At 37.3% G+C, this 72,089-nt stretch overlaps 1 protein-coding gene across 1 annotated transcript; it reads left to right on the forward strand.

The window, feature by feature from the left end:
* Nucleotides 1–33,803: 33,803 nt before the first annotated feature.
* LOC110870290 (histidine-rich glycoprotein-like) lies at nucleotides 33,804–39,687 on the forward strand. The gene is made up of 2 exons (XM_022119478.1): nucleotides 33,804–33,842; nucleotides 38,989–39,687. The coding sequence occupies exons 1-2, from the start codon at nucleotides 33,804–33,806 to the stop codon at nucleotides 39,685–39,687; spliced, it is 738 nt and encodes a 245-aa protein (XP_021975170.1).
* Nucleotides 39,688–72,089: the final 32,402 nt, after the last annotated feature.

The raw sequence follows: 72,089 nt of genomic DNA on the forward strand, positions 1-72,089 counted from the left end.
TGCTAAATAATATATAAACCCACATGTTGGGGATAACTCCTTTGTGGGTTCTATAAGTAGTGAGTCGGTTAATCATGACCGGCTTCCAAACCGGCCCCAATTGTATGACAAACATGTAAATCTGTATACGAGATTATATTTAAATAATTGTCCCAAGTTATAAATGGTTTGTGCCTTGCGCACTTAAATCAATTTTCATAAAATCTTTTCAAAAGAGTCAGTTAATTGTATTTACCAGTGAAAACTGACGTATTTTCAAAAGACTAAGTGGCAGGTACTACTCGTAATAGGCTGAGGGTTGCTCGGTGTCGAAAAAGAGGATCTTGCAAGTCCTTAAAGATGCCATAAAGTCTGCTAAGCTTCATTTTATACATTCTGTAATGATCCACCTATGGAATTGATATTACAGGCTCGTCTATAATGAATACTTTGATATTTTCAGACATTTGAGTTTGTAATAATATTTTTATATTCCAAGACTTCCGCTGTGCTATTCTGTGTATGTTTGACCATGATGATATCAACTACGTCACGATACTCCTCACCGGGCCCACCGGTAATATGTGGAAATATTGGGGTGTGACAACTAGATTGTGAACGAGATTCGTATAGAAGGTAAGAAAGCTATCGGAGGATAGTGGAGGTATAAGGGTGGATGATTGATTTAATAAACGTATCCGAGTATGAGGATGGTGCAAGTATTGGATAAACGAAGGCGATGTGTTAAGGATGAGGTCTCGTCATGGATAATCGGAAATAATGTATTCGTGAGTTGTTTAAAGTTTGAATTAGGTCCAAAAGGTCTGCAAAACACTGAATTTCTCATGGCACGTTTTACGAAAGTTTGGTAACATGGTGAAAATACTTATATATAGGAAGTACCAGCGGCGTATCCACCATGTTTTGGCCACATTACATCTATTTCGTATTCGGTGTCATGTTACGTTTAGTGTTTTACCATACACAATAGTACAGTCTATGGTTCTCATACGCTTATCACTATAATCCCGTGTGCACCCGTGATTATTTTGATCGTCGCATGATCCGCATATCTTGTACTAGTTATGTATGAATCAGGGTATACATAAAAAAGAATAAGAATGTGTACGTATATGAGTGTAGTATGTAAGCAAGTCCATGCTTAAGTATGTATGAGACCCACGTAAGCGAATCCCTCGGATTCCGCTAGCGTATGGGTACGAATGTATGAATCATGAATATGAATGAATCATGAATATGAATGAAAGTATAAATATGAGTATAAGTGTAAGTATAAATATGCATGTGAATGTATGTATAAACATAAAACGTATGAGTATGATATGAACATGAGTATAAGCATATATGTATTGTCATGAGTATAAGTGCAGGTACGAATAATAAAGATTATGTATATAATATATGTTGAAACATAACAAATTTACGCATAGAAAATGTTTGAGAAATTTGAGTATGTAAAACGTATGATATAAACAAAAGTGTCGCGAGGTGTCGACTAAGACATGTATGATGACATGCATGTATAGTTGTTTAAGCGACAAGTTGAGTTTATCGCATCAAAATAGAATTGAGTTTGATTGGGAAGGTAGGACTTAGTTTGTAAATGTAAGAGGATGTAAAGTACTCATTGGTTATGCATAATGTATTTTGTAATGAATGGAAATGCTACTTTTGTTTTAAAAGAGTTTACATAATCCAAAGATGGTCGGTCCCCATGAAGTCTTCTTGCCCACGTGTTTTGAAAATTGGTGTAGAAAAAGGTTTTCAAAAAAGAAAGTCCGTTTCATCAAAACAAGAAATTTTGAATTTAGGAGGTTCTTGTGAAAGTTGATCCTTAGGAAAGGGATTTGGCAAAAGGACTTGGTGTTCATTGTAAAGGGTTTTGACAAATGATTCGTTGATATTGAAAAGAGTTTTTGGTAAAACGATCCTATGATATCTATAAGATCTTATAAGTAATTGAGAAAGTTGGTTTGGTTTCAATTAAGAATGGATGTCTCTAGTATGACGATATAATGTGAGCATGTTTTAGTGATTAAGTCGAATATGAAGTTCATGGGCAAGAGTTTCATTGGACCGATTAAATTGATAGGTAGCATTTCGTAAGGTTTTGAAATTTAGGTAATAAAACATTTTAAGACATGATTAAGAAGCTCGTGTATATGAGTTGAGTGAAAATAGATTGTAGGATAGAAAGTACGCTTGATAAAACAATGTATTTTGAAATTGGTATAAGTAGGTATTTTGAATAATGATAAACAATTTAGGTATACAATAGGATCGAGTTTGCATAATAAGATATGTTGAAGAGACGTTTTGGTAATGATCACCTAGGTAAGGGAATCACCCCTAACTCGTTGGTGAGGTCATTTTAAGAAAAGGGGAGTGGAGTTAATCATCAAAGTAAGGAAATCACTCCTATCTCGATGATGTGTCTCCACTTGTCGTTACAAGGAATATAAATTTAAATTATATGAAATCATGCATATGTATAAATGTATGGAAAAGATTCAATATGTTGTGTGTGTGAGAAAAAAAAAATATCGAAAGTAAATTCGAATTTGAAAGATTGCATCGTATAAAATAAATAGTAGAACACATGTTTGATTAAAATTTGGGATGGTTCCAAAACGGAACTTTGACTAACCAAAGTGGTCGAAAAGTCTTTCGAATTTGAGGAGCATGATTTGGCCTAATAGGTGGAATACTCTCGCCGACAAGTCGGTTAACGGTATTTATCCTTCCGGTTACTACATGTCCCAAATCGATCGAAACTTCGAGACTTGGCGGGATTCGTGAAAAATTCAAGGAGTGGAACTAGTCGACAAGGTGCGGGTTTCACCCCTAACTTGAAGATTTCGTATCCTAAGTGTGGTTGGTACTCGTCGGGTCAAAATTTAATTTCAACACTTTGACGAAGGTCCACAAGAATTTGAAAGTGGAAATTCTCCATCAAGGTGAGGATCTCACTCCTAACTTGGTGGCGAATTTCGTGTAAAAAGAATAGGTGGATTGAGAGTCTTTCACCAAATTGTGGGTTTCATGCCTATTTTGGTGAAGTCGTCTCGTTTGTGTATTACGAGTGGTCTTTATTTTAGTATAAACGAGAAAAAGACGTATGTTCAAAACAAGTATAAGCACAATAAGCATCTCAAAAAATAATACGTAAGAAACATTTCAAGGATAACACATAAAGGATGGAATAATACAACAAGTATTAACAAATAATAAAGCAAGTATTAACACAAAAGTGACATATATGTTTAAAAGGCCAAAAGAAAATAAATAAGAAGCAAATAAAGTATCATGCAAGTGGTTCAAGCAAAAATAAGAATAAAGCTCTAGAACTATAGACTAGGTAAAAAGCATGGCAATTTTTCCTAGTTCCCTATAGTTATGGCTCTGATACCAATCTGTCACACCCCAACCGATGGCGAAAATATCAGAGTGAGACGAAATAGATTGCTCGAGACATCATAACACTAATAATTGTAACAAGTATTTAAATAGTAAACTTCATTTCGTTTCTAAAGAATCAATTACAAGAATTTGAAGTAAATACAACATCATGAATAACGAAATACAATACAATCAGAATACAAATTTAAAGTGTATATCTAAGCATCCTACTAGATTCCATGCATCACCAACATCATCGCTAAACCTGCAACATGTTTTAAAAATGTAGTTCAATACAAAAAGTATTCACGAGCATACAAGTTTGGTGCGTACTATATAAGTATAAAAAATGATAAGGAACAATCCACATGGCAAACCTAGTTATCAAGATTAACGTATAAACTGGCATACGATTTATAAGTCAACCCTCTGTTTACGCAAGTATGAATGAAAATTTAACATGACCACTAGTCTATGGGCGGTGCGTTACTACTATAGCGCTATACATGTTAAATGGAGGCTCATACGAAGCTAATGACAAGTTCATCACATAAATATGGTCCAGAAAACACGAATCAAGCATAACAAATAGTAAGCATGTATTGGATTGTTTGTTTATGTATTTGCATAAGAATATGTGTAATAAGTGTGTTTTGTATATAGAAACATGTTACACCCAAAAGTGTGAAAACGGTAAAATGGGTCAAGTATACTCACAAAATTTGCATAAGCTTTCCGATTATCCAATTGTTGACGAGCCATGGGATTAGGATCGAATGTATAAGGGTTAAAGTTCAAGTATGTTTAAAGTCGAGATTCGGAATTTAAAACAACATGCAAATAACATATGAAAATAATCACCTAGTACATATGATACTTGTTGTTGACACTAGGAAACTCTAAGGAGTTTAAATGTTTTCATGGAACAAGGTTCCATTAGAATCGTGACAAGTTATCAAAGTCTAGGATGATATAATCTAGTACCTTGACATATGAACACTAGTTCATCATCAAAGATTCGATTATTCGGATAATAAGTTTATGTATTATATAGGTAATGTAATATATATTAATAACTCCAATAGTCAAGCATGAGGTAGAAGATTAAATCTTCATTTAGGTACCTCTAAGTGTCATAGAAATCATGTAGGAGGTAGGAAGAGCAAGCTTCCATTTAGGTACCTCTTATGGTTCACCACTACACTTGATGTAAAAACATACAAGGAGGGTCATGAATATGAGTAATACAAGAATACAAACAAGTACACTATGTGAAAACATCAAGTAATGTGGGGATTTTATGTTGGACAACCCAAGTTGGTCCATAATCACACCTGCATCAAGCTTGAAGCTTGAACATTACTTGTGGGTTAAAAACCCTAAACAAAACAGAATATATGTGAGGTTCATCCTCTGATTTCGTATATCTCAGCCCCGTTTTTAAGCTTAACTAACCATAGAAGTGGTTATATGCATAAGGACGTGGATTTGAGTGAGTTAGACTCAAGTTTAAACAAGTATAAACAATGTTTGATTCAAAACAAAACGAACAGTGAACTTTGGAGCCTATTTGCTAGAGTTCCAAGGACTTATTCACTGTGAAATACCCATGGAATCGAAGCTAAGGTTGATCCAAGTGTTCTGGAAAAAGAATGAGCTCAAAAGGATAAGAAATGAGTGAGTTATGCTCACTTTGGTGAAGAGTAGTGCTTCTGTCCGAACTTTAGATTGCAGCAACGATTTTGAGTGTTTGAGAGAGTTGTGAGGAGGTTTGTAAAGTGAAAATGACTTGGAGTGGTGTGGTATTTATAGGGGAAGGGTTGTGGGTAGTGGTTGTGGGTCATAAATGCAAGAAACACACTTAAAACCAATCAAAACTCACCAAAATCGTGACCAATCCAAGGCTGTTAATGAGCTGGCTTTGGATCACCTGTTCACGCGGGCCGCGTAGGGGGCAGGGTAAATTTACGTGGGCCGTGACAAGGGGGAGTCAGAAGTTTCATTAAATTTCAATTTGGCCCCTGAAGTTTCTAAATTAGGGTTTTAAGGCCTTTTAGGGACTATTTTCGCCATAAAAACATAGTTTAAGGGCAAATCAAGTATGAGGAACATAAACCAAGTATAATTAAGTGTATGCCGGTCGTATTTAGGTATCTTTTACGATCCAATACATTTTATGCATAAGTTTCACATATTTTCAAGTTTAGCACATAGTTTCCAAGAATTACGAATGTAAATCAATTGTTTACCAAAATCAAACGTATGAATATGTATGAAGTATGTACAACATGAAATTAAAGAAATACAAGTTTTATTTATGATCCAAGTCTTGGATTTTATAACGATTACAAATAAAGAACGATTACAAGAACGCAAGATTTCCCAAAATAGAGTTTCAAGCGATGGTTTCTAAATATGGAAAGTTTGAAAACGCAGGGCGTTACAGTGCGAATCGTGTACTGGTTTTGAAATGGACGAGGTACAAGTATTAAAATACATAGAAATTGAGATAACATAAAAGAGAGGCTTGATAAAACATTGGATTGTTTCGGGTTAGAAACTTCGACTATTCCAAAGTGAATCGAAAGTCCTTTCAAATTAGGGAAACATGCTTTGGTCTATAGGTAAAATACCCTCATCGAGAAGCGATTAACGGTATTTTACCCTTCCAGTTACTACACGTCTCTAATCGATTGAAAAAACGAAACTTTGGCGGGATTGAAAATCGAGGAATGGGACTAGTCGACAAGATGCGGGTTTCACCCCTAACTTGACAACATAGTACCTGATGACGTGGGTACTCGAAGATCCCAGTCAGCAAAAGTCAAAGTCAACGAATAACAAATTAAAATAAATAAGTAAAACTGAAAACAGGAAGCTGAAAGTCAGAAGCTCAAAGCTCCTGACCAGGAGCTGATACATCTACAGCTTATGACAGGAAGCAAAAATCACTGTTCAGGTCTCGGGACTTGAAATGAATAAGTCAAGACAAAAGGACTAACTTTTATAAAGTAAATAGTCTCCTCGAGACACATAACCTAAATTTTGCCTAAAGAGGTAAAGGCCAAACCTGCAAGCAATCTAAAGGTGGATAAGCCTACTCGGAATAGAAGGTGCACAGCTGGATAATAGTTCCTTGGGCAGATCAGACTGCCTATATAAAGGGAGTCTTATCCCGGCCAAAGGTTAGACAATTCACTCACTCTCTCGCTCTAAACTCTTATCTTTTCATTGCTTTGACTCTGAAAGATCATCCCACTGATTCTCACGCCGGAGTCCAAACGCGGGAGGCCCCCTCTCGCGTTAAGGCTAACGGTATTCTTTAGTTGCAGATATCGATCAAGAAGCTGTCTCTTGGAGTGGATCCCGGACCTCCCCCCCCCCCCCCTGCCATACTCTTGTTGCTTCAACAAGTTGACCAGGAGTTGATACATCTATAGCTTATGACAGGAAGCAAGACACTTTGATGAGGGTCCACTTGAATTTGAATCGGAAATTTACCATTAAGATGTGGATTTCACTCCTAACTTGATGGTGTAGTTTCGTGCTTGACCCCTCAGTTGACCGGTCTACGAAGTCGGTTGCATCACAATGAGTTCTTTCAAAGACCCCTTCGATATCACTTATCCATCATTGACAAACGATTGGATCAACCTCACCGCTGTAAATCGGGGGTTTACACACCATGAACTTGTTATAAGGGCATGTCTTCCCTTTAACCTTGTCCTTTTCTTGCGTGAGACTTTCTTTGAATTAGTTTATCTTTTCTTCTACCATAGATAAGATCGTGGTTTGAAGTCTATCCATGAACTGTAGTAAACTAGCCTCTAACGCCTTTCTGACTTCCTCGGAAAACTTTTTTGCATCTATTCTGTCATGAGAGATACCGTATCTTCTCCATTTGTATTAGACTTTCTTTAACTTAAATGTCCACAATAAATTGATAAATAACTTATCTAATCATTTCCATCTCATTATATGGAAATTTATACTCATCACACCGTATCACATGTGATGTATCGTTCTTTTTCGGTTTGGTAAAGTATATAACTTGCCTTACCTTTTATACTTAGTGTATTTCCCGGGTTCGAGCGTATTAATACACTCCTCCCATACACTTTTAAATCATTTTCTTCTCTAAGGCTTTCAATTGAAACTCATTTATAGCGAGTTCATACCGGATGTCTAGATCAAGCCTTGAACCGAACACATTTCGTCTCTAACCTTAGGCTCTGATTACCAACTTGTAAGACCCATAACTAATCATACACAAAAATTTTATATAAGTTTGCATTTTACATACATAAAATACCAATTACAAAACGCCAAACATAACTCGTAGTTATTTCAGACATCAAAAGTATTCTAAAGTATGTTTCTAACATTTAACAATGTTTAGATTAACAAAAGATCTAAACAAATATGGAAGCTTCGACTTCTAATGTGTTCGGTTCTTATACAAGTTTGATCCCATCCATTGTCATCATGTTAAATACCTAAATAACATTTAAAGTCTTAAATGTCAGTAATATCATGTTAAAGATAATTTAATAACTTAAATTACATAATAAAACAAACTAAAAAAATTGCAATAACCCGCCGTAGGCTACGGTCATAGGACCGTAGCTTACGGTTCCTCTTAACACAAATGGACAGAAAGGCTACACCGTAGCCTATGGCCTCCAGCCATAGGTTATGGTCAAGTCTGCAGGATTATATTCTTGTTTTGCCCTTGATATGAAAACAACCATAACTTTCAATCTGTTTATCCGTTTAACCTCCCGTTTCTTCCTACATAATCGTAATGTGATCCTTTATCATTTGGACTCGAAATCCAACATCTGGATTTACAAAATTTTAACTTATAAGCTTTCGGCTTAATATTTATATACGAATTATTTGACCCGTTTATGTTTTTAACAAACAAACTCATTTGATTACATTTAAATCCGCATAAACATCATAACTATGAACGTTTCCTATTTCCCAGGGTTCTATCCACGGGATTTATGCATCCGTTATCCGGTATGCGTTTTAATTATTCAACCCGTTCAACCACAAATAGTTGAACTTTATTAGCACAATTTCCATATGCGAAATTGTGCATCTTTTAGTCTTAACTCACAATCCGAGTCTTTTGACTTTTAGTCCGCGTTCCCGTTTCTTGCTTTACACATATATTCGAAATCCTACCCATTATCCGGGTATTATGCCGAAGTCATTATTTATGCAACCATTCTGGTATGCATTAAGACTTCATTTTGACCCGTTTGGTTAACCTAGCAAAATCCATCGCTTTTGTACAACCGAACCTTTATCTTTCTATCATTTTGACCCGTTTGCAGGTTTTAGTGAAATCCATCACTTTCAAGTAAACAAACTTTTCAAAGATTCGTTATTTTGACCCGTTTGAATGTTTTAGAGAAATCCATCACTTTCAACCATTCGAACTTCATACCAACTTCTTATTTTGACCCGTTTGAATGTTTTAATTAAAATCCACCACTTTCAAACATTCAAACTTAATACCACTTTCTTATTTTGACCAGTTTGAATGTTTTAGTAAATCCATCACTTTCAAACATTAAAACTTAATACCAACTTTTTATTTTGACCTATTTGAATGTTTTAGTGAAATCCATCACTTTCAAACATTCAAACTTAATACCAATTTCTTATTTTGATCTGTTTGAATGTTTTAGTGAAATCCATCACTATCAAACATTTAAAGTTATCGTTAGTTCGTTATTTAAATCTCCTGGTTCGTCCATACGAAATGCATCGCATATGTACAAACCGAATTTTACAACTAATCTATAATAAGCAATCATATGTTAATAAAATCAAATCAAGAAATTCTACGAAGCATAAAGCTACGTACCTTAAAGCTTTTCCTCTAAGCGTGCGTTCGCTCCTTCTTGACTTCCTGAAGCTTCACCCGACTTACCTATTGAGTGTAACTCATTATAATTAGAACGTTTATCCATTCTATGGCACGTAACTTGCCTAAACTTTCAATCATGGTTCTAATTAACAATTTTTGTTCATTATGCGGAAATGGTATTTCTTTTAGGTGTTTCATTAAACACCTTGTATGCATAACGTTTTAACTAACCATCTTTAGTTCATTTAAGTTATAGATAGCCAAGAAACCCAACTTAATATGCTAATGACTATTCACAATCCATAATAACATGAAATCTTAACAGATTCATGTTATTAAGCCCTCTATTTATACCAAACATGGGGTTTCTCATTCAACATCAAAAACCCACTTGCATTATACTATCATACTTACTTTAACACATAGTTTATGTGATTTTATCAACTATTTTCAGTTGGGATTCAATCTCTCACTTGATTTACACACCTTCTATAGGTCATATTAACATCAATTTCACCAAGAACTCAATTTCTTAAGTTCTCTGCAAACATTCATCATTCAAAACGAAATTTGTTACATGCCTTATGTTTATCTGTATGAATGATCTAATATCCACACACATGCACGAGTTCTATATCTCAGTTTGCTTTCAATTTTTATGATTTATGTTTGGTGAAGGTTTCACTTTCTTCCCCTTCCCTCTGGTCGAACCCAACACACACAAGGTGTGTTTTGGATTTTGAGTTTTCTTTTTATTAATTTTAGTTTGGAAATTATCCATTTCAGCCCCTCATGTATTGATAATTATATTAGGGACACTTTTAAATGCTTTACTATTAATCAACAAGCAATTTAACCAAGTTAAGTTAAAATAGTCTTCGTGTATATAATATTTACCATTTAGGTAAATATAAATATTAAATATTTGATATTTTTAGGGGTGTTACAAACCCCCACCCCGTTCTCCTTGTTGCGAGTCACAATGTGTTTCACTATGCAGGTGACAAATTAGAAGATGACCCAGCCATCGATTAAGGAAAAGAAGGATTAACCCTACTTGACGAGACTCAACCCGTGAACTAACCTCTTGGTTAACCACTGTTTCTTCATTGTGGCCCACCGTTATTTCTATTAGCACACTTATCTCTTCTTTTCCAAGGTCATGTCTGAACACCAAAACACCAACCTGGAATGGGAACCCTTTGTCCCACCAACAATCAGATAAACAGGGAATGCTCCCCCCAGCCAGCCTATAGGCCATGTCAGCCCATCTACTCAAATGGGAAACGTCTCGGCGAATCTGCCAGAGATCCCCCATTTCGCACCCATAATACCAGCAGGGGTCGATCCCCACTCCCGGTTCTTACAGCAACAAGCTGCGATAAGTGCAGCCAATGCCCAATTCTGCGCAGACACACAACAGACTGGGAGACCTACACCAGCACCAATTACATTGGCGCCCCGTATTCTTCAATACGAGGCACTACATCAACAACATCCCACGTCTAGGGACAGGTGTGAGCAGCATGGTAACTCATATATGAGTCAACATACGCTAAACGAAGGGGACTCAACCTACGGATCTCGGGCCAGAGCCTCCGCACATCTAAGGCTGGGCCCACCAAGACAGCAACGGCGAGAATCAATCACTCATCGCGGGTCAGGCATACACAGCCGTATTGGGCCACACCCCAATGATGACATAAATGACAGGACTGACCCTAACGATTACACATACTGCGGGGAGTCCCGTAGCACCTTCAGCTAGTCAGATGACCAGGACGAATACTCACCCATGCATCTATGCACAACATATGATCGTGCTATGAAGAACGATTATAGATCAGTCTACAGACCGAAATCCGTGGCGGGAAATTCCAAATTTATAAAGGAAATTCCCTTGCACCACCTATGCGGTCCAAACTTCCGCCCAGTGTGGGCAAATACAACGGGTTGTCAGACCCTGATGACCATGTTTACGTATTTACCAGCGCCGGCCTCGTTGGCGGCTGAACGTAACCTTTATGGTGCCACCTATTTGTTCAGACCCTTACGGGAACCGCAAGGGCCTGGTTTGATAGCTTGTAGTGGGCTCACTGGCCTCATTTGAAGATTTGAAAGAAAAATTTATTGCTCATTTTAGCCAGCAAAGACGGCACGCCCGTGATACTTCAGACGTCATGAACATCTGGCACAGGAATAATGAAGGCCTAGAAGCCTTCATAACTTATTTTAATAAAGAGTGCCCCGAAATTGGAGAGGTACCGGATGCACTCGCACGCGCACATTTCATCAAAGCTGTAAGAAATGATGAGATGATCAAGACAATCTCCGGTAAGGAAGGCTTACCTAAAAAATGGGATGATGTAATTACGGCAGTCAAAACGTATGCCCAAACTGAGCGTTCCTTATGGCCAATCAAGGACAAAGACCACACTTATTTACAGAAGCGCAATCTTCTCTTCAATAACCATCCTGCCGCAATAACAACAATAGGCGCAATAAAAATTCGTGGACCCGCGACCACGAGTCTAGATTGTATGATCAACTTGGGTCCCAAACAGACGCCGAATCAATGATCAACACCAAGCGGGACCAGAGGGCACCCAAAAGGAGAATCGGGACCGGCAATGGGCCGAACTCACCAAATCGCCCTGGGACGTTCTTCTCACCGAAGAATGTAATTTCAAACCCGCTTCCGCGATGAAGAGCAAGAGAGGTCAAGACTTCAGCTTCTATTGTGACTTCCACAAAGACAATGGTCACACTACCAACAACTGTATCAGTCTTCGGTAGGAGATTGAAAAAGCCCTCAAGAACGAAAAGCTGCATCATTTGTTGCCTTATGCGCATAAGGAGACCAAGCGCATAACTCACCAAGATGAGGGGCCTTCCGACAACAAAAAAATGAAGTACCTGAGCACCCACACGATCACTAGGGGCGCAGGCAACCGAGGAAGCCGATTAAAAGGGGATGAGACAACAACTGGCGCGATGAATAAGTCGTCTTCCATTGTGTTCGAGGTGGACCGTGCGACAGTCGCGCCGTCATAATCACCGGCTGTCTAGGACACTACTTCACTGAGTATATTTTCGTAGACCTGCGCAGCACCTCCGATATCATCTACGAGCAATGCTTCAGCCAATTTGATCAGGAGGATAAAGACATGTTGCAGCCGGTGGATTATCATGTGCTAGAAGTAGCCCCTAGAACATCCAACCCCTCAAGAGTATCAGAGACTAAAACATAAATTTCAGTTTGAGTTTTTCTGGGGCGTAAGGTACCTGAGCCAGCCTGTTTCACCACAATGGTAACAGGCTTTTCTGGGCGTTTGCTTTTTCCAGCTTTGCTAGCACCCGTGTCTGTGGCTTGAGCTCCTTTGCCACCACCCACGACTGCTTAACCACCACCCGCGGCAGTGGCGTGAACTCCTAGTGCCACAAGTGAGCCTATAGCAAATAACAGTCAAGTATCAGGAAGAATGGCACAACTACAAAATTTAAAGTACAAGGACAAAATACCCAACTTACCCGGTCTTGTCGATAGAGGGGCCTCTAGCGTATCCGTATCAGGGATGTGGAAGTTCCCAACAGTGGTCTTATACCACCCTTCCTCATCTTCACCACATTGCTCTGTGGTGATCTTCACCTTACTATCAGACGCAAATAAGTTCCATAAACGCACCACTACAAAATCACAAGCAAAGTTAGCAACAAGGGAAAACACGTTCTTAACAAAACGAAGTCAGAGGAAATTACTTGCGTCTTTCTCCTTGCAAACAAGCTTTAACTTGTTGTTCGGTTTCCACCTCAACATCATGCGGAGAGCCTGTAATCCCTTGTTGGTCATCGGAATCAAGGGGACAGCCTGGAGCTCCTCATACCACTCATGCACCTCCGTTGTAGGGAGGGAGTGCCAACTTTGTTGGTGCAGTCATCTGTCGTCTTCGTCTTAATATCGAGTCTCGGTCTCGTTGCGGATCCGATCGGGCATGACATCACGAGTGACATCACATAGGTGACATCACAAGTGACATCACCTAGGTGACATCACAAGTGATGTCATGAAACAACAAATTGTGTGGTAGCCGTTTGTTGTCAAAAGCCAAAAATGATATAAATGTTCACACAAAAGACAAATTACTTGGAGGTCCAATGAGAAGCAAAATGATGAAGGTCCAATCACAAGAGATGAGCATATGATGGTCAAATGAGAGTTTTCATTCATGGCCGTTTGAATTATGTAAAATAAGGTTGACCGTTTGAAAGTTCAACTGTTGGCCGTTTGAAGCTATAACTTCCGTTTGAAGTTAAGTGTCCGTTTGAAAGGTTTCAAACGGTTAGGTATATAGTATAAATAGCTGTCATGTCTTTGTCATTTAAAACAGTTAGACTTGTGGATACCGAAGTGCTGCCGGTATTTCCTCTCACTGTAAACGTTGTTAAATGAATGAACAAGAGGTTTAAAGTGTAGTTCAAGTTGTTTTATAGTGCGTTTCTTAGTTTCCGCCTCTGAAACGTACGAGAGCTCTTCCGATCGACTCATTCAGGTTAAAACCGATCCTACAAGTGGTATCAGAGCTCAGGACGAGGAGTTCTTGCCATATTCAGCTTGAAAATATCATTTTCTACACCTTCTTTCTTAAAACCGATACTTTTTACGGTTAAAATCGGCTCAAAGTTTCACACTGTGTTCGGATTTGATATTTGAAAAACCCTTGGAAGTTTCAGCTTAAAATTCAACGTAAAACTGGTCAAAATGGCCTAAAAACTGTTGTCCGTTTGAACGAATCCAGTAACTGTCCGTTTGAAAATCAGTTCTATCGTTTGAAAGTGTTATCTTCCGTTTGAAATTTTCCGTTCCGTTTGAAACCGGCTCCTATCATTTGAACATATGCACACCGTTTGAAACATCGTTTGAAACGTCACATGACCGTTTGAAAAGTTTGTGTTAATCGTTTGAAAATTTATTGTCTGAAACACACCGTTCGAAAAAATGCATTGAGTAGTGTGAACCGTTTGAGGATTACATTGTTTTATGTGATACATGTTATCGAGATATTAAATCATTAATGGTCGGTCACTGAGATATTAAAATAGCAATTGTCAGCCATTATTAAAAATCGGTCAAATGATATTTCTTTGGTGAATTGAGTTGTGGCTTATAATATTACACATGCATTTGTCAAGGTTTAGTGGACTTTTGGTCCTATCAGATTAATATGTGATATATCATTGCGGCACAATCTTTCATATTGTCAGATCCTCTATTATAAACAATCATACAATTTGCATGTGAAGTTGCGGTCCTATCTTAATTCAACAACAACTGATGTTGTCAATTTAGTGGAAGGTGTTGGCTTAGTGAATGGTGTACAGTCCATGTGATTGGACCATATAATCGGCCCAATTATTATTGCTTCTAAACAAGGTCCAATCAAAGATTTTTTAAAAAACTACATTTGTTTTGTACTACTGCCGCTGTCCATTTTAATTGAGAGATCAAAACATGGAATTTGAGGAATTGTTGGCATATGTGTATCATGAATCTCAACAGTATTTTCCGATAAAGCAAGAAGGAGAAACAGTCTCAGCAAAAGAAGTTGTTGAAAAAGTTCCGATTTTTGATCATTCGTCTGATGAAGAAAGTGACAATTATGAAGAGAAAATCCGGAAGCTTGAATATCTTAAACAACAACTTCCATCTGATCAACGTAGTGGAAAGTTATTTTATGCCGATAAAATTGAAAAATTGAAAGAAAAACAAGATGCAAAACGAAAGATTCAAAAGGCAGTCATTGTTAAAGAAAAGATCAGAGCTGAGAAGATTGAACAAGTTCCATCAGTCAAGATTGAGAAAGTAGAATCTGAAAAACCTGTATCTGTGAATCCTGAATCGGAGTTAAAGAAAGAGATTGCAGAAAACGCACCTATCTTTGATCATTCATTGGAAGAAGGAGCTTTAAAGGCTGAAGAATCTGTGAAGAATGAAACAGGTTGCTCAAAATGTGACAACTTCAAGACTGAGAATGACAAACTCTTGAAAGATGCAGAAAGTTTGACATCTGAAGTCAGGAAGTTGAACAATGAGAAACAAATTGATGAAAAACAGATTCTGAATTTACAGGGAAATTGTGAGAAGTTGAAATCTGAGAATGTTAAAGTGTTAAATGACTTAAACAGTTTAATATCAGAAAACAAGGTTTTGAAAGAAAAAGAAAAAGACTTTGAAAGCAAAAAAAAATCTTCAGAAAATGAAGATTTCTGGATAAAGCTTGAGAACAAAAACTTGAAAGCAAATGAAACAAAATTTCAAGAACAGATAAAAGTTTTGGAACATGAAAAGTCTGTTCTTGAAAACATGAAGAATGAAAATGAAAAATCAATCAAGTCTCATCTTGTAAAAATATCTCAGCTTGAAAATGAAGCTGAGAATTCAAGAAACAAGATTGATGAACTTGAGAAGAAATTGAAAGGTTTTGTGACTTCCTCAGACAGTTTGAATTTTCCCTGTCCAAAACCTATCAATTCAGTTCCAATAAGTGACGATGTCACAAACTTTGACAATGTCAAAGTTGAAGATTGTGATGAGAAATCTGATGATGAAAATGAAAAAGTTGAAAAACAAAAATTGTTTTTGAAATTAAAAGAAAAATTTCAGAAAACTGTTCTACAATCAACTGAAAAAGGTGAATGCTCTAAGCAAAAACCTTTGAAGAAGAAAGTGGAACAGAAACAAAAAGATAAAAATTTGAAAAATGTTCAAAAAGAAAATAAAAGCTCATCAGATCGATCATCCAATCGCAATAAAAAATTACAAAAAGTAAAAAATGAAAACTCAAAATTTGTTGGCAATAAGTGGTGCAGGTCGGACCACAGTGCTCAAAAGTCAAATCCAGCAAACATGAGGAAGGAATATCACCAAGCCAAACAATGCTATGATCTGAGCATTTGGTATGAAAATGGTGATTGGTACGATAACAGAGTGTGTTACAGATGCGGCTATCAAGGTCACATTGCTGTTAACTGCCAGAGTTGGAGATATGAGATGAGAAGATGCTATAATTGTCAAATCAAAGGTCACATTGCCAGAAATTGCCCAAGGAGATCAAAGGAAAGATTGAGGGTTAATTCTCAGAAATTGGCAAAGATTCCAGTCAATGTCAAGCCCAAAGAACAGAAGGTTCAAGAACCTAAAGTTCAAGAAAAGAAAGTGAAGCTTTCTCAGCGGCAAAAAGATAAACTGCGAAAGAAGAGGAAGAAGGCCAGAGAATATCTGGAGAAGATTTTGTCCTCGGGATCACCCGACAGATCGAATAAGAGTTCTGATGAATCAACTCCCTCAACTGCAAAGTCAAGCAAGTCGAATTCATCTGATACAAATCTGATGATGAAAAAGGACAAGAAGAAGGTAACATTTTGTTGGTGCACTACATCTGTTGATTCCGTCTAAGTGTCTAGGATCAGGTCTTACATCATATTGTATAGCATAGGGCACGATATACGAGAAAACAGGTGTTTGTATAGAGTTTAGGAGCTAGGGTCGCTTATAGGGTCACACAAGTCTTGGGTCGCTTATATGATCATATGTGGGTCGCTTTTGTGTCAAACCTGGACCGCTCATGTGTCACATGACCACATGAGCGGCCCCAGAAGCCTATATATAGGGTTTCTTGGGGCGATCCTCATAGTTCAGTCCTTGTATTCCACGCCGAAGCTCTGCCGGTGTGACGATCGAGCTGTAAATCGTTTCTAATCAATACAAAAGACAGTTAGGAGGAAGAACAAGCTATATCTACTTGCTTTTCTTATTATTCCGCATCTGAATTGCAAGAGTAAACCTCTGAACGACTGGTTCGGGTCAGCAAACGATCCTACACATTTTCTGGCGATGAATTTGTTTCTTCGGAAACAAAGGAGCCACATGTCGGCGATGAATCTGGCTCATTAAAGTCAGACAAGCCACATTCAGGCAATGATTCTGGTTCGTTAAAGCCAGACGAGCCTGGTGTTGAGGTAAAAAAGGAGAATTCGGGTTTAACAATGGATAATGCAAATTTTCCACCATTGTTGAACAAGAATTCGAAATCACCCAAGGACCGTCAGGCTTGGGTGAATCTGTTTAAATAGAAAAACCAGGACTTGCCGGAGATCCCAAGTTGGTAATCGTGGATCATGAATCGGCATCCTTCTTAATCTGTGTTTGAGGTTTTGCAGGACTTGTCGGAGCTCCCAGGTTGGTAAGCGTGGAACATGAATCGGCATCTTTCTTGAATTTTATTCGGTAACGTCAATCCTACAATCGGTAAAGAGGTTTGTTTATGTTGGTTGGTTATAATTACAAGTGGTTAGATGATTTGATTGCATATGGTAAATCAAGGACATTAAGTTGTACTTGTATTTTCCTACAACTGGTTGGAAGACAATATGATGAACCACAACCCCGAACATTTGTTTGATAAATCTACAAGTGATAAAATCAATCAAACTTATTTTCCGGAAAAACCATTTTGATTAAAACAAACTTAAGTGTTTTGAAATCTAAATGGGAAAATAGTTTGTTGATATGGGGAGTTCTGATTGTTTATGCCAAGTGAATGGCGAATTGAGGCGATTTGATATCGGTTGTCATGTTTCCGTACAGTTTGTTTTCAATTTTCGTTAATGTGTTTGCATTTTAGGGGGAGTAGAAAATTTCAGAAAATCCAAAAACATTAGAAAATTTGAAAAAGCCAAAAACATGATAAAATCAAAAATGAGTTTTGTTGTGAAAAAGAGGAAATGATAGTACATCAGTGGACTATCACAACATGCTAAAGAATTGGAAAGTTTAAAAGTGATAAACAATCTTACTGCGGATGTGTCAGTAGGTTATTGCACATTTAGTAAATTGAAACGAGATATAAACCTAATTCAATTTACTATTATTGAGAAAATTGAGAGTCAGGATCTTGAGCAGCAAAAGATCGCGAGGATGAATAATCCTAGTGGTCAACAAGATGTTAAAATGTACTATAAAGGTAGTATTCCAATTTCTGAAACTGAAAGAAGTCCGAAAATTCAAACCGCTTTCAGTGCTGGTGATTCATCTGAGAAAGCTGATCAGGGTTCGAACAAGAGTAGCAGCGGGTTTTCATCGTTTCCGAGTGTAAATCCAAAAGAGACTAACACTAGTTTTCAGTCTCAGAGTACAAAAACTGGAAATGGATATGTGATTCAATGCAACATAGCTCTCAACCTTCCAGAAGGTCAAAGCTTCTCCGAAGACACTGCTAAAGATCATATGGCACTTCTGGGTTCAGTTCTGTTATCCTATGAAGGTCTAGTGGCTGGTCGGATCGGAAATCCTATGTTCACTAAAGAGGATTACGATCAAATAGACGCTGAGGAAATGGAACTTATGGATATCAAATGGTGTCTTGCAAGTGTTCTTCGTCGGGCTGAGAAATTCAAAACCATTACCGGGAGAAATGACTTTTTAGATGCTCATGTTTCAACTTTAGGTTTTGATAAATCTAAAGTTACTTGTTTTCGATGCAGGGAAAAAGGCCATTTCAAGCGGGAGTGCAAAGGAAGAGAAGCTAGCGGAGCACAGAATCCATTCGGGAAAGATGATTACTACCGCAAAGCTATCTATCAACAAGTTGGTCAATCCCAAGAACCGCAGACAGCTCATGGGAGAAAAATTGAAGACTCCAAAAGAGCATGTGTTGTAGATTTCAGCTGGAGTGATTACATATCATCTGAAGCCACAGCAGAACGTGTTATTGATCAAGATGATGAGAAACTACCAGAAGGTTTCAGTTGGGATATGTTCGTGGATGAAAAAGGAAGTTTTAAAGCTTTCATTGCCAAGATCGTCCGAGAGCCAAATTTGTTTGCTACTTGGATGAGATCTATTGGAGAGAATGTGTCAAGTGGAGATGAAAAATCTGTGTCATCTGATGAAAGTTCAGATAGTACTGATAGACTTTCAGAACACTCTGGGGATGTTTCAGATAGTCCAGATGAAATTGTACAAGATGAAACTGTTCAAGAACAGAATGTTGTATTTGACAAAACACCGTCTGATTCTGGTGTTTCTGATGATGATTCTGAAAAATCTGTAAAGTTTGATCAATCACCAGATCATAGTAGCAGTGATGATGAGGAAGAGAAACATATAAATATTGCAAAATCTCATTTGTCTCCTGAAAGTTTTCATTTTTATTTTGCAGAAAGAATGGAGAAACTGAAAGAGAAACAAGCTGCTAAAGAACAACAATCTGAATCTGAAGGTGATGTTCAGAATGCTGAAAATGTTGTTGAGAAGATTGGTGAGGTTGTGAAAGAAGTAGAAAAGGTGATTGAAGTAGAAAAAGTGGTTGAAGTTATTAAAACAGTCGAAGTTGAAAAAATTGTTGAAGTCATCAAACCCTGTGAGAAGTGTTTGGAAGCCTGCAAAGAGTGTGCAGCAAAAGATGATATCATATCTGAGTACGAGAAAAAGAAAGAGCAGTTATTGTTCAATCTCAATTATGTGAAGGAATCGTACGACGTGTTGAACAAAACAGTAACTGGTCTCCAAAAAACAAACACAGAAAGAGAACAGGCGCTGACGATTATGAATGCAACTTTAATGTCGAAGGAAAAAGCTATAAATTTCTACATTGAAGAAAGTGCAAGATGGAAGCAAGAGTTGGAAACTGAAAAGATTGAAAATGAGAGGATTAGGAGGTTATTGTTGAGCTATACTACCTCTGATTATGTTATTGATCGTGTTTACCCAACTGTTGCAGGTATGGAAGCTTTTCAAGACGAGAAGCCGAAAGAAAAGAAAGACTGTGGTAAGAAAACAACTGTTAGCTATAACAAGTGTCCGCCTCCAATTTGGGATGGGTATTCACCTAGGAAACCAAATGAGGAGCAACTTGCAAAAGCAGTCAATATAAAGCTTAAAACCGACACAAATGACATCTTACCAGAAAACATTGATGTGACGTTTACCTCATCCGATACTGATCATGAGTCTGAAATAATCAAAAAGGTGGTCGATCAGGTGTTGGATACTGATGAGGAGACAGAGTCGAAATCTGAGTCTGAAAAGCCAAAGTCGTCTGTCAACAGTCAAAATTCGTCGGTTAAACGGTCTTATAGTAAAGAATTTTTGTTATCAAAGGCAGATTTGAATGATGAAACATTCGAAGTTGTTTATACTTTGAATGGTTCTGACAAATTATATTACAATAAAGAGTTTCCGATAATGAGTATCAAAACGGAATTAATCAACAAAACTTTTAAACTAATAGAGGTTAATATTCCTGAATTAAAAGTTTTGAAAAATTTTGATAAACCTAAAAAATATACTCCTAGAGTTCAACAACGTTTAAACAAGAAAAAAGGTTACAATTCTGGTCCTGGTTTTCCAAAGAAACCTAACCAAAATCGTAGCTACAAAAAGAAAGGTTTAGGTTTTGTTCCACCAGAAAATTACAAAAATGAGAACAATTCTAAATCAAATACTGAATTTGGGACAGGTGGAAGCTCGGAAGATGAACAGCAGAAACCATTTTGGAGACAGTCTAACAAAGAGTTTCTTGCTAAGAGGGGAAAGAATGGAACTGGAGTATTTCATCCGAGAAATACTCAAACTTGTTCTAAATGCAGTGAAGCTGGTCACATTGCTTCGAATTGCTCGAAAGAGACTAAAGCAAAACAGGGAGAATCTCAGAAGTTAAAAGAAAAAGTTGTTGAAAAATCTACAATTTTTGAAAATTCAAAAAATGATGTTGGAGAATGTTCGAAAAAAGAAAAATTTCACAAAAGAAAAGGAAATGATAACCAAGTGTGGGTTGCAAAAAAGGTAGTAGAAAAAGTCGGCGATGAATCTGGTTCCACAAAGCCAGAAGAGCCACAAGTTGTGAAGAAAATTCCAATGAATGAGGATGTTTTTCCATCACTGAAGTTTGAGGAAGTTAAAAAGAAAATTGGTAAAATTGAAATTTCAAACCAATTTTATGATGAAGAAAATGAATGTGATGTCGAGAAAACATTCAACGGAAATGTTAAGAAAATATTTGGGAAAATGTTGAGTGGGAAAGCTAAAGGGGTAAAAGATTTTTACGCAACTAAAAAGGCAACATACAACCCTACAGCTGAAGAGTTGAAAGCCCTCAAGTCTGAGAAGACTTGGAGGGAAGTTTGTTTCCCAGAATAGTCAAAGGACTATGCCGGAGATCCCAAGTTTATATCGTGGATCAGGAATCGGCATCTTTCTAGTTTATGATATGTTTGTTTGAGTGATTGAGATTTAATGTTTAGATGTTTTTACAGGGTGAAAGGACTACGCCGGAGCTTCCAGGTGGTTAATTGCAAAGCAGGAATCGGCATTTTAATTGGTAAAATGGTGATGTAGACGTAACATTCCTACAATTGGTAGTTTTTGGGTATCTACAAGTGGTAATCTTGATCCCACAAGTGGTATTTGTGGTTAAATTTTGAGATGTTTGGATACTTTGAAGTAATTACATATACAAGTGGTACAGGAGGCTATTAAATGCAAATGGTAAATCAGGGACATTAAATTGTACTTGATTTACTATTCATGACAAAAGATAGACAAGATGATGAACCACATCCCCGTTCTTAAAATTGATAAACCTACAAGTGGTTGTTATCAACACAAATTCATTTTCCGAAAAAATCATTATGATTAAAATAAACTTAAGTGTTTTGAAATCTAAATGAGAAAATGGTTTGTGATAGGGGGAGTTCAGATTGTTTGTGCATAGTGAATGGCGATTTGATGTGATTCAGTGTCAGTTGTCAAGTTTATGTACAGTTTGTTTTTATGTTTTTTTTTGTGAAGTTTAGAGTCTAGAAATTTTCAAATTTTCTTTAAAATGTGTTTGCATTTTAGGGGGAGTAGGGAAATTTCAGAAAATCCAAAAACATTAGAAAATTTGAAAAAGCCAAAAACATGATAAAATTCAAAAATGAGTTTTGTTGCGAAAAAGAGGAAATGATAGTACGTCAGTGGACTATCACGGCACGCTAAAGAAATGTAAAGTTAAAAAGAGTTAAACAATCTTACTGCGGATGTGTCAGTAGATTTTTGCACAATTAGTAAATTGAAACGAGATATAAACTTAATTCAAACTTGCTTGATTCGTGGGTAACTATTCTTGAATATATGGGTAACCCCCGAAATCTTGTTTGAAAGGTCCCGTATTCTGAGATACTAGGTCTTTATACTCAGTGATATCTGGGGTATTATCCTGGGACTTCTGCTGTATGGAAATACTGACCTAGTCCCCGGATAATACTTTCTGCTAAAGCTTTGAAATATAAGCGTCGCCCTCAGCATGCTGATGAAACAATAAAATTGATAGTCGCTGCTGTTGAAATGCAAAAAGATCCTCTAAAGGGGATATAAACCTAATTCACTGTTTCTTCTCACTTCTACACATTCTTTTCTCATTTCCGGGAGATTTCACGGTTGAAATTCGTTCAAAAGCTCACAAACTGTGCGTTATAGTACCGAGACAAACCCTTGGAAGTTTCAGACCAAAATTCAGCTTAAAAACAGACAAAAACTTGTTCGAAATGTGGACCGCTCGTAGTGACATCATCATGAACCACCCTTAGATCATTGTTTTGGACCGCTCATTCATACAGTTTGGCATCTGGATCGCTCCAAAACCTATTTCTGGATCGCTCATAGTACATTCTTGGACCGCCTGTAAGACATTTCTGGACCGCCTTTAGAACAGTTTTGAACCGCTCTTGTGAACATTGTTGGACCGCTTGAGTAGTTATTTCTGGATCGCTTTTAGTTCATTCTTGGATCGCTCGAAAAGAAATTTTTGGATCGCTCTTAGATTAATTTCTGGACCGCTCCAAAGGATTTTTCTAGATCGCTTTTCTGTCAGTTGTCTTGAAAAACGTGCTAAGTCATCATGAATTCTGAGTTTTACAACGCCTTTGCAACATCATTATCACCAGCCGCGATTGCTCAAGCTATGAACCTGGAAAATGAGACTGGAACCACCCAGAAACCCCCAAAACTGATGAGTATTGAAGAATACTACGGGTGGAAGGATCGTTTTGAAAACTGGGTACAGGCAAATCATCTCAGATCGTGGGAATGCATATTGGAAAAGTACACATTGCCTCGAACAGAGTTGCAAGTCATTAAACAGATATCAGAATTCTCAGAACAAGAACGTGCAATGTACAGAGCAGAGAAAATGATGATCAGTTTGTTACAGCAGGCGATTAAAGAAGATATATTCATTCTGCTACAACACGACAAAACTGCAAAATCAATTTGGGATGCTCTTAAAGTAAAATTCGAGGGTAGTGAAAGTATGATCAAAAGCAAGAAGGCATTGCTTAAAAAGGAATTTGATTTGTTTAGTAGTTTGCCGGGAGAGGATACTAAAAAGCTGATTGAGAGATACTGTCACTTAGTGCGTTCGTTATCGATGTTGGGAGTTGAAAAGGGTCAGGAGGAATGGGTTGATAAGTTGGCTGATGCGTTACCTCAGAAAGAGTGGGGAACGTATTTGATGATACTGAAAAACACGGGTGTTTATGACAAACTTACAATTGGTCAGTTTATTGAGAAAATTGAGAGTCAGGATCTTGAGCAGCAAAAGATCGCGAGGATGAATAATCCTAGTGGTCAACAAGATGTTAAAATGTACTATAAAGGTAGTATTCCAGTTTCTGAAACTGAAAGAAGTCCGAAAATTCAAACCGCTTTCAATGCTGGTGATTCATCTGAGAAAGCTGATCAGGGTTCGAACAAGAGTAGCAGCGGGTTTTCATTGTTTCCGAGTGTAAATCCAAAAGAGACTAACACTAGTTTTCAGTCTCAGAGTACAAAAACTGGAAACGGATATGTGATTCAATGCAACATAGCTCTCAACCTTCCAGAAGGTCAAAGCTTCTCCGAAGACACTGCTAAAGATCATATGGCACTTCTGGGTTCAGTTCTGTTATCCTATGAAGGTCTAGTGGCTGGTCGGATCGGAAATCCTATGCTCACTAAAGAGGATTACGATCAAATAGACGCTGAGGAAATGGAACTTATGGATATCAAATGGTGTCTTGCAAGTGTTCTTCGTCGGGCTGAGAAATTCAAAACCATTACCGGGAGAAATGACTTTTTATATGCTCATGTTTCAACTTTAGGTTTTTATAAATCTAAAGTTACTTGTTTTCGATGCAGGGAAAAGGGCCATTTCAAGCGGGAGTGCAAAGGAAGAGAAGCTAGCGGAGCACAGAATCCATTCGGGAAATATGATTACTACCGCAAAGCTATCTATCAACAAGTTGGTCAATCCCAAGAACCGCAGACAGCTCATGGGAGAAAGATTGAAGACTCCAAAAGAGCATGTGTTGTAGATTTCAGCTGGAGTGATTACATATCATCTGAAGCCACAGCAGAACGTGTTATTGATCAAGATGATGAGAAACTACCAGAAGGTTTCAGTTGGGATATGTTCGTGGATGAAAAAGGAAGTTTTAAAGCTTTCATTGCCAAGATCGTCCGAGAGCCAAATTTGTTTGCTACTTGGATGAGATCTATTGGAGAGAATGTGTCAAGTGGAGATGAAAAATCTGTGTCATCTGATGAAAGTTCAGATAGTACTGATAGACTTTCAGAACACTCTGGGGATGTTTCAGATAGTCCAGATGAAATTGTACAAGATGAAACTGTTCAAGAACAGAATGTTGTATTTGACAAAACACCGTCTGATTCTGGTGTTTCTGATGATGATTCTGAAAAATCTGTAAAGTTTGATCAATCACCAGATCATAGTAGCAGTGATGATGAGGAAGAGAAACATATAAATATTGCAAAATCTCATTTGTCTCCTGAAAGTTTTCATTTTTATTTTGCAGAAAGAATGGAGAAACTGAAAGAGAAACAAGCTGCTAAAGAACAACAATCTGAATCTGAAGGTGATGTTCAGAATGCTGAAAATGTTGTTGAGAAGATTGGTGAGGTTGTGAAAGAAGTAGAAAAGGTGATTGAAGTAGAAAAAGTGGTTGAAGTTATTAAAACAGTCGAAGTTGAAAAAATTGTTGAAGTCATCAAACCCTATGAGAAGTGTTTGGAAGCCTGCAAAGAGTGTGCAGCAAAAGATGATATCATATCTGAGTACGAGAAAAAGAAAGAGCAGTTATTGTTCAATCTCAATTATGTGAAGGAATCGTACGACGTGTTGAACAAAACAGTAACTGGTCTCCAAAAAACAAACACAGAAAGAGAACAGGCGCTGACGATGATGAATGCAACTTTCATGTCGAAGCAAAAAGCTATAAATTTCTACATTGAAGAAAGTGCAAGATGGAAGCAAGAGTTGGAAACTGAAAAGATTGAAAATGAGAGGATTAGGAGGTTATTGTTGAGCTATTCTACCTCTGATCATGTTATTGATCGTGTTTACCCAACTGTTGCAGGTATGGAAGCTTTTGAAGACGAGAAGCCGAAAGAAAAGAAAGACTGTGGTAAGAAAACAACTGTTAGCTATAACAAGTGTCCGCCTCCAATTTGGGATGGGTATTCACCTAGGAAACCAAATGAGGAGCAACTTGCAAAAGCAGTCAATATAAAGCTTAAAACCGACACAAATGACATCTTACCAGAAAACATTGATGTGACGTTTACCTCATCCGATACTGATCATGAGTCTGAAATAATCAAAAAGGTGGTCGATCAGGTGTTGGATACTGATGAGGAGACAGAGTCGAAATCTGAGTCTGAAAAGCCAAAGTCGTCTGTCAACAGTCAAAATTCGTCGGTTAAACGGTCTTATAGTAAAGAATTTTTGTTATCAAAGGCAGATTTGAATGATGAAACATTCGAAGTTGTTTATACTTTGAATGGTTCTGACAAATTATATTACAATAAAGAGTTTCCGATAATGAGTATCAAAACGGAATTAATCAACAAAACTTTTAAACTAATAGAGGTTAATATTCCTGAATTAAAAGTTTTGAAAAATTTTGATAAACCTAAAAAATATACTTCTAGAGTTCAACAACGTTAAACAAGAAAAAAGGTTACAATTCTGGTCCTGGTTTTCCAAAGAAACCTAACCAAAATCGTAGCTACAAAAAGAAAGGTTTAGGTTTTGTTCCACCAGAAAATTACAAAAATGAGAACAATTCTAAATCAAATACTGAATTTGTGACAGGTGGAAGCTCGGAAGATGAACAGCAGAAACCATTTTGGAGACAGTCTAACAAAGAGTTTCTTGCTAAGAGGGGAAAGAATGGAACTGGAGTATTTCATCCGAGAAATACTCAAACTTGTTCTAAATGCAGTGAAGCTGGTCACATTGCTTCGAATTGCTCGAAAGAGACTAAAGCAAAACAGGGAGAATCTCAGAAGTTAAAAGAAAAAGTTGTTGAAAAATCTAAAATTTTTGAAAATTCAAAAAATGATGTTGGAGAATGTTCGAAAGAAGAAAAATTTTACAAAAGAAAAGGAAATGATAACCAAGTGTGGGTTGCAAAAAAGGTAGTAGAAAAAGTCGGCGATGAATCTGGTTCCACAAAGCCAGAAGAGCCAAAAGTTGTGAAGAAAATTCCAGTGAATGAGGATGTTTTTCCATCACTGAAGTTTAAGGAAGTTAAAAAGAAAATTGGTAAAATTGAAATTTCAAACCAATTTGATGATGAAGAAAATGAATGTGATGTCGAGAAAACATTCAACGGAAATGTTAAGAAAATATTTGGGAAAATGTTGAGTGGGAAAGCTAAAGGGGTAAAAGATTTTTACGCAACTAAAAAGGCAACATACAACCCTACAGCTGAAGAGTTGAAAGCCCTCAAGTCTGAGAAGACTTGGAGGGAAGTTTGTTTCCCAGAATAGTCAAAGGACTATGCCGGAGATCCCAAGTTTATATCGTGGATCAGGAATCGGCATCTTTCTAGTTTATGATATGTTTGTTTGAGTGATTGAGATTTAATGTTTAGATGTTTTTACAGGGTGAAAGGACTACGCCGGAGCTTCCAGGTGGTTAATTGCAAAGCAGGAATCGGCATTTTAATTGGTAAAATGGTGATGTAGACGTAACATTCCTACAATTGGTAGTTTTTGGGTATCTACAAGTGGTAATCTTGATCCCACAAGTGGTATTTGTGGTTAAATTTTGAGATGTTTGGATACTTTGAAGTAATTACATTTACAAGTGGTATAGGAGGCTATTAAATGCAAATGGTAAATCAGGGACATTAAATTGTACTTGATTTACTATTCATGACAAAAGATAGACAAGATGATGAACCACATCCCCGTTCTTAAAATTGATAAACCTACAAGTGGTTGTTATCAACACAAATTCATTTTCCGAAAAAATCATTTTGATTAAAATAAACTTAAGTGTTTTGAAATCTAAATGAGAAAATGGTTTGTGATAGGGGGAGTTCAGATTGTTTATGCATAGTGAATGGCGATTTGATGTGATTCAGTGTCAGTTGTCAAGTTTATGTACAGTTTGTTTTTATGTTTTTTTGTGAAGTTTAGAGTCTAGAAATTTTCAAATTTTCTTTAAAATGTGTTTGCATTTTAGGGGGAGTAGGGAAATTTCAGAAAATCCAAAAACATTAGAAAATTTGAAAAAGCCAAAAATATGATAAAATTCAAAAATGAGTTTTGTTGCGAAAAAGAGGAAATGATAGTACATCAGTGGACTATCACGGCACGCTAAAGAAATGTAAAGTTAAAAAGAGTTAAACAATCTTACTGCGGATGTGTCAGTAGATTTTTGCACAATTAGTAAATTGAAACGAGATATAAACTTAATTCAAACTTGCTTGATTCGTGGGTAACTATTCTTGAATATATGGGTAACCCCCGAAATCTTGTTTGAAAGGTCCCGTATTCTGAAATACTAGGTCTTTATACTCAGTGATATCTGGGGTATTATCCTGGGACTTCTGCTGTATGGAAATACTGACCTAGTCCCCGGATAATACTTTCTGCTAAAGCTTTGAAATATAAGCGTCGCCCTCAGCATGCTGATGAAACAATAAAATTGATAGTCGCTGCTGTTGAAATGCAAAAAGATCCTCTAAAGGGGACCCACCAAAAGTCGAGCCGTCATCTCTCCGCTGAACGGAATTTCTGACCTGAGCTCTCACGGTTTCGCATTTAACCCCTTTACAGATATCAGCTGTGGTATACTCACCTGTAAGACTGAATATTTGGGATCTGGATACAGGAGTATATTCAAGTGGAGTGATACATAATTAAGTTTAAGTCTCTAAAACATTAATATCGTATCTCGAGTCAATTGAAATTTGTGTTGAGAATTTAAGAGGACAAACATACTGACAATCTAGGTAAATTGTTTATAGCTTATAATGAAATCAAGCTTAACGGTGTTGGTGATTTGTCTCATAAACTGATATGATCCTCTTGCATGAACTCACAAAAATATTGTTTGTAAATATTTTATGCATTTTATTTTCTTTCAGAAAATCCAAAAAGATTTTAGGTGTGTTTTAGCATAAATTTTGAAAATTTAAAAAGATTTTCGACAACTGATGTTGGAAAACTGATTTTCAAAATTCCGAATGCTAAACATGATGAGCATAATTTGAGGGGGAGTGTTTGTGAAATTCTAAATGTTTGTATTAATCTAACCTTCTTCAAGTGGTTCATCATAGAGTGTTTTAGGGGGAGTCATATGTTGGTGCATAGGTATTTGATATGTGATAAAATTAGAAAATTTATTTCTAGGTTAAGATTGTGCAGGTAAACAGGTTTTGTTTCTAAAGATTAGAGGAGAGCCAGGTTGATCGATTCTGATTCTGAAGATCTTGGTTATCAATTGGTGTTGATGAACTTAAGGAATCAAGAGATCTGATCAAGAGAATTAGAGTGTTTGAATGCCAGACAAAGATCCTGAAGATATTACTGAAGAACAAAAGAATGCCAGTAAATCGAGAGGGGAAGTCTGAAGATAGAGAGAAAGAGAAAGCCCAGAGACTGATCTAGACTGCAGATGTGAAGACACAAGTTTACAGTCAAGGTGTGTTGGCGACTCCATCAACATCTGAGGGGGAGTCTGTTGGTGCACTACATCTGTTGATTCCGTCTAAGTGTCTAGGATCAGGTCTTACATCATATTGTATAGCATAGGGCACGATATACGAGAAAACAGGTGTTTGTATAGAGTTTAGGAGCTAGGGTCGCTTATAGGGTCACACAAGTCTTGGGTCGCTTATATGATCATATGTGGGTCGCTTTTGTGTCAAACCTGGACCGCTCATGTGTCACATGACCACATGAGCGGCCCCAGAAGACTATATATAGGGTTGCTTGGGGCGATCCTCATAGTTCAGTCCTTGTATTCCACGCCGAAGCTCTGCCGGTGTGACGATCGAGCTGTAAATCGTTTCTAATCAATACAAAAGACAGTTAGGAGGAAGAACAAGCTATATCTACTTGCTTTTCTTATTATTCCGCATCTGAATTGCAAGAGTAAACCTCTGAACGACTCGTTCGGGTCAGCAAACGATCCTACACATTTTCTGGCGATGAATTTGTTTCTTCGGAAACAAAGGAGCCACATGTCAGCGATGAATCTGGCTCATTAAAGTCAGACAAGCCACATTCAGGCAATGATTCTGGTTCGTTAAAGCCAGACGAGCCTGGTGTTGAGGTAAAAAAGGAGAATTCGGGTTTAACAATGGATGATGCAAATTTTCCACCATTGTTGAACAAGAATTCGAAATCACCCAAGGACCGTCAGGCTTGGGTGAATCTGTTTAAATAGAAAAACCAGGACTTGCCGGAGATCCCAAGTTGGTAATCGTGGATCATGAATCGGCATCCTTCTTAATCTGTGTTTGAGGTTTTGCAGGACTTGCCGGAGCTCCCAGGTTGGTAAGCGTGGAACATGAATCGGCATCTTTCTTGAATTTTATTCGGTAACGTCAATCATACAATCGGTAAAGAGGTTTGTTTATGTTGGTTGGTTATAATTACAAGTGGTTAGATGATTTGATTGCATATGGTAAATCAAGGACATTAAGTGGTACTTGTATTTTCCTACAACTGGTTGGAAGACAATATGATGAACCACAACCCCGAACATTTGTTTGATAAATCTACAAGTGATAAAATCAATCAAACTTATTTTCCGGAAACACCATTTTGATTAAAACAAACTTAAGTGTTTTGAAATCTAAATGGGAAAATAGTTTGTTGATAGGGGGAGTTCTGATTGTTTATGCCAAGTGAATGGCGAATTGAGGCGATTTGATATCGGTTGTCATGTTTCCGTACAGTTTGTTTTCAATTTTCATTAATGTGTTTGCATTTTAGGGGGAGTAGAAAATTTCAGAAAATCCAAAAACATTAGAAAATTTGAAAAAGCCAAAAACATGATAAAATCAAAAATGAGTTTTGTTGTGAAAAAGAGGAAATGATAGTACATCAGTGGACTATCACAACATGCTAAAGAATTGGAAAGTTTAAAAGTGATAAACAATCTTACTGCGGATGTGTCAGTAGGTTTTTGCACATTTAGTAAATTGAAACGAGATATAAACCTAATTCAAACTTGCTTGATTCGTGGGTAACTATTCTTGAATATATGGGTAACCCCCGAAATCTTGTTTGAAAGGTCCCGTATTCTGAGATACTAGGTCTTTATATTCAGTGATATCTGGGGTATTATCCCGAGACTTCTGCTGTATGGAAGTACTGACCTAGTCCCCGGATAATGCTTTTCGCAAAAATGCTTGAAACATACCATCGCCCTCAGCAAGCTGATGAAACAATAAAATTGATAGTCGCTGTTGTTGTAATCAAAAGATCCTCTAAAGGGGACCCACCTAAAGTCGAAGCCGTTATCTCTCTGCGTATACGGAAGTATCGACCTGAGCTCTCACGGCCTTCGCACATAACCCCTTTACAGATATCATCTGTGGTATACTCACCTGTAAGACTGAATATTGGGATCTGGATACAGGAGTATATTCGAGTGGAGTGATACACAATTAAGTTTAAGTTTCTAAAACACTAATATCGTATCTCGAATCGATTGAAATTTGTGTGAAAATTTAAAGTGGACTAATATACTGACAATATAGGTAAATTGTTTAGAACTGAGTATGTTTAAAGCTTAATGGTGTTAGTGATTTGTCACAAAACTGATATGATCCTCTTACACAAACTCACAAAAATATTGTTTGTAAATATTTTGTTTTCTCTGCATTTCATTTCATTACATTAAAAATTCCAAAAATATTTTTAGTGTGTTTTAGCATAAATTTTTGAAAAATACAAAAAGATTTTCGACAATTGATGTTGAAGAGCTAATTTTCAAAATTCTGAGTGCTAAACATGATGAACAAATGATTTGGGAGAGTGTGTTGTTTTGAAAAATTAAAATATATCTTCAAGGGGTTTATCAAAGATTAACATTGTAAAATCATTCTTTGATTGTATTTTTCTTGCTAGTGGTTCATTAGCTTGTGAAATTGTTTTTACAAGCTTGTGAAATTGTTTTTACAAGTTATCATCAGAGAATTTATTTTTGGGTAGAGAACATGTAGGTTATCTGAAGATAGATTGCCAGGTTCCGATACCTGAAGAATTTGTGATTACAACATGCCAGACTGCGATCCCAGCATATCGAAAGGGGGAGTCTCAAGACATCTGAGTAGAGATTGTGCGTGGAGAGTCTGTTGATGATGATGAAAAGAGAAGAGAAAGATTTGAGGATGCTTACACTGTGAGAAAGACTGAAGTCGTTGAAGACTCGACACTTAAGACTCGTCAACATCTGAGGGGGAGTCTGTTGGTGCAGTCATCTGTCGTCTTCGTCTTAATATCGAGTCTCGGTCTCGTTGCGGATCCGATCGGGCATGACATCACGAGTGACATCACATAGGTGACATCACAAGTGACATCACCTAGGTGACATCACAAGTGATGTCATGAAACAACAAATTGTGTGGTAGCCGTTTGTTGTCAAAAGCCAAAAATGATATAAATGTTCACACAAAAGACAAATTACTTGGAGGTCCAATGAGAAGCAAAATGATGAAGGTCCAATCACAAGAGATGAGCATATGATGGTCAAATGAGAGTTTTCATTCATGGCCGTTTGAATTATGTAAAATAAGGTTGACCGTTTGAAAGTTCAACTGTTGGCCGTTTGAAGCTATAACTTCCGTTTGAAGTAGGATCCGTTTGAAGTTAAGTGTCTGTTTGAAAGGTTTCAAATGGTTAGGTAGATAGTATAAATAGCTGTCATGTCTTTGTCATTTAAAACGGTTAGACTTGTGGATACCGAAGTGCTGCCGGTATTTCCTCTCACTGTAAATGTTGTTAAATGAATGAACAAGAGGTTTAAAGTGTAGTTCAAGTTGTTTTATAGTGCGTTTCTTAGTTTCCGCCTCTGAAACGTCCGAGAGCTCTTCCGATCCTACAAACTTCTCCGTTGGAATGTTTTGGAAAACACTCCGGATCGACATCTGCACACCACCACAGCCTACTTCACATAAAAGAATTTGGACTTCCAGTTCGTGAAGCCCTTAGAAGGCTGCTTCAATATCTTAAATGTGCCCTTGCGGGTGATGAAAGAATAAAAGCCCAGTTGGGCATGCATCTGGTAAAACCAACGGAAATGCTCAATCGTTGGCTCAATCTCCTAGGATCGGAAACAGTACTCGAAGTGACGAGCACGAACCATCCTCAACGGACTAAGTTAGGAGATATGAATCCTATAAAACTCCAGCAAATTGGCCATAAAAACCGTTAATGGCAGCCGGAAATTGCCCTCGCTGGAAAATCGGCAAAGAGGGTCAAATAGCCGACAGGGGCATCAGCAGCAGTATCGCCCTTTGCTGGAAACTGGGCTCCATATTCCTCCGGCATCCGGACGCTCAATATCAACGCCCGGAAAGACGCTAACGTCCACTTCAAAACTGGTAAAACGCCTCCGGCCTCAACGTTCTCGGGATATTCTTCCACCGGTAACGACGGTGGTGATGGTGAAGCCATCGATAAAAATGTAGGTATAAAAGATTGAAGAAGGAAAATGAATGACAGTTGCCGGAAAACGATGACAATAGCCGGAGAAGATGAAAAGAAGAAAGTGGAGAGAAACGGTTGGATTTCATAAAGTGTGAAGGGAAACCCTAAGGGTTATCCGTTTATATTCCCTTAGCATTTAATGCGAAGGACACGACGTGCAGAACGTGCGCTTTGTGCGCCAATCACGGACTGCCAGCTGGCAAGCAACGGTTCAGTGACGGTTGCTACGTACGTGTGATGCTCCACGCGCCTGACAATGGGCGAACAAATCAGCTTCTGCTACAGTGCATTTAATGCCTCGATCAGTGCACCAGTCATGGTCACATCACCTTTGCACCAACCAGATCCCACCAACTTCCACCTGCGGTACACACGCCTACATTACACATCAAACAACCAGAAACCTTTCCACTACCACTTGCGCACCTGCAGTATATGCGAAAAGGTAACCCGCACCTGCAGGTGACTATGGAAACGGTGGCTATGGAAACGATGGCTCTGGGAAAGGTAAACCGCACCCACAGGTGATTATGGAAACGGTGGCTATGAGAACTATTCATTCTCATCTTCCACCAACACAATCCACATAGCCTGTGCTTCAACACAAAATTTCATTTATCCACATGAAAAGATGGGGGACCACGACTCCGCACAAAAACCACTTGCGTTGACCGACGCAACGCGGTTTCCTATAGCAAGGACAACTGGTTTTAGTGTTCTTTTTACTTTGAAACAAATTCCATTTATTCAAAGAGAAAGAACACTCAGACAAACGACTAGTTAATAAATATTAAGCAACGGCAAGATATACTCGGAAGTTATTGGTGCAGACTCTTGATAATCATTGTGAACTTGAGAACATGAAGCTCAACAATGGTGGTAACAAGTCTGCTTATGACTTTATTTATCTACCCATTGGTTTCAAAAACGTTATATTGCATTTTTTGAGCAAGCACGACTGATGATAGATGACTTGTACTATTAGAAGAAAACTCATACAAATGACCAATTGACAAATACAAACCACCAAACTAGGACATCAACATCAAAGCAGATGTCCAATTGATGAACATAAAGCACTAACAAAATGGCAACTTTGAAACAAATCCCATTTATTCAGATCAACTGACCAATTAATAAACATGAAGCAAGAGAAAAAGGCCTTGGTCTAGTATCTTCTCCAAACTGATTCTAAGAAGGACACACACACGCATTTAACCTTTCCCTCTTTTGAGAACTTATTAGTCCAGCATTACACCCACTTGGAACCTGCACATGGAAGCAACACTTGACTGGGGGGACTTGAAGGGGTATGGTCCAAAATCTCACAACAGGCTTGGGCGCGAATGACCATCACCCGGCTTATTGTCCCAATCGACAAAGAACTTGCCTCAATTCGTGCAGGCAAGCGCGAACCCAGTTTGCTTTCCCACTCGGGAAAAGATGAGAAACTTACATTGTGTATGAAAATGGCTGTTTTCGGCAACATACACGAAATGCGGTGATTGCTACTAAAGATGATAGTAGCTTACTACATTCACTTTCTGTCAAACACATTTCCATGTTGCGATCCTGCGCGGGCACGCGCGGGACGGCGAAGGAAGTGAAGAGCGACGTACAAATGTGTTGGCCTATATGTGCATAATTTACCGCGTGTGGTGGGGTTGCGCAAGCTCGCATCCTATTGTTGTACAAGTGGAACTGTCATTTTGACTTCTGTGACCAACCAGCAAGTGGTACGCTGGGCACTGACAACAGAAGTCAGCTGGCCGTCCAATACGTTGCCACCCATCTGTAACACCACGTAAAAACGTGTCCAATTATGTATACACACGTGTCCTAAACTCTAATTATGTGAAAGATTGAGTTTGAAGGACTAAAGTTGACAAACGGTGAGATTATGTATGCGAAGGGACTAAAAGTGTCAACATGCCAAACTTGAGCCTCTGAATAACAGTATGCGGAGAATATATTCTTAATCGAATGATTAATTGAATATAAGCAGCCATATGTGAATGTAATCGGAAAATTATAAAGCTACAGGGATTAAACGTGTCAACATGTTAATTCTACCTCTGAGTGACCTTTTAATATTCCCAAAGCTTTGTATATACCCTTATGAATATCTAATAAAGAATTCATAAACTTTCGGCTGAATTTGTGATGATTCATTCAACCTTCAAGAAATGAGATTTGCATGTGCCAAAAACCGACAATTCAATGGCCATTTCTAAAGACTCCAAGGAAACACTAGTGCATGGCAATGTATTCTGAACCATGCAGGCCTGATCATGTGGACCATTCCTGCTAAAAATGACTGAAGATTCGAGTTTAAAAAGGTTGCATAATCAAATATAAAAACACTCAATTTTTGTCTTCTGGTCATCGGTTACGGACCGTATGGTCCAAGACTTACGGTCCGCAAGGCAGTAACTGGGCGATGTAATTCAAGTTTGGTTACGGACCGCATTCATTTGGACTTACGGTCCGTAAGAGGTGGATACGTACTGCAAGAGCTTTTGCTTACGGTCTGTAAGCTCGTCGCTGGGCAGAAGTTTTGGACAGATGTATGTTTCAGCTGTGTAACCGACTTAAGCTCAATTTATTCGAAACCAGGGATTGTTGGACGGTTTTAATAAACCACTAGGACACCTGGGGTGATCCTAGGGACTCCCATAACAGCTGCAAGTGATCCATGACGTTGGAAAGTTGTATATAAGGGAACTAGTTCATAAGCTTATGCTCACTTCATTTGCAACTTTCTAAACTACAACTTCAGGAGCTTGCATCAGCAGGAGAAGAATACCAAGTGTAGAAAAGATAGCAAGGACCCTAAGTAAGAGTCTTAATCCCTGCTTAGTCATTTTAATTAGCTTTAAAACCGAAAAGTCAAACATATCGTAATTAAGGTTTGATTTTCGGTTTAATCACATATGGTCCAGCCACTGATCAAAACGAAAGTGGTTATGGAACCATATTAGGATAGGTGATTAACCCTTAAAAGGGCACCTCATAATTATCTCGTTTGACTAGTTAATTGTCGGGTCAAACTAGTTTGACAAAAAGTCAAACTGGACAGAAATTTTAAAAATGAATTAAACTACTATAACAGAGGTTCTAAATTATATTTTAACATTCTAATGACTTGATAATTAATATTAGAACATGCTTTGTCAGTCCTAACCCGACAATTATCAGTCTAAGGTCAGTTTATAACCGAAAGTTTGACTTTTAGTTCTGACCCGTTTAAGCTTAATCCTCCAATGTTTTAAGCTTCCATTAGGACCATATTATTAAGTAGTATAACCCCCTGAAGTTATATTGCATGGTTCTTAGTGGTTTGAATTATATGCTCTTGATCGTTAATATGCTTAAAAATGCCATAAATGCCCTTTTGACACACAAATGAGATTTTTAGAAATGTGAGTGGAAAAAAACCTTTGTTACTAATATATAAGCTTGTCCCAAAAATTTGACATCAGTTCTTGGTCCCAAATAGAAGTTATGCTCGATATCGTAATTAGAAGCTTTTTATTAATTAATTTGCGATATCTTGCATAATGCACATTTAAACTTGGATTTTGAACCAAAACTCATTACCTACTATTAAGATATTATTTTTAAGGAATTTTAAGACTTTTGGTCAGATTAGAATCTATTTAAAACATAGAGTTCTTGTGTAATTCGGTTAATGACGATAATACCCTTTTTAGGCATAAAATGAGATTAACAAAGGATTTGAATGCCAAACTTTTTCCTACTGATTTCATACATTAAATAAATTATTTTGAGCATTTAAAACTGATCAAAACCTTGGAATTTCATAAACATCTTGATTATCGTCAATTAGCAAGTTTTACACTAATTAGGTGCATAGTATGGTTTAAAACCATATTTAACACCTAAGACTTGTTACCTACTGACTTTTTAAAGAAATTTATATATTTTTACAGTAGGTATAAGTTATGAACTCAGGTTTCCAAAAATACCCTTAAAAGCCTATGTGAAATGACCAAAATGCCCTTTGGGACATAGTTTGGTCATAAATAGTAAATTTCACATATGTATGATATCTTACTGATGTAATGAGATAAATTAAATATTTTACGGATTTTAAAAGACCAGAACTTCAGTTTGTTATAAAATCTCTTTTATAAGTATTAAAATTACCAAAATGCCCTTATGGGACTTAACTTGGTTTAAATTACTTTTTGGGCATATATGTTAACATCCTACTGATGTATTAACATATTTTAAGCATAATAACAATTAAGACCTGTATATAATTCATTTGGTTACACGTTACGCGTTTATACGTTTGGATCGGCTTATGTGACTAGTTTACGTAAAATAGCCGAAATGGGCTTAACCTTATCATTAAATCCTCAAATTCCAGAATGTGATTAGTTTACCCATATTATATAAGTATCCAAGCTTGTCGGGTCTAAACCACATTCTATTCCGGTCTCCGCTTAATCTAGCGTTTAGAAGCGTAAGGTTTCTTTCTAGTTAGCCGATCTAAGTCTTTGACTTAACTAAGGCCGTTAGCATCCTAATAGATTAATAAACCTTTTATACAGATTAAATAGCATCCAGTAGAAGGTACCATCAAAAATCTTAGGATTGTACTGCTGAGTTACCTTTCACATTAGCTCAGGTAAATACTTTTAACTTATTTTCCCTTATACAGGCTTGGGATACATTATTATAATAATACTGCTTGGTCGGGTATTAAATTCAGATTGTGATTAATAAATTTACATAACCCGTTTTGATCTGTCTTGTTTGATAACATAAACATTGGGGGTTAATTCGACCGTGTCCTGGATATCCTCGGCTCATTTCATTTGAAAATGGCCACGATCTATGCACGGGGTGTAGGCATACACCTGACAGATGCAAATGCTAAATAATATATAAACCCACATGTTGGGGATAACTCCTTTGTGGGTTCTATAAGTGGTGAGTCGGTTAATCATGACCGGCTTCCAAACCGGCCCCATATGTATGACAAACATGTAAATCTGTATACAGGATTATCTTTAAATAATTGTCCCAAGTTATAAATGATTTGTGCCATGTGCACTTAAATCAATTTTCATAAATGTTTTCAAAAGAGTCAGTTAATTGTATTTACCAGTGTAGACTGACGTATTTTCTTAAAGACTGATTGACAGGTACCTCTCGTAATAGGCTGGAGCTATTAGGTATCATAAGAGGATCTTGCAAATCCATAGATACCTGAAGTCTGTTATTTTGTTTCTTTGTAAATATTTATGATCCGCCTTTGGATCTTATTACATTCCAGTCTGTATATTCTTTCACTCGAACACTCAGAAATTATGGTTTGTAATAGTTTATTCAACAAGCCTTCCGATGTGCTATTATATTGTGTGTATTGACAATGATGATATCAACTACGTCACGATACTCCCCGCTGGGCCCACCAGTAATATGTGGAAATATAGGGGTGTGAGAGGTTGGTATCAGAGGCAACATTGAGTGAATTAAACACTAACCTTTTGTGTTTAATCTCAATGACACAATAAGCACATTCCTTAGACTTCCGAGTCTAGGCCAATGACCTAGGATTTATTCTTAACTTTCCTTTGCTGTTTATATTTTATTTTGTTTTGTTTACTTGTTTTGACAGGAATATTCATCTACAATGCCACCAAGAGTAAGAGGCAAAGCAAAGGGTCCCATGCGAGGTGGACCATCAGCAGGACCTTCCCATCGACGCACCCCGTCTGCGTTGTTTTCTAGTTCTGATTCCCGCGATCATTGGGGTCACTCCTTTGAGCCAGTGAGACATTCTGTCTCTTTGAGCTCATCCCCCTCTTTCCATCCATCATTTGGGCCGCCTGTTCCAGACGAGCCCCAACATTCCCAACACTCCCATCACTCCCATGACTCTCACCAATCCTATCATTCTTTGCATTCTCATTCATTTCATGACTCGGATTCTACCTACTCCCCAGCACAGTTTAATCCGAATGATTATGTCAACGACTATTTGGGCTACAACCCTCTAGGACCCGAGGATCACTTTCCTCATGAAATGGAGATGGATGACGACTCGGACGCTGAAATGCAGACCGGAACACCGGGCCACCCAATTAGCATCTCAAGCGGTTCCCCATTTCAGGGATCGCCATACCGAGGGCCCGATTCATACCAAAAGAGGATGGCCACGTATGATTGGTACTTTACTCCTTTGTACCATAACTCTCCTGCTCAACCTCTTTTGGTTGAACCACAGCTTCAAGCAGTTTCACCTCCACCACTTCCTGTTGAGGAGCCGCCTCAACAGCCACCTCCTGAGCCTCTGAGGCGAAGGAGGAATGCATGAATATCCGTGCGAGGAGACCTCATTTCAGTTCTCCTCAGGGTTCAAGTTCTTACCCTCCTATCACCGAGGACCCCCAAATGGGTGGACCCTCGCACGCGGTGCCGGAGAATGATCCTCCGCCGGTTTCTTATGCACCACCACCACTGCCAGTGGGTTTCGACAACCCGATCCCGACTTACCCAGGTTCATCTGGGTATAACCCATCAGGATACCCATCGGATTATGGAACCCATGATCCATATCTCACTACTGCACAATACAATGCACTTTATCCTTCTTCTTACCCTCCAGTTTACCCAACTGGATATCCAGTGCAGGGTTATCAATACCCCCCATACCAGCAACCTCCTCCTTCCCAACTGCAGCAAACTCAGGAGATCTTGCAAAGGTTAGATAGGGTTGAACAGAGGCAAGTGAAACCAAGAAGAAGCATAGTAGCTTTCTCCAGGGCCTTGCGAGCCTTATTAAGGGCAAGAAGAAGTAGGAAGTTATTTTATCTTGTATTGTTCTTTAATTTTGTCCCTGCGAGGACATTATTTTTCATTTTCTGTACCAAGTCCCTGTGAGGACTTATTTCTGTTTTTGTAGCCCCTGTGTGAGCAGTATGTTCTTTTTAAGACCCGTTTAGGGCACCCTGTAATAGTTAATGTTTAATGAAATTTCTTTGGATTTAATTATGTACTTTATTACATCATCATGCTTTATCATTTCAATTTTTAATTGATCTGCCAAAGAAATTCTTAGAGGTATAACCTAGCCAAAATATTAAATGGCTATGATGGTACAACCTTTTTAAGACAGTGAATCCTTGTTAACATCTGAAAACATGTTAACATTCCTGGCTGTGTGGTACGAGAAACCACACATGCTCCCAAATGTACTTGGATCTTTTCAAGTCACTATCATAGCCTAAATGATCAATGTGAATCATGGCTAATAAACATCAATATGATGTATACGCCTAAAACATCCATATGAGATGTATGCTTATAAGCAAAGGTGTAATAATGACAATAATAGTTTTATTTTATAAACTTCTTGTCAAAAAGGCGATGAACTATGTTCGACCCTTAAAAAGATCACTGATCCAAGAGATCAATGATTATATTTTAATCGTCCTTGTGACAAGGCCTTCTGTGCCATCTAAATGTCCTTCGAGATGAGCCTTGTGCTAAATAAAAATGTCCTTTATGACATCGACGGTTGTAAATTATAATTCCCCTGTCTAGTAAATATAAATAATTATATCCTATTGATTATGATTTAAAATGGTCTACATGGTTTAATAATACCATGACCATCTAATCATCAATGCGATGATTTATTATATAATTTAAATATATCATTATTGTTTGATATGGTACTCAAAAAATGGCTGGCTCGGATGAAGCAAACAGTCATCCCGCAGAAGGAAACAACACCAGGATTAATATCACTGGTGCCGAACTGCAAGCAATGATAACCGCAGCGGTTACTCAAGCTGTGGATGATAAGTTCAAGGAGCCGAGTATTGTTCGGTCCAAAACTCATTCTAAGTCCCATTCTCATTCGCATACACTAAAGAAAGATGAGTCTCAGCACTCGTCTAATCAAAGAAGTGAACCGCAGAAGCAGATTGTTTTTTAGCAGACTCCTAGGTACACCAAGGGTTGTACCTATAAGTACTTTGTCTCCTGTAAACCGAGGGATTTTACAGGAGAAAAGGGAGCAATTGATTGCATGAAATGGTTGGACGAACTGGAGACAATGATAGACATCAGCAGATGTGCTAAAGAAAATATAGTAAAGTTTGTGTCTCAATCTTTCAAGGGCGATGCCCTCACTTGGTGGAAAGCGTTAGTGCAAGCCACTGGAAAAGTTCCATTGTATAATCTTTCATGGAACAAGTTTGTTGATTTGATGAAGGATACTTATTGTCCTCAACATGAGGTCGAGAGGATAGAGACTGACTTCCTCACCTTGGTAATGAAGGATTTGGATTGTAGATCCTATGTGACTAGCTTCAACTCAATGTCAAGGCTTGTACCATACTTAGTCACCCCTGAACCCAAACGCATTGCGCGTTTCATCGGTGGTTTGGCCCCTGAAGTGAAAGGGAACGTTAAGGCTTCTAAGCCAGCCACATATAGATCTGCTGTGGATCTATCTTTGTCCCTCACTCTTGATGTGGTGAGGAATAGGGCAAAGAAGGCTACCGATGATGGGAAGAGGAAGAGGGAGGAAGACAAGTCTCCTCAGTCAAACAAGAAGAGTAAAAGGAACTTTAGTTTCAAGAAGGGGCAGTCAGATGACAAGCCCAGGTGCAAGATTTGTCACAAAAGGCACTTTGGAAAGTGCAACCAAGACCCACAAGCCAAACCATGTGGGATTTGTAAGAAGAAAGGGCACAAGTCTGTTGAGTGCCGAAATATCAAGGATGCAACCTGCTATGGTTGCAATGAAAAGGGGCACATCAAGACCAAATGCCCTAAGAATGCTAAAAAGCCCGAGGAGGCGAAGAAAAACAATGCAAGAGTTTTTCAAATGAACGCGAGGGAAGCAGTGAATGACGAGAACGTCATAATAGGTACCTTCCTCATCAATAATAACTATGCTAGAGTCTTATTTGATTCCGATGCTGATAAGTCTTTTGTAGATCATAAGTTCTGTAAGTTATTGAATTTGCCTATTAAGACTCTAGACATAAAATATGAGGTAGAGCTTGCCGATGGTACCTTAGAAACAGCTTCCACTCTTCTTGATGGATGTTTTATATCCATTAAGAATCATTCTATCCCGTTATCCCTCTTGCCAATGAAATTGGCTAGGTTTGATATAGTTTTAGGCATGGATTGGTTGTTGCATAACCAAACCCAAATTTCCTGTGATAAAAAGCTAGTTATTATCAAAACCCCTTCTGCTGAATCAGTCACTATTCAAGGAGATACACAATATGGATTGCCCAGCAATGTGTCTATTCTCAAGGTATCGCAGTGTTTGAAGAGTGGATGTGTCATTTACATGGCACAAGTGACTGTGAATGATCCGAAGCCTAAGATTGAAGGCATTCCGATCATCTCTGAATATCCGGGTGTCTTTCCTGATGAGTTACCTGGGTTACCTCCTGAGAGGCAAGTAGAGTTCAAGATAGACATTCTACCAGGATCTGCACCTATTGCACGAGCTCCTTATCGTCTAGCACCTACGGAAATGAAAGAGCTTAGGACTCAACTCAATGACTTACTGGAGAAAGGTTTTATTCAACCCAGCTCTTCGTCTTGGGGAGCTCCAATACTGTTTGTGAAAAAGAAGGACGGATCAATGCGCTTATGCATTGATTACCGTGAATTGAATAAGGTAACAATCAAGAATCATTATCCTTTGCCCAGGATCGATGATTTATTCGATCAACTCCAAGGGGCGAGCTATTTCTCAAAGATTGATCTGAGATCTAGATATCATCAACTCAAGGTCCGAACTGAAGATGTGCCTAAGACGGCATTCAGGACGAGGTATGGACATTTTGAGTTTTTAGTGATGCCTTTCGGGCTCACTAATGCGCCTGCAGCATTCATGGACCTCATGAATAGAGTCTGTAAACCATACATAGATAAGTTTGTCATTGTCTTTATAGACGACATACTTATTTACTCTCGTAGCCAAGTTGATCACGAGAAGCACCTTCGGTGTATCTTGGATTGCTTCGACAGGAGAAATTGTATGCTAAATTCTCCAAATGCGAGTTCTGGCTTCGTGAAGTCCAATTCCTTGGACATGTTGTTAGTGAGCGTGGTATCCAAGTAGATCCCGCCAAGATAGAAGCCATTATGAATTGGGAAGCACCGAAGACGCCGACAGAAATTCGCAGCTTTCTGGGTTTAGCTGGATATTATAGAAGATTCATTGAAAACTTCTCGAGATTAGCTGCACCATTAACTTCATTGACCCGTAAGAATGTGAAATTTGATTGGGGTGCAAAGCAACAAGAATCCTTTGAGATTCTTAAGCAAAAATTAAGCAATGCTCCAGTATTATCTTTACCTGAAGGAGTAGAAGAGTTTGTCGTATACTGTGATGCTTTACACACCCGTATGGAATGTGTACTTATGCAGCGAGGCAAGGTGATCGCCTATGCATCATAACAACTAAAAGTGCATGAAAAGAATTACACCACCCACAATTTAGAATTGGGTGCCGTTGTATTCGCACTAAAGTTATGGAGACATTATTTATATGGAACAAAATGTGTGATCTATTCGGATCACAAAAGTCTCCAACACTTGTTCAATCAAAAAGAACTCAATATGAGACAACGCCGCTGGATAGAAACTCTAAATGACTATGATTGTAACACCCCGCCCCGATTAGGGCTGACGTGTTACACAATTCGGTAATCAGAGATAATTAATAACTTAATTAAAACATAAATTCCATAGGTTTAAAAACAAAAATCCCCAAAATGGCATAACGGTCTCAACAGAAAAAAACATAAGTGTCTAAATTTATTGAATATAAGGTTTTATTAAACTCCTTGTTCCAACTCTAGCTTTTTATTATCACTCTTCACACATTTCCCCGATTTCCCTGAGTACCTGTTTAAGACATAATAAAAGAAAACAACAAAAAGAAACGGTTGAGCCAAAAATTGCCCAGTAACGGAGAAACAATAGCATTAACACATAAATGATAGAAGCAATACACTAAACACTTTAACGATGCAAACAATACAATACGCTGAATGATCACTGATGAATACCATAAATGTATATAATAACAAAGGGGATGTGGGCACTCACACTAAACACTTTAGCTGCAGTTCCAATGCACCATTATGTAGAGGGGATGTGGGCACTCACACCTATCCCACTACCACTAACACTTACACTTACACTCCTAGGATCGATCCATACGCCTCTCAATAATCAATAAGTGCAATCACTTAGCACCCAATACAATATAGAGACGTTGTGGGCCTTTCGCACCGCCATGGATGGTGCACGTCAGCTGTGCCTATGATGACGCCCTATGTCCCCATAGGTGGATATGCTCGGGTATTGAGGTCAATAAAACGATTCACTCAAGTCAAGGCACATACACTAAGGATACACTAAGGCTATATCACATCTAGCCAATGATCAATAATAAATAATAAAAAAAACTTGTGGGAACATGCGACAATGAGTAAAAAAAATGTAACCTATCGCATGCGTATTAAAGGCAATAATTCAGTACGAGATGTGTAACAACAAATCATAGAACGGTGATGATGGATACTACAATATTATGAAGCGAGTAAACACTTTACGCTACGAGTGACGGACCAAATATCCGTGCACTATGAGAATAAAGAAAAAAAACAATATTATGCTAAAAGCAAGAGACCACAAAATCCGTACCTTAATTTGCAAATAATAATAACCGTAGCTTCCAACTAACGTGACACTAGCGTCTCTCTTGAATAATATGGTGACCTAAAATATACCGGTTGGGGGTTAAAATTGTTTCGAAACCATTATAGTAAGTTTGTATGTGAAATTATGTATATATATCTATATACATAAACCGAGGTTGGTTTGGAAATGTTTGGACGATGTCTCGATAATCGTTTGTTTTTTTTTTTCAGTTTCATAGAAAGATGAGTTCCACCGAATGTATATAGTTCTCCTTAGTCTTAGAAGTTTTAAACAAGAGCCATTTATTTATTAAAGATCAATTGTTTCCCAATCAATAGAAATAAACTTAAAAATAAAAATAATCATTATTATATCAAGTTGGGTATTATGAAATGTTGAGAGAAAGTATGACGGCAAGAAACCCATGCTTCTATAATCAATCCTTAAATACTAAACTTTCTTGGATTAATATAAATTTACTGAACCTTCAAATCATTATTGAAACCCTTTTAATCATAAAAGATTTTTTTTATCTTTCAAAACAGTTATGTTTTTCAACCTTATTTTACAAAATATATGTATATATATATGTACAGATTTAGTCTTTTATATATGTTTAGGATCAACAGTAGTTGTCCACTTATTATTATTATTATTATTATTATTATTATTATTATTATTATTATTATTATTATTATTATTATCTTTCTAAAGACAATACTAAATATTTAAATGGACTACTCATAATTTGTATGGACATGATAGTAACGGACATGTTATCGTCTCCGGTGATCGGAAACGGTTCAAAAACATGTTCAATTAGTATTCTAATTTTGATTGTTTCAAATTATGAAAATAGAACTAGTAATCCAAGATTTGAAAAGACCAGAGATGGTTTTCTTATCTTAAGCTCCACTTCATCTATGTTTGGTTGCCAAAATAAGTCAACACAAGATGTAGAGGCTTTAGTTTAGATAACTTATGGACAGTAAAACAATACAATTAGCGGAATGTTTAAAACGGTTACCGTAGTCGTCAAGCGAGATGGGTATGAAAGCAATGGATGGCGGCTTGCGGACAATCGGGCATGGACAGAAACGAGTGTTTGATGGGGCTGTGCGAATTAATGGAACAACACCGGATACGTAAGTCAGAATGTCACAAGAACATGATTCGACAGCAGATACATGGTGATTTCGGTTACCTGGTTCAAACGCTTCAAGGGCTTGATATGCGCAAAATGCAACATATAAATTATATCAATGGTGGCATAAAACTAACCCTTTTTTAGTACTAATGTTGGAAAAAGTGTGTTTTTGTCTTCCTTTTGTATTTTCAGGATTAAATGAGCTCAAATTAACAAAAGAAGCAAAAAGACAGCAATATCTAACATAAATACAAGAAAAGGAGCAAAAGTGGAATGCCTGACCCCTCAACAGCATCTTCCCAAGCAAAACCAAGGAAACAGAAGACTGAACACGCCCCGTGCTCAGCGAGCACGGGGCCGTGCCCAAGTAGCAGCAGAAAAGACAAACCTTTAGAAGCTTCTACTGCCCACCACGGGGTCGTGCCCAGCGGATACGGGGGCGTGTTCAGCTTCCTGCAGGCGCATTTATTGTAATTGTGAATTACAATTAATGAGGAGAGAGACAAGGATGGACACGGGGTCGTGCCCGAGCTTCTGTTCAGCCTATAAATAGGAGTGTTTGGAGCCATTTCAACTCATCCCTTGGCACACCACCTCTCTCACACTTCACCCACCACCCACCACCACCATAACACCATCATCCACCACCATCATCCATTGTCCATCATAGAGTGTGTGAGTCGTCTCGGGATCCAAGATTGATCGTAAGAGTTTTTGACAATCAAAGGCCATGTTTGCCTAAGTCTCTTACATCACTTGGTGAAGACAAGTGTTTAGTGTAATACTTTTTATTTTTAATCTTTTGCACTTTTTAATTGGTTTTGTATTAATGACTTTAATTACTAGTTTCTTATGTTGAAGGTGATTCTTCCTTATCGTTTGTCCGTGGTGTCTTGGCATTATTTTACTGTCTATATAAAATAAAAGATTTTCACCATTCATACCTCCACGGTCTATATGGAGGTATATCGGCTACCTGGTCGGGGGTTAAGGGAACGGTTTGGTAAGAGTCTTGCCATTGTTCACTGTATAGATCCTGCAAGGGACCTGGGTCAAATTTAGTAGGACCTCCTTCAATACCCAAAGGTATTGGATGGCGTGGGTCCAAACTCTTTGACCTCCTCATAAGTTAAACTACTATTAAAACTTTAACCCAGCTACTTAGGATTGTATCCCTGCTGACTCAGACTACTTAGTTGAGGGTAACGTCGCCTTCAAAAGAGGGGCCTACCACATTATGCATTAATAACTTAATTAATTATCTTTCAATAATTCGACCCTTTAGGATTGTATCCTTGCTGACTCAAACTACTGGTTGAGGGTAACGTCGCCTTCAAAAGAGGGGCCTACTACAATAACTAAGATAATCTCTTAAACAAGTGCAAAAGTGCGAAAATAATCAAAGGTTACACTAACACACGAGTCGGATCCAAGTGATTCATCTTGTCTATCTGTTTTTATTTTTATTTTATTTTCAGCATTTTAGTTAGTTTTATTTTCTTAGTTTAAAAATCTTTTTCTCACATTTTGGTTTGATTAGACGTTGAGGATAAACCCGTACTAAAAGCTCTTGTGTCCTTGGACAACCTCGGTATCTTACCAACACTGTACTACGTCCACGATGGGTGCACTTGCCCATATGTGTGTTTAGTGTTAGTAAATATCGTGTTTTATAAATTTAAAACTTGGCTAAAAAGTGTAAAAGGGCTTAAAATACATACCTAAAACATATATACACTTCACGCACATCAAGTTTTTTGCGCCGTTGCCGGGGACACAAGGATTTTAAGAAAGTTAGGAATCAACGGCCTAATCATTTTTTTATTTTCTTTTTATTTTTCTAGGATTTTCTTAAATTTTTTTCAGCTTCTGCAGAACTCAGCACGGGCCGTGCCCGCTGAACACGCCCCGTGCCCAATCTTTGGAACTGGCAATCCTGTTTTAAGTCAGACAGTAAGCTGAACACGGGGCCGTACCCACTCAACACACCCCCGTGCCCAAGATTCAGTTACTGAAAACAGAACCGTAAGATCCCGACGGTTGGTAAATTCTGACACAAAAATGAGTGATAATGATCTTTTTTACTTTCGGCACTCTTATGGTACGTGGTGTCAATTATGTGGAGGCGGACATAAAGAATTAGAATGTTATTTCTAAATTATAAGCCCCACTATATAGACCCATCGTTTCCCTGTATCCTTAAGAGGGGCGAAAGTAAAAATAATCCTTATCTCTCCCTCGAAGGCGCCCAACCAGATATTTTAGGAGAAATGCTTCTTGATGAACTATTTCAACTAGAAGATCTGATTCTTGATTGGTTAAAAGAACTTAGGATGGATTTTCTAAATTCATCTCAAGACAATAACCAAGAAGAAGTGATGGGATCGCACTCAAACAACCTCGTTGCTCCCGATAATACCTTCGACTCTAGCAAAGACTTGGACGATAGTCGTCCCTGTGTCGATTGTGCCGTGAAGGACTCCCCATCGACTTCGTTCGATGCATACATAGACCTGAACGATTCGGCATACACCTTCTTTAACAAGAGCCCGGAAAAGGGTTGGACTTGTCCACCTACATATAGCATAGGAATCACCCTCACCGACAACCTCTTGCGTTCTCGTCTTAACCTAGGTCAATTGAGGTATCTTAGGCACTTTGGGTTTGTTCCATCCAGTAAGGAACCACCCGATCCGGATAAGTTCCTTAAAACAAAAGACAACCTTCCTAATCAGCCCTTCGACACGGGGCCGTGTCCGGCCAACACGCCCCCGTGTCCACCAAAAGATTCTTTTCTGATTTTATCAGAATACGGACAAAAATGTGTCAGGATTCTGTCTGCACACGGGGCCGTGTCCAGCCGACACGGGGCCGTGTCCAACGTGCTGTCGTTTTCTATAAATGCAGCATGATTCCTGCTCATTTGGACCACTTCAAAAGGACAGAGATTCCTGAGATCTTCACTCATACTATCCTAGGTATGTTCTAAAAGAAGGTTCTCAAGAGCCATCTTGTCTTTTCCACTTTTGTCCATTACCTTCTTCCTCAATTTTTAATTAACACCTCCATTAGAGTTGGAAACTTCATAATTCCAACCTTTGATGAAGTGTTGGTAAGATCTTATTCAAAGGAATATTGTCTAAAATAAGTCATGCAAACTTTGTTTTAAATTATTTGTGCTCAAAATTTACATATAAACCAGTAAAATAATTTAAAACCTGCAAGATTCCTTGATATAAAAACTTACAGACATCTGGACACGGGGCCGCGTTCATCGAACACGGGGCCGTGTCCGAGGGACTGTTTAACAAACATTTGAGCTCGTTGCGGTCTTTCCTCTCAGAATGGCAAGCAGAACAAGCGGAACGTCTGCATCACACGCAAGGAATAACCGAAACGGAAGGAGGTCATCTACGGCAGAAGACTCTCTTGTAAACTATGTTTACGCCCTAAGAGAGGCTATAGATGAAATGATGGGGGTGGAAGAAGCCTTGGTCAACCGCATCAACCATCTAACGATGGGACTGGAAGGGTGTCTCCGGGAAGTTAACCTCTTGCACCAGAGGTTGAACATTCTCGCATCTCCCCCTTTGGTACCTATAATAACCCAAAGGGCATGGAACGTGGTGCCTGAAGTTATCATACCAGCCGAGTGGTATACCATGCACCCGGGGCCTCCTAGGGACATATTGCAAGGAGTCCCGGTTGGCGCTACCCCTCCTCCGCAAGATGTTGAGGAAAACGAGGCCACCTTCTTTCTCCCAAGAGAAATAGAAGAATGACTTTAAAAACATCTACGAAGATAACACTCGGCTAAAAAGTCCTACTACATTACCGAGAATGTATTCCCGGAATTTTGGTTCTTAACGAGAAATTAGGACTCCTTATGATAATTTTATGTATTACTAGATCTATCTAATTTAGGAATTTTTATTTCTTATTTGTTTTTAATTTTTAGGACTATGTAATCCTCTCTATGATTATTAATAAATTGATGGTTTGGATGGTGTTATAAGAAATAAAACACACTCTAGATGGTGAAGGATAACAAGGGAAACGAGAAACATCGCCTCATGCACTAAAACAGAGCAATCCGACAACAATCTCCCATTACAGTAGGCTCAGCACGGGCCGTGTCCACCCAACACGGCCCTGTGCTGCACAGTCTGCAGCAAATCGCCCAGTTCAGGTAACTGGACACGGGGCCGTGTTCACTGGACACGCCCCCGTGCCCAGGCTTCTGTTTCTTTTCTTAAATTTTTGTCGCTGGCACCTGAACACGGGGCCGTGTCCAGACTGCCAGTAACATAAAATTTTGCTTTTAACACCATTTTACACATTCAGTCAACCTAAAAACTTATTTTTTGGACACATTGAGGACAATGTGTAGTTTAAGTGTGGGGGGGATGCTAAAACTTTGAATTTTGCAAGTCCTAATAACAAGCCTTACACAAAACTCTATTGGAACCGCTAATCACCCCAAATTTTTTCCAAAAATTTTTATTTTTTTTACTTGTTTAAGTTTAAGTTGGGAATTCAAGTCTTAATAAGGTTATATTTTTACAAATTTACAACCGATAGCGTCGTGATAAAAAGAACCAACATAAGAAAATTATGAAAAGGCATGACAAACTTAGTTAAAATTTGATTATATATACTTAATCACATAAAAAACCCCTTTCCCACAAAAGTGAGTTTTGAGCCTTTAAAGAGCATACAAATATATATATTTACACTAAATGCTCATTTTTCGTTTCTTGTGTGAATAGCCGCTTGGTTCATACGACTCTAGAACTTGCCACAACAATACATTCCCGGTCCTTACCAACTTAAACCCGAGTAAGTAAATGATGGAGGCATTAGGACTAACCCTTTTTCATTCTACACCATTATTTTTCTTTTTTTTTTTTTACCACCTACCCAAAATCCCCCTAGTTAACCCCTTTGAGCCTAAACCTTTTCATTTCTTAACCCAAAACAACCCTTTTTAAACCTTTTTATTTTTTTTACTTTTTAGTAACAACGTTTGGTTCTTTTATGACTTCCTAAAAAAAAATTTATTTTGATGAAACCAAACAAACAAACAAAGTTTATCAAAAAAAAAATAAAAAAAAAATAACTTTGTTTGAACAATTCATCAAAATAAAAATATGAAAAATAAAAGTCTTTCAAACCGACGTTTGTTACGCCTTTCGCCCTTTTTACTAACCACTAACCCAACCACCCAGCTTAGCCCAAGCCTAAACCTTCACCCATAAAGTCCTCTGGATATTTACGAAGATATATAGTTAAAAAGGAGGAGGATTGATTGCTTGGCAAGCTTATGGTAGGAGTAAGTTCCATGCCGCTCTCGAGTGATTCACTAAAAATACACCTTCGGCCGAGTGTTGAGTGATCTCCCGTTAGGTATGTGAACTTGTATATAAATGAGATTTTAAAAAGGTATGTTATGCCCAAATAAGTAATTTATCTTAAGAAGTGTTCTTAATAAATCATGCTGAATAGGATTGTAAATAAATAAAAATAGAACCTCAATAAAGAATCTTGGAAATCCCGACACTCTATGACAAGCCCAAAAACCTTCTCTTCTACCTATTCCATTTGGGAGTGAATAAAGCCACATTATAAAGAGTTTTGCTTGAGGACAAGCAAACATTCAAGTGTGGGGGTATTTGATATGCGCAAAATGCAACATATAAATTATATCAATGGTGGCATAAAACTAACCCTTTTTAGTACTAATGTTTGAAAAAGTGTGTTTTTGTCTTCCTTTTGTATTTTCAGGATTAAATGAGCTCAAATTAACAAAAGAAGCAAAAAGACAGCAAAATCTAACATAAATACAAGAAAAGGAGCAAAAGTGGAATGCCCGACCCCTCAACAGCATCTTCCCAAGCAAAACCAAGGAAACAGAAGACTAAACACGCCCCATGCTCAGCGAGCACGGGGCCGTGCCCAAGTAGCAGCAGAAAATACAAACCTTTAGAAGCTTCTACTGCCCACCACGGGGCCGTGCCCAGCGGACACGGGGGCATGGTCAGCTTCCTGCAGGCGCATTTATTGTAATTGCAAATTACAATTAATGAGGAGAGAGACAAGGTTGGACAGGGGGCCGTGCCCGAGCTTCTGTTCAGCCTATAAATAGGAGTGTTTGGAGCTATTTCAACTCATCCCTTGGCACACCACCTCTCTCACACTTCACCCACCACCCACCACCACCATAACACCATCATCCACCACCATCATCCATTGTCCATTGTCCATCATAGAGTGTGTGAGTCGTCTTGGGATCCAAGATTGATCGTAAGAGTTCTTGACAATCAAAGGTCATGTTTGCCTAAGTCTCTTACATCACTTGGTGAAGACAAGTGTTTAGTGTAATACTTTTTATTTTTAATCTTTTGCACTTTTTAATTGGTTTTGTATTAATGACTTTAATTACTAGTTTCTTATGTTGAAGGTGATTCTTCCTTATCGTTTGTCCGTGGTGTCTTGGCATTATTTTACTGTCTATATAAAATAAAAGATTTTCACCATTCATATCTCCACGGTCTATATGGAGGTTTGTTGGCTACCTGGTCAGGGGTTAAAGGAACGGTTTGGTAAGAGTCTTGCCATTGTTCACTGTATAGATCCTGCAAGGGATGGGTCAAATTTAGTAGGACCTCCTTCAATACCCAAAGGTATTGGATGGCGGGGGTCCAAACTCTTTGACCCCCTCATAAGTTAAACTACTATTAAAACTTTAACCCAGCTACTTAGGACTGTATCCCTGCTGACTCAGACTACTTAGCTGAGGGTAACGTCGCCTTCAAAAGAGGGGCCTACCACATTATGCATTAAGATTAATTATCTTCAATAATCCGACCCTTTAGGATTGTATCCTTACTGACTCAAACTACTGGGTTGAGGGTAACGTCGCCTTCAAAAGAGGGGCCTACTACAATAACTAAGATAATCTCTTAAACAAGTGCAAAAGTGCGAAAATAATCAAAGGTTACACTAACACACGAGTCGGATCCAAGTGATTCATCTTGTCTATCTGTTTTTATTTTTATTTTATTTTTAGCATTTTAGTTAGTTTTATTTTCTTAGTTTAAAAATCTTTTTCTCACATTTTGGTTTGATTAGACGTTGAGGATAAACCGGTACTAAAAGCTCTTGTGTCCTTGGACGACCTCGGTATCTTACCAACACTATACTACGTCCACGATGGGTGCACTTGCCCATATGTGTGTTTAGTGTTAGTAAATATCGTGTTTTATAAATTTAAAACTTGGCTAAAAAGTGTAAAAGGGCTTAAAATACATACCTAAAACATATATACACTTCACGCACATCAGGGCTAGTCGGCAGAAATCCGAGACCGGTAGGCTCCTCCGACAATTCTTCGTGTTCCACCGTGGTCGGCGGCTACAGAGGTTGCGGTGATGCGGTGTCGTTTTGGTGCCGGGAGACTAAACGGTGACTTCTCGTTAGCGTAGCAGTTGTGATTTTGGATTGATTTAAAGTTTGATTATGCTCCTATACATTTGTAGAATGGTTAATATTGTGATTGAGCTCACAAGTTTAGAAAAGATTACAAGTGATTCGGTGATTGAATACTGAAAAGGAATGAGACATGGATTGAAACGAAATTTCTAAAGAAGATGAAGATGGTAACTGTGTAGTTGACTTCCTCCATATATGTGTTTCATTCAATATTTCATTTAAAATATTATTATATATATTTCTGTTATTATAGACCCAATTTGGAAGGCAATTTTTTTTTATTTTACATAAGCTCAAGATATAAAACTAATTATGTATTTGTACCTATTTAATGTTACGATATCATTTTTTTAACAATTATATTTTTACAATAAAGGTTTTAGATGCATATAAACCTTTTGTAATACTTATAGCATTAATTATTTTAGGTTTGGAAGTTTCGTATATTACAATGATTGCGAAATTCGTTACCATCCAGGTAAGGCGAACGTGGTTGCAGATGCTCTAAGCCGAAAGGAGAGGATCAAACCAATCAGGATCAATGCCAAGAGCATTGAGCTTAAGAATAGCCTGAATGAAAGGCTATTAGCTGCACAGAAAGATGTTGTTTTGGAAGTTAACCTTCCAAATGAAAAGTTAGGTGTAACTGTTGAACAGTTAGCACCTGGTAAGGATGGAATCCTCAGACTGAATGGAAGAATTTGGGTTCCTATTCATGGAGGACTGCGATATGTAATCCTCCAAGAAGCACACAACTCCAAATACTCAGTTCACCCTGGAGGTGACAAAATGTATCAGGATTTGAAGGCTAATTATTGGTGGATAGGTTTGAAGAAATCTGTTGCCACACATGTAGCTAAGTGCCTGACTTGTGCTCAGATCAAAGCCGAACATCAAAAGCCATCAGGTCTGTTACAACAGCCAGAACTTCCCACATGGAAGTGGGAGATGGTAACTATGGACTTTATAACCAAGTTACCTAAAACAAAGCATGGAAATGATACCATATGGGTTATAGTTGATAGACTGACTAAGTCAACACATTTCTTGCCCATCAAGGAGACTCATAGCTCCGATAAGTTAGCCCAGTTATACGTAGATAAGATTGTATCTCTTCATGGCGTACCGGTGTCTATTATCTCTGATAGAGATACTAGATACACCTCACACTTTTGGAAAAGTTTCCAACAATCTTTGGGCACACGTTTAAATTTTAGTACTGCTTACCATCCTCAGACAGATGGACAGAGCGAGCGTACGATTCAAACGTTGGAAGACATGCTTCGTGCATGTGTTATTCATTTAGGAGGTAGTTGGGATGATCACATACCCTTGATCGAGTTCTCCTATAACAATAGCTACCATACAAGCATTCAGGTTGCGCCTTTTGAGGCATTATATGGTAGGAAATGCAGAACGCCTGTTTGTTGGGCAGAAATAGGAGAAACTCAGTTATCAGGACCTGATATAGTCCTTGAAACGACGGACAAGATTGTCCAGATTCGTGATCGCCTGACAGCTGCCAGGGATAGGCAGAAAAGTTAGGCTGACAAGAGGCGAAAACCTTTAAAGTTTGAGGTTGGCGATAAAGTCTTACTAAAAGTATCACCCTGGAAGGGGGTGATGCGTTTTGGTAAGAAGGGCAAGTTAAGCCCTAGATATATTGGACCATTCGAGATTATCGAATGTGTCGGCAGTGTAGCTTATAAGCTAAACTTGCCTGAGGAGCTCAGTGGAATTCATAACGTGTTCCACATCTGTAATCTCAAGAAATGTCTAGCTCGCTAGCTATGTCTGATAAAGACGTACAGATTGATGAAAGCTTGAGGTTTGTTGAAAGAACTATATCGATCGAGGATCGTCAGGTTAAAAAGCTCTGAAGAAAGCATGTGCCTATAGTGAAGGTCAAATGGGATGCCCGTAGAGGTCCCGAATATACGTGGGAAGTTGAATCCACTATGCGACGGAAGTACCCCCACTTATTCCAGCAAATCTTGGGGTCGAGATTTCTTTTAAGGGGGTGAGGATGTAACACCACGTAAAAACGTGTCCAATTATGTATAGACACGTGTCCTAAACTCTAATTATGTGAAAGATTGAGTTTGAAGGACTAAAGTTGACAAACGGTGAAATTATGTATGTGAAGGGACTAAAAGTGTCAGCATGCCAAACTTGAGCCTCTGAATGACAGTATGTGGAGAATATATTCTTAATCGAATGATTAATTGAATATAAGCAGCCATATGTGAATGTAATCGGCAAATTATAAAGCTACAGGGATTAAACGTGTCAACATGTTAATTCTACCTCTGAGTGACCTTTTAATATTCCCAAAGCTTTGTATATACCCTTATGAATATCTAATAAAGAATTCATAAACTTTCGGCTGAATTTGTGATGATTCATTCAACCTTTAAGAAATGAGATTTGCATGTGCCAAAAACCGACAATTCAATGGCCATTTCTAAAGACTCCAAGGAAAAACTAGTGCATTGCAATGTATTCTGAACCATGCAGGCCTGATCATGTGGACCATTCCTGCTAAAAATGACTGAAGATTCGAGTTTAAAAAGGTTGCATGATCAAATATAAAAACACACAATTTTTGTCTTCTGGTCATCGGTTACGGACCGTATGGTCCTAGACTTACGGTCCGCAAGGCTATAACTAGGCGATGTAATTCAAGTTTGGTTACGGACCGCATTCATTTGGACTTACGGTCCGTAAGAGGTGGATACGGACCGCAAGAGCTTTTGCTTACGGTCCGTAAGCTCGTCGCTGGGCAGAAGTTTTGGACAGATGTATGTTTCAGCTGTGTAACCGACTTAAGCTCAATTTATTCGAAACCAAGGATTGTTGGACAGTTTTAATAAACCACTAGGACATCTGGGGTGATCCTAGGGACTCCCATAACAGCTGCTAGTGATCCATGATGTTGGAAAGTTGTATATAAGGGCACTAGTTCATAAGCTTATGCTCACTTCATTTGCAACTTTCTAAACTACAACTTCTTGAGCTTGCATCAGTAGGAGAAGAATACCAAGTGTAGAAAAGATAGCAAGGACCCTAAGTAAGAGTCTTAATCCCTGCTTAGTCGTTTTAATTAGCTTTAAAACCGAAAAGTCAAACATATCGTAATTAAGGTTTGATTTTCGGTTTAATCACATATGGTCCAGCCACTGATCAAAACGAAAGTGGTTATGGAACCATATTAGGATAGGTGATTAACCCTTAAAAGGGCACCTCATAATTATCTCGTTTGACTAGTTAATTGTCGGGTCAAACTAGTTTGACAAAAAGTCAAACTGGACAGAAATTTTAAAAATGAATTAAACTAATATAATAGAGGTTCTAAATTATATTTTAACATTCTAATGACTTGATAATTAATATTAGAACATGCTTTATCAGTCCTAACCCGACAATTATCAGTCTAAGGTCAGTTTATAACCGAAAGTCGCAAAAGCTTGACTTTTGCTTTGACTTTCAGTTCTGACCCGTTTAAGCTAAATCCTCCCATGTTTTAAGCTTCCATTAGGACCATATTATTCAGTAGTATAACCCCCTGAAGTTATATTGTATGGTTCTTAGTGGTTTGAATTATATGCTCTTGATCGTTAATATGCTTAAAAATGCCATAAATGCCCTTTTGACTCACAAATGAGATTTTTAGAAATGTGAGTGGACAAAAACCTTTGCTACTGATATATAAGCTTGTTCCGAAAATTTGACATCAGTTCTTGGTCCCAAATAGAAGTTATGCTCGATATCGTAATTAGAAGTTTTTTATTAATTAATTTGCGATATCTTGCATAATGCACCTTTAAACTTGGATTTTGAACCAAAACTCATTACCTACTGTTAAGATATTATTTTTAAGGAATTTTAAGACTTTTGGTCAGATTAGAATCTGTTTAAAACATAGAGTTCTTGTGTAATTCGGTTAATGACGATAATACCCTTTTTAGGCATAAAATGAGATTAACAAAGGATTTGAATGCCAAACTTTTTCCTACTGATTTCATACATTAAATAAATTATTTTGAGCATTTAAAACTGATCAAAACCTCAGAATTTCATAAACATCTTGATTATCGTCAATTAGCGAGTTTTACACTAATTAGGTGCATAGTATGGTTTAAAACCATATTTAACATCTAAGACTTGTTACCTACTAAATTTTTAAACAAATTTAAATATTTTTACAGTAGGTATAAGTTATGAACTCAGGTTTCCAAAAATACCCTTAAAAGCCTATGTGAAATGACCAAAATACCCTTTGGGACATAGTTTGGTCATAAATAGTAAATTTCACATATGTATGATATCTTACTGATGTAATGAGATAAATTAAATATTTTTACTGATTTCAAAAGACCAGAACTTCAGTTTGTTATAAAATCTCTTTCATAAGTATTAAAATTACCAAAATGCCCTTATGGGACTTAACTTGGTTTAAATTACTTTTTGGGCATATATGTTAACATCCTACTGATGTATTAACATATTTTAAGCATAATAACAATTAATTCCTGTATATAATTCATTTGGTTACCCGTTACGCGTTTATGCGTTCGGATCGGCTTGTGTGACTAGTTTACGTAAAATAGCCGAAATGGGTTAACGTTATCATTAAATCCTCAAATTCCAGAATGTGATTAGTTTACCCATATTATACAAGTATCCAAGCTTGTCGGGTCTAACCCACATTCTATTCCGGTCTCCGCTTAATCTAGCGTTTAGAACCGTAAGGTTTCTTTCTAGCTAGCCGGTCTAAGTCTTTGACTTAACTAAGGCCGTTAGCATCCTAATTGGTTAATAAACCTTCTATACAGATTAAATAGCATCCAGTAGAAGGTACCATCAAAAAGCTTAGGATTATACTGCTGAGTTACCTTTCATATTAGCTCAGGTAAATACTTTTAACTTATTTTCCCTTATACAGGCTTGGGATACGGTATTATAATAATACCGCTTGGTTGGGTATTAAATAATTTAATCGGATTGTGATTAATAAATTTACATAACCCGTTTTGATCTGTCTTGTTTGATAACATAAACATTGGGGGTTAATTCGACCGTGTCCTGGATATCCTCGGCTCATTTCATTTAAAAATGGCCACGACCTATGCACGGGGTGTAGGCATACACCTGACAGATGCAAATGCTAAATAATATATAAATCCACATGTTGGGGATAACTCCTTTGTGGGTTCTGTAAGTGGTGAGTCGGTTAATCATGACCGGCTTCCAAACCGGCCCCATATGTATGACAAACATGTAAATCTGTATACAAGATTATCTTTAAATAATTGTCCCAAGTTATAAATGATTTGTGCCATGTGCACTTAAATCAATTTTCATAAATGTTTTCAAAAGAGTCAGTTAATTGTATTTACCGGTGTAAACTTACGTATTTTCTTAAAGACTGATTAACAGGTACCTCTCGTAATAGGCTAGAGCTATTAGGTGTCATAAGAGGATCTTGCACCATAGATACCTGAAGTCTGTTATTTTGTTTCTTTGTACATATTTATGGTCTGCCTGTGGATCTTATTACATTCCAGTCTGTATATTCTTTTACTCGAACACTCAGACATTATGGTTTGTAATAGTTTATTTACCAAGCCTACCGCTGTGCTATTATATTGTGTGTATTGACATTGATGATATCAACGAAGTCACGATACTCCCCGCCGGGCCCACCGGTAATATGTGGAAATATAGGGGTGTGACACCATCCCACTTGCATGAAAGATGATGGATAGACTGACAATCCCAGCAGGCCACGCGGCGGGTGTTCTTACGTGCAATTCGTACAACATGACACGTGGCAACACCTCCGCGTGCGCCCAACATTCCCCAGTGACCTACGCTCCTATCAAGTCTACGAAAATCTGCAAGTTGTCAGTCGGGCCCTAGGCCCATCAAGCAGTCCATTGGCCCTTTTCCTTCACTCTTCGGCTATATGTACCCACTTCGAACCAGGTTTGAGGTAATGCTAATCTTCTCACTCGCAAATCACTACTTAAACACTTATCTTGCTTCCAAAGCAAATACTTATTCTCATGCCGGAGGATGGTAACAAGGGGCAACCCCCACCCCGTTCTCCTTGTTACGAGTCTCGGTGTGTTTCACTGTGCATGTGACAGATTAGAAGACGACCCAGCCATCGATCGAGGAAGGGAGGGATTAACTCTACCTGACGAGACTCGACCCGTGGACTAACCTATTGGTTAACCACTGTTTCTTCAGCTACCGATTTGGTCTAGCGCTGTAATTGAGCCGAGCCAGGTTTAGCTCGAGCTCAAACCAACTCAACTCGACTTATTTATTTTATCGAGCTGAAAAGTTGAGCTCGAGCGTGCTTGAGCCGACTCGTTAACTTTTTTTATTTCTTTTGTTACAAATATTGATAACATAAAAAAAATATATATATATGCACACACATCTATTTGTGTTGTTTTTATTTTTCCAATATCTCAAAGTCCAAATGGCATAAGTATTAGAGCGTTTACAATAGCTCTACTATATCTCTTCCTATTTTTAAAATTTATGGTAAATGTCTAAAAATCATCATTTTTTCACTCCATATTCGAACTACCAAATATACACCATATTTTTATAATTTGAAAACTTGATAGAATAGCTTGGTATATATAAAAAGATACTATTGATCTTCCATCAAACTATCATGATTGTACAAAAACGAAAAATATAAAACAATAAGTAGTTGTGAGTAAGATAAAGATCAAAATGATTGATGAGATGTGTGAGTTTTTTTAAAATAAGAGATAAATTTTGAAAAGTGTGATTTTTAGTTTAATTATAGGCTATAATATGGTGGAGTTATTGTGAATGCTATTATATGTATATTGTTTTTTGTTTATTTTACCTTATTTCTATATGTTATTGATTAATTTTCATACTATAAATTAGCAACATTTTGTTGCTTTATGTTGTTTTACATTATGCATGGGTAGTTTTTTAAAAAAAAATTGATTTTTCACTTTTAACCCAAAGGTTTTTATCTTTTGCATTTTAACCCTTTGATTTTTCTACTCTTAACCCAAAGCCTTTCATCTTTTGAAATTTAACCCTAACACTTTTCTATTTTCATCTTTGGTTCCCCATACTTTTCATCTTCGCAAGTTTTTCGTTTTACGTTTCGTTCTAAATTCCGCGAGTTAATAAACCGCAACGTGTGTGTGGGGTTCAACGTTTTTTGTCTGTTTTTCCCGTTATAGACCAATCACAATGCGTCTATTTTTCTTCGTTTGACAAGCATGTCGCAACGCACGGGTTCTAGATCGACTTAGTTATTCTTTTCTACGTTTTACGTGTCGTTCTAATTTCTTCCCATTAACACGGCGGAACGGGTGTGCGTGGTTCAACAATTTTATGTCTGTTTTCCGCTGTTTTATATATTCCTTTTTTATTTATTTTATTTTTATGAACTCTTCTGATGTTGGTGGTCACTGGTAGTTTTGTGGTATTGTGCTACTTGGCACGATTTTATGAACATATGTAACCTATTAACTTTTTTACTAATAATTTGTTTTAAGTTTACCCCTATACCTCCTTTACTTAAAAAAATATTTTTTACGTGCATATTTTTATGTACCTGTCGGTATGAATTAGATTTTCTCTATGTTTCGATGTAAACTTTTTCTGGAAACGAATCAGGTCAAATAACGTTTTCGTTAAAAAACAAAAACATTTTTACATGCATATTTTTTATGTATGTTTCAGTATAAAATCAAGTTAGTGCATGTTTTGACATAAACTTTTTTGGGAAACGAGTCAAGTCAGATATAATATGTTTTGTTGCTTATTTTCTGAATGTTTGCAATTTTGTTTCGAACTGAGTGGAGTCAAATTGTGTTTTTGTTTCTCTTTTTTTTTTCAAAAGCTATAATTAATCCTTTTTATTATACATGTCATCTTTTCCATTATACCCGTTACGTTTTCTATGTATGAGTCGGGACACATATAATAAGGTATGATTGTATGGTATAAATTTGATTTACTTTATGTTTTGATCCAATTGCAATGCTTATATACGTTACATTGAGTTCAATCGAATATGCCAAAACGCACATCTTCATATGATTAAGCACCACATAACGTTTAGACTAATATATTTGATGTTTGCGAAGTACGCGCGCCGCAACGCGCGCATGTATTATTGCTAGTTAAACATAAAATGTAAATACTTTAACCTCTTACAACATATTTTTTTTCATTTTAAAACATTTAAATTAAAATTAATCGACATAAAATAAAATAACTAGAACCGACTCGGAGCTCACGACTCGAGCCAGGCTTAGCTCGGACTTGCCTCGTTTACAAATCGAGTCGAGCAGAGCCAGCTCATCTACAGCCTTGTTTTTTTCGAGAGAGTTTCGAACGAGCCGCGAGCTTTTTGAACACCCCTAATTCGGCCGATGTTGATTCGTCTTGTCACGGTACTCGTACAATAAAGTCACTTTGTATAGCTTACCACACTAAAAAAAATACTATGTTCTAAATACAACTCTTTTTTCAAGAAAATGTATACTAGAATGTCGAGAAAAAAAATCAAACACAAATGCATATTTAGCTCTTTTTAAAAAGTTAACGAATGCAGATTATTAGAGAAAACCAAATCAAATCCAAGTTAACCGGCTTTTACAATATACATGGTAAAATTGGACCTTAAAAAAAACCAAACAAACTTAAAGCACTATTCATCTAAACAAAAATGTTACATATATATAATTAATTATGCAAATATAACATGAGAAAATGTCGAGAATAAACATTGAATGGATTTTCGTGTGTTCTTTAGTTTAGATGTTTCAGATGTTTATTTTGGTGAATTTGCTTTGATTAATGTTTATTCTACTAATTTTCCCATTAAAATTTGATGTAGTATATTCTACAAAATATAATGATTTTCTCATGAGGGTTAGTTATGCATAATAACCGGGTTCATTAGTCATTACGGTGGAAGTCGTTGCGGACATCCACACTAAAAAGTCTCGGTCATGGGTCATTTCGGATGAAAGGGGAATGTACTACATGCACGTGCTAACTTTTTAATTAATCAATGCTCAAATTATTGGTCAATAACCAGTTTTCAACGGGGATATCCAAATTTTCCTTGTTACCTTACAAGTTACAACATATCACTGCTATAGAAAATAAATTAATTATTAGGATGTTTAAATTCCAGTTTAAATAATTCGAGAAGAAAAAAAAATTGTTTGAAAAAAAATAAAGAGACTTACAATTGCAAATTGGACAAATACCATAAAAATATACTTTTTCATTTTTTCTATAAAAGTCCTTGAATAATTTTTTTCACTAAAAAACCAACATACTTTCTGTTTTGTAACAAAAAAATCCATCCACAATTTTTTTTAACATTAAAGTTCCTTCACATGTTAAATTCAAACAAAATTATGACAAAAACATTTTTTAAATTTGCTATATGAAGTTATGTTTCAACCTAAGATATGGCAAATTGAAAATAAATAATCGCACCTAACTCAAGTTGGCCGATAATAATCCCAGCCGATAATAATCTGAACTGATCAATTTTTTTTTTTTTTTAAAATAGTCCGCCGTTAAAATAGGTTAACGGAGTTAAGTTTTTTTCTTAATTACAAACCGATGTTTTAGGGTTTTTGATCAGAACGAGTATACGAGTCGAATGATGTAAAACCTACCTCGAAATACTACCCCAACTCACAAAAACGGTGCTTCAATTCGGGTGTTTAAACTTCCAATTAACAAAAATCAAGCCATTTCGAGCACAATTTCGAGGTAAGTTTTACATCAATCGACTCGTATCCTCGTTCTGATCAAAAGCCTTAAAACATCGGTTTGTAATTCGGGAAAAAAAAACTTAACTTCGTTAAGCTATTTTAACGGCGGACTATTTTACAAAAAAATACCAGTTCGGATTATTATCGGCCAATAACTGACTTGAGATTATTATCGGCCAAATTGAGTTATGTGGGATTATTTATTTCCAATTTGCCTTTAAAAATTCATAGGTCATTGCTACAAAACTGTAAATAGTTAAAAACAAAAATCGAACAAAAAAAACGATTAAACCCGAACCGAATGAAATGAATTCATGAAATGAATTCGGTTTATATGTAGCCCAATAAACCGATTAGCCAAAGTAAACCATACTTGATCTTTAGTCAGATGAATCCAATTATATGAATTCGTTGTATTCGGTTGAAACCGAAAATCAAACCAAATTCGGATGCGGTTTCTAATTCAATTTTGACTTTTGAAGTACTTAAATTCCGTTTAATTTGTTCGATTTTTAGCTTAACCCAAAAAATTTCAAACCGAATAGAAGGAACCAAATAATCGAATAAACCAAAAAGAACCCATGGACACCTTTGACGGTTCTAAGTCGTTTAAATTAAGAAAATTGAAAAAGTACATTCTTTTTTTATGATATTTCCCTATGCCAATTTTCAAACCATTTGTATGAAAACAGTTCCAATTTATAATCATTTGTTAATTGATAAACGTTTTATCAATTGCCAATTTCAAACAATAGCAAACCATGATTTGTATGTACAAAATGTTTTTAAATAGTAATCGATAAACATTGAACGAGACATACAAGCAAAATTGATTGTATGAAAACATTTCATCAATTCCAGTTCAAATACATTGAATAAAATTATTATAAAAAATTAGGATACAAAAATTTATATGTATCCATCATCATTTCATTAACATTATACTATCTATTTTATAATAAGTGACCTTTACAACAAATTAGGTTCCCTAAAGCATAAATAAATTATAAAAACATCTAACTTACACAAAAAAAAGGTCAATTTAATCTTAGATCTTTGACATACTTGATGTTCATTTTTCTAAACAGACTAAGAAGTTTTTTTTTTGTTCATTTAGTTAATTTAGTGAAAATTTAATTAGTAATGTATTATGAATTTACATCGAGATAGTTGGTAAACGGGCAACAAGCTGCGCCACTACCCCTTTTTGAATAGCAAAACTAAGCCTTTTAAAAACTACGTTCATAGATCTCGGGGTCATAACAAACTCTACATAACGATATTATATTTGTAGGTCAACTCAACCATGCAATCCACATTCCGATGTTTGTTAAAGAGGAGACTAGTACACATTATGTTAAAACGCCCTAGATTTAAGGACGTAATGAAGTTTGAATTATTGATAGAGAATCACACTGCAGACGAGTGTTTTCACACGATGAAGAAACACCAAGTTAATCTAGAGATTAGCTGGTGGTTTGTATCTCGTTCAAATAAGGTTAATCTTCTTCTGAACTTGATGAACAGCTACGTCAATCTTACAAAACAGTCAACACACCGTGAAGCTTGTTACAAGGAGGAGAATGGGGGGGGGGTTCTCCTTGTAACCACCCTCCGGCGTGAGAATTAAAACTTGCTTTGAGGATAAAAGTGTGTGTATAAAGTGAGAGAGCAAGAGAGTATACTTAAACCTAGAGGTGAAATTCTTTATTTATAGTCTAGGTGATTTGTGAAGGAGATGGGCTGATGGGTCTTGGGCCTGAGGTCGACAACAAGGAATATTCATTCTGCCTCCTTTGTCACGACCGTTAGTGATTCCAGACGAGAAGGTAGTTGACGCATGCTGAATGGATCCACGTGTCCTGACAATTGTCCTTGTTGTCCGGTCTTTCATCAGCGGTTAAGTGGAGATCATGGAGCAGTGGTCGGCACAAGCTGATTGGTGCCACGCATGTGTCCTTGTGTACTTCTTATCTCCTGCACGATTGTTCATCGTAAAGCATGATCAGATACATCTTGTTGAGCGCCTAATGCCCACTGTTCTGCCACTTGTACTGTTACACCCCAATCGATGGCGGAAACATCGGAGTGAGACGTAGAAAGATTCCTCATCACACATAACGCTAATTGTGACAATAGAATTAAAAATAAGTTGATTTCATTCATAACAAAATGTTACAGTACATGGAACTTGGAAATACAACATGTTCAATACAAGAGAAACAATACAACAAACAAGTACGAAATAGATACAACATATTAAAACCTAAGACGTCTAAATGTGTATCTAAGCATCATCACTACTTCAATTTCAAAGCATGGTCTTCCTCAACCTAAAACATGTTTAAAATAAAGTTCAATGCAAAAGCAAAGGCGAGTATACAAGTTTTCGTACATAGCATAAAGAGATAAGTTTTTAAACAATTCCACATGGCAAGCTAATCATACGAGATAAACAATAAAACCGGTATGTGTTTAACTAATCAACCCAAGATGAACGCAATAAGCTCTTAACATAACCCAACGTTCACAGGCGGTGAGTTAATCATATAGTGCTATATATGTCAAGGATAGGCTCGTACGAACTTAATGACAAGTCTAACACAAAACGTATAACCTCATATTTGAAGTATCAAGTAATCAAGTATGCATGCATATATAAGGAATGTTTGTGCATTTTGGAAATAAGTATAAGTGTAAGTTTTAATAGTTAACATGTTGCACCCCAAAAGGTGGTAAACGAAAAGGGGGTTCAAGTATACTCACAAAATTGCTAATTCTTCTGATTATCCAAGTGTTGGCGAGGGAATGAGTTTAGGAGGTTGAATGTATACGGATTGGAGTTCAAGGTATGTTTAGAGTCGGAAATTTGGAATTTAAAGTATATCGAAAGTAAGTGTATGAGAAAATAACCATCTATCACCTAATACTCGTTTTTGACACTATGAAACCCATAGGGGTTTGAATGTTTTCATGGGTTAAAGTACTCATTAGAATCGTAACAAGTACCAAGTTCTTAGATGATGTAACTTAATATTTTGACAAATAACCATGAGATTATCATCAAAGGTTCGGTTACCATAAGTATTATCTATTTCATATAGTATATATATCATAAATTTAGTCCAATAATGTTACAAGTATTATCATAAAAGTCATGCATGAGGTAGGAAGATAAATCTTCCATTTTGGAACCTCTTTTGTATTCACCAATGCACAAGTTGTCATAGACAACAAGGATGGTCATGAATGTACAATAAGGAAATGAAATAAACACTAGCTAACAAGGAAAACATCAAGTGATATGTGGATTTGTAGGTAGGATAGCCCAAGCTATCCAAATAATCACACATATTCAAGTTTAGGACTTGTTCATCAGTTGTGGGTTAAAACCCTTCTAAAACAGAAAGTTTTTGATGATTAAACCTCTGGATTTACATGTTACAACCTTGTTTTTAAGCACACATAATCATGGTCTTGATTAATCGCATAAGGACATAGGAATGTTGGAAGAAATCATAAGTTTAAGTAAGTTTAACAAAGTGTTTATACAAAACAGAAACTTTCTTGCACTTTTAACCCTATTTGGTCGATGTTCCAGCCTTAGTTTTCCATGAAAACCCCGTGGAAACATACCTAAGGTTGTTCCAAGTGCTAAGAAGAAGGAATGAATGAAAAAGATGAAGTATAAGTGAAGTTATGCTCATTTTTGCAACTTAGATGATTCTGCCTTGAATCTGAATTTCCAGCCAACTTAGAGTGTTTTGAGAGTGAAATTTAAGTGTTTGTAAAGTGGAAAATGTGTGGGAATAGGTTGGGTTTTATAGGGAATGATTAGGGTGAGTTTGGTGGACATTTAATGAAGAAAACACAACGAAACAAGCACAACATTGGCCAATCCGCGAAGCTGTTAAGGGAATCTGCGGATGAGACTGCCTCACGGGGCAGGACCCACATGGCAATCTCGCTCGCGAGGCGCAAGCCACCCCAGATTGGTGATTTTGTTTGATTTTAACGCATTTGGTCCTTGTACTTTCATATATCAACGTTTTAAGGTGTTTTAAGGTGTTTAAGCATAAAAGAACAAAGTGTAAGGGTATGATATGCAATTAGAACATAAGATAAATAATAAACAAGTATAAATAAGTATGAATGTCGAGAATAAGTATCGTATTTGCATGAATTGAGTACGTGTGTTCAAGTAATTGTAAGTTTAACACGTATTGCATGAATTATGAATAAAGTATAACACGTATGATTAATCCAAACGTATGAACATGTACAAAGTATGTAGAACACGAATTTAAAGGAATACGAATTTTATTTATGATCAAAGTCTCGGATTTTACAACGATTACAACGTAAAAGACGATTGCAAGAATGCAAGACTTCCAAAAATGGAGATACGAACAATATTTTCTAATTATGGAAAGTATGAAAAAGCAGCGCGTTACATGTACTTTATGTACTGTCCGATGTTGCCTTTTGCTTCTTATCCCTGCGTCCGGCCCGGGGCAAGCCCGTGAAGTCGGCGCAAGTTCAAGGAAGCTAGGTCTTTTGTTAAAGGAACCAAGTGTCAGAAATGGTTCTGTCTTAGTCCTGACCTCGCGCGCGACTTGGGACACACCCTTGTAACCGGCGCAAGGTCAGCAAAGTCATCATTTTGGCTTACTTTGGGTATGGTCTCGCACACGAACTGAGGCTAACTCACATGGTCGGCGCAGAATTTAGGACCATGCCATTTCACACGAGATCACATAAGAGTGAACGGGTAAGAGCAAAGAGGGCATGGGCCAAAGAAAAAAAAAAGAAACCAACATGAAAACAAATTCGTAAAGAAAAAGAATATACTTTGAGATAGAATATCAAAATAAATAAATTACAAGAACTAGATTTAAAACTATAACATACACGGACTAAAATTGTTAATTACTAACTTATTTAGAATATCTTAAGCTAACTTTAGATCTTTATTTTCTCTTCCTTGTTTAAGAAAATGGAAAACTAATCTATCTATACTTTCTATAAAAGGAGAAATCCCAATGACATAAGAAAAGCTGATGTGTCAGCTAGAGAGGCTGTCCAACAATGCTTTTCTTATGTCATTACTGCATCATAAAGCCTAATATATAAAATCATTTTAAATTCTGTCTAAACCTCTGCCAGAGTCCAAAACCTCTGCCCATGTCTTTCCTTTCAAGCCAACGTATAACTTAGCAGATGTTTGCTTATGTCTAAACGTATACCTTAGCAGAGGTTTAGAAATTGCCGGTAATTTCAAATTCAAAATGCCTGGGGATATGTAATTTGCAATTAATGCACGTCACTCACTCACTTCTGTCAATCATCTTCTTATATAAAGGTTCTTTTTACTCATTTCACTCTTCATATTTACACTCTGCTTAAGTTCTCTGCTTTTGTATTTTCAAACCACACTTCCAATGTATCTCTCCCTCAAATCCCTTCTTCTCAATAGTCGACATTTGTTCATAAAGGATAAGAGAAGACGGAAGCTCTCTCTGACCCACTTTTAGAACAAATTTTGGGGATATGTCGTTTGCATTGATGATGGTAATGTTTGTTTTGGTTTTTGATTTTTACTAATTGTTTTTTATCTGAGTTATGACTAAATGATAATTGTGAATGATCTGAGCAGATGATGATGGTGATTGTTCTACAGTTGTTGCCGACATCATTGTTCCAACATCGTTTAAAGTATGTTTTTTGAGCTACTCTAATTTTGAAATCTTGAATTTTTAATTTAGAAGTGATCTACTCTAATTCTCATTTTATATTTCAGTCTAATCATAGTTGTTTGAAATTCATACAATCATCTGCGGGTTATTTTAGGTTTATGGATATTGTTGGAATCAAATTAAAGACAAAGAAAGATTATTAAATGTAGAGTTAAAATAATTTTTGCTTATGTCTGAATGATGTTTATAACTGACTTGGGAAGATGATGATGATGTAGAACCCACAGTAGTTCCTACTAAACGCAAGAAAGGATCTACTACTGCTGTAAGATAAGATTTTATTTAATAAGATATATAAGTAGATTCAGTTTGTTCTTTCCTGCCCTTTTTGTATTAAAAGAAGCATAAAGTTTGGAATTTTGATGTATAGAATGTATATACTTCTGTAGGCTCCGATGATTTAAAGCAGCTCTTTATCAAGCAAGTTAAGGATTAAGTATATGAGGATAGGGCTACTCTTCAACAGCTGAAGAAGTGTTTTGATGTACTGCATCTTAGTTTGTTCACGAGAGAGCTGGTTTCCAGAAACCTGATGGTGATGCCTTCAATACTTCCGTGGAGTTCATGGCGATTGTCAAAGATATACATTGAGAAGTTCAGTACTCGATGGAGTTGAAGCTAAAAGCACTTAATTTTTGCTGATAGATTCCTAAATTTCTTGGTGTTGTTAGATTTTAAGGTTTCGTTTTTCAGTACTCGATGTAATTGTTGATCTTTTAATCCTCATAATTAAATTTTAATCTTATTAATGTTTGTGGAGCTTTTTATTTTTGCTAATTTTAAGGTGGGTAAGTATTATTATGTAATTTTTAATATCATCTGAGTATTGCAGATTGATATTGATGTAGATGTGAAATTCTCTCTGAGTTTGATTTAGATTATGTTGATGTTGAATTGTGCTTGAACAATTTTTTGAAGAATTACAAAGAATCAATTTATGTTACTGTATAGATCTGTCAAAGTTAAAATTGGCCAAAAGAGAACATCTGCTCGAAATCATCATCTGCTGATCTCACGGTTGTTTGGCTTGCTACTGTTGTCATCATCTGTTGTTGCTTAACAGTGCTTCTCAACATCCGTTTGAAATTTTATTATTTTTTTATTATTTGGTAAGTCAGTAGTTTTTTGAAGAATTTCCGCTCAATTACAAGTGATCCTCTGCTGATGAAGACATAGTCTGAAGAAAGTTTTAAGAAGTAAAGGTCTGCTATGGGTCAACAGATCTTAAAGAACAACAGATGATAGACATTAGATCCTGCTCAACTGAGTTTTTAAAAGACAATTATTGAGGTTTTGAAATGCGGATAATGGTAAATAATCCCCATATGGCATAAGAAAAGCTGATGTGGCAGCCAGAGAGGTTGTCCAGCAATGTTTTTTTTATGTCATTACTGCATCATAAAGCCTAATATATATAAAATTATTCTAAAATCTATAAACCTCTGTGTCACACCCCAACCGATGGCGGAATCATCGGGGCGCGGCACTGAGCGAAACAGATTGTTCAGAAGTTCCCACAACAACTATCATACAATTCAGTTATATAACACGTCCCATACCGTGTCCCAAATAATAACAAGTTATCATAGAAATCAACCAAACAATATGGGAACTGTTCCGACAACTCAAATTCTTAATTATTACAGACCGAAAGTAAATATCGTTTTAAGACTTCTAGACGGCTATCCGTAAATCTTACTGACTACAAGTGCCAGTACAAGATCTACAGATAATTATGGCCCTGGAACAGATACGTGGGCACTGTCCTAAGGACACAGGCTCCTAGAAGCTTATTATTGCCTCGCTTCCCTAGCACGCTAGTAGCTTAAACACCTGTCACATACGTTAAAATAACAGTCAATACATATAATGTAAAGGTGAGTACACAAGTTTGATATAGCATATAGAGTTCGAATAGTTTACGCATAACCAAGCACGTACACAAGGGCAAACGATGCATGTAAATTATCAACATGGGACCATCGATACCAACGACTTCGAGTTGACTGTCCGAGACAGTTCGCAATACATGATTACCACCGTAATCCATGCAAGTAATTGTCCTTAGCAACCCCCGTGTGAACGGGTGCTGAGTCCAAACTATAGTACTATGTTGCTAAAGCAGGTAGATAGCACTCCACGTGTAAACATAATAAACAGCAATCATTTAGACAAGTATTACATGCAAATAGGTTAGCGTTCAAATGGTTTGTGTCGTTTGTGAATTTGATAGATTACGTATGTAACACCCAAAAGTGCTGAAAGCAAAAAGGGATCGAGTATACTCACAGTGGTTGGTTGTGGATTGAAGGGAGCACTGAGAATAGGTTAGCCTGAATAGTTCGATAACACAACGATGAGTAACGCGGAAAAGTAAACAATGTACAAGGATCGAGTAGGCCATTCGATCGGACAGCAGTTCGATCGAGTGGGCTGTTCGATTGGTTTGAAAGTCCGTTCGAACATCCATTCGATCGGCTGGCTGGCTCGATCGGCTGGTTTCTTCAAGTGGATTGTTTCTTCCTTTGATGTGAAGGATGTGTTTGTGTATGATGGTTTGTACTACCTTTCAGGTTGGTCGATCGAACAGCTGTTCGATCGGTTAGCCCAACCGATCGGTTAGCATTGCGGACTTGGCAAGATGTCACTCGATCGGTTAGCGTGTTCGATCGGGTGACATTCCAATGTTTCAAAAAGTCTAAGTGTTTTGAAGTATAGTATCTCATGATTCGAGCAGTAATGATTACAATCGAGTGGCGTAGTCGATCGAACAGTACCTCGTCAATACTACACTTTGTGAGTTGGTGGGTCTAAGTGCTAGTCG

Source organism: Helianthus annuus, chromosome 6 (genome assembly GCF_002127325.2).
Source record: "Helianthus annuus cultivar XRQ/B chromosome 6, HanXRQr2.0-SUNRISE, whole genome shotgun sequence".
NCBI lineage: Eukaryota > Viridiplantae > Streptophyta > Magnoliopsida > Asterales > Asteraceae > Helianthus > Helianthus annuus.

Excerpts from the sequence above, each read along its gene's own strand:
- LOC110870290 (XM_022119478.1), top strand. The coding sequence starts at position 33,804 with ATGGAAACGGTGGCTATGGAAACGATGGCTCTGGGAAAG. Across the intron at positions 33,843-38,988 it reads AAACGATGGCTCTGGGAAAG|GAATATTCATCTACAATGCC; the intron begins GTAAACCGCACC and ends TTGTTTTGACAG.